At 33.5% G+C, this 60,948-nt stretch overlaps 1 protein-coding gene and 1 long non-coding RNA gene across 2 annotated transcripts in view; both read right to left on the bottom strand.

The window, feature by feature from the left end:
* Positions 1 to 1,819: 1,819 nt before the first annotated feature.
* LOC140440322 (uncharacterized) lies at positions 1,820 to 10,378 on the bottom strand. Its single transcript, XR_011950813.1, has 2 exons — positions 9,931 to 10,378; positions 1,820 to 2,200 (listed from the first exon to the last, which is right to left on the bottom strand). It is a non-coding gene; the product is annotated as an uncharacterized lncRNA (long non-coding RNA).
* A 26,287-nt stretch (positions 10,379 to 36,665) lies between these two features.
* The window catches only part of LOC140440314 (uncharacterized), a 75,272-nt gene continuing 50,989 nt past the window's right edge, over positions 36,666 to 60,948 (bottom strand). Inside the window, exon 3 of the mRNA XM_072530747.1 lies at positions 36,666 to 36,986. Within this exon, the coding sequence (XP_072386848.1) occupies positions 36,760 to 36,986 (227 nt within the window). The 3' untranslated portion in view covers positions 36,666 to 36,759. The remainder of the gene's footprint in view (positions 36,987 to 60,948) is intronic.

Genomic DNA, 60,948 nt, shown 5'->3' with positions numbered 1-60,948 from the left:
AGACAGTTTTTTAAGTCCTCTGTAAAATTTGACATTTCAAGATAGGAGGTATTGTCAGGACATGGACGATATACAAAAGGAACATTTTTATTCTCGAGAGATGAAGAGAGAGAAAATATATCTTCTGTCTCTCTCTTACTCATTATCTTACATATGTATACTCGGTTCGCTTTTCCCAGTCCGAACCGTCTAGTGAATTTAGTAATTATTTTTTTGCGAAGTTAGTTACTTTTTGACAGACTAAAAGTAGCTGGAAATTACTATACAACCAAGCACACGTACTCATAGCCAATATTAATAGTAAACAAACTAAATAGTAAATAAAATAGAACTTTGCGAATTACCGACAATCAATATTTATTTACCTGCACCATATAATAAATAGTTATGTTAAATTATAACAACTAAAATATATTTTTTAAATATATTATACTACCCAAAATTTGATGGGTTTAGTATACACTTCCACTATTTAGAATAATTCTTTTTTTTAAGAAAGAAGTCAGCAATAATAGGATACTTGAGCTATTAATACTGAGAAGTAGGAATTGTTGTGTTGTAGGTTTCCAACAATGAATCTGTCAAAATATGCCCGAGCTAAGCGAATGGAGTATAATGATTTCGCCGATTCACTCCCGTACAAATTTCCAACGTGGAGCGCGCGTATAGAAGTATGTATAACTTCAAAAAAAAAAAACAATTAGTATTTATGTATTCAGATCATAGAAGTTAAAATATACATTTAAAAAAATTTCAAGTTTAAGCATTACAGTGAATACTCATTATTAGTAAAATAAAGTACAAGTTAAAATACAGTATTAAATAAAAGTTATGGCAAAAAAGTAAAAATACTGACTTTCAATGAATAATTTGTTAGCCTTGGATTTAAATATCTATACTTCCATTGTTCAGGTTAGTTTTCAGTTCAGTTTTCCGCAGCTACAGCCTTCATCACTCCAACATATCTCAATTCCTGATCACCAACACAGATAACGCAAACTTCACCAATACTGTCTCACCGGGTTTCCAAGAAAACAGCGTCTTTAAAATAATATCAAACATCTGAGAAATGAGAACTACCGCTTAAAGCTTCAAGTTTGTGAACTAGAAGATCAACTGGTAACAATCAAATATTTCACTTAAAGAATATAAGAAAACTACTTTCTGATTTTGGGTTGGGGAAGGGTTGGAGAATAACAATTCATGGCATGATGAAATTGTGGGATGTACTAAAAGCTTCTGGATTTCATTATCTTCTGTCTAGAAGATCGAATCAACATGCTTTGGAAAAATGAGACAACAGCACGGTAATTGTATCAACCCAGCTATCATTCAATTTCAAAGGGGCTTTAAGAAATTGTTATGTTTAAATTTGTTAAATTCTGGTACTGAAAACTGTGAAGGTGTTGCAGACGCCATATTATTAAATATTTCAGATTTTTATAAACGAAGTGAAGTATTTCTGGTAACACCAGCACATACTTGAAGAGCATCGAATGAACTTACTGTAATAGATACAGATTATAGATGATGAATCTCTCTATTGTTTTTTTAAAGCCTACTGGCTCCTTGAATATATATGGCAACTGCCAAACAATAATTTTTCATATCTTCTTTAGAAGTTAGTTTTCAAGCAAATTTTGAATAAATTATATTGCAAAATAATGTCGCTGACAATTTTGTACAGATGTTTAAAAAAATTTTGTATATATAAAAAATCAATTCGATATTAAGCAGATAGATTAGGTAAAGAAGAAAATATAAATATAACATACAAATATAACATTAATTAAAATTGGAAAGGACAAGAAAACGTTCATTAAATATTGAAAATATTTATTTTACATAATACATAAAATAAATAATTACATATAAAAATATTGTATACAAAATATTTTTATATATAATAACAAAAAAATTTTACATACACTTAAAAAATTTGGGGAAACATTAAAAAAGTATATTTTTGAAAAATGATAACTTTAGGTAGGTAGGTAGGTAGGTTTTTCTTACATGAACATGTATAATTTTATTCCATTAATTTTTAATACATTTATCTACAATTACAATCTACAATTTACAGTCTACAATCTACAATTATAACCTACAATTTATAAGCAATTTATCTCCATCCCTTGGTTCTTTATAGATCTGTGTAGCCTTATTCTGTACGTACCTATTGATCAGTTAATGTGGGACGCTAAAACAAAAAGAAATGTAAGTTGTGAATTTATAAAACAATACTTATTTTATGGTCAAAAATGATATTGTAAATATTGTATAAAAATAAAATTAACAAAACCATATCTAGTACATAAATAGTCATAATATTATCACTGCGTCTGCTATAATCTTAAAATGTTATGTATATAGTGTGTACAAATTTAACGAATATTTTTACAATTCTATACTTAATCAAAGTTTTCGGTAACATCACTTTAAAAATAAGTTTTTGACAGAGCTCTAAAAATTCTTCAAATACATAAGGTGTGGTAATTTATCATCTGTGGTAAGTTGTAAATGTTTAAAAATACATTTATAACTCACGACATTTTTTAGGTTTGTAAACAAGTCGATCAAGAGATCATATTGGAATCGAAAAAAATAAAATAACTCACAGACAGCCTAGGTTGCGATGTTTCGCATGCAATAAACAATTTAATCTCTGACAATTACACATAAACGGATATGAAAATAACATTAAACGTGAAATTACTATTGCAAGACGTGAATCACTTAATCCTCCACCATTAAAGCTGAATGAAACATCAAAGTCATGCATTATCTGTAATAACTCCATTAGAAATAAAATACTGTTACTGGAAGTGGATCCGACTTGCGTTAGTCTGAATGTGTTAACACAAACAGTTAATGCTAAATGTTTATTTTGTAATGCTACTAATAATGTTAAGCAAACTTCAAAGTATTGTAAGGTGAACACTTTTCTGAAAAGAAATATTTTCATACCTAACGACGTTAGAGTCTGTGTAGGACATTTAAATGAAAAGAGCCTAGCTTCCGATATTTTGTTACCTGGTCTACGTTTCATTAATCGAACTTATAAAATCAAATGTCCAGAATTAGTATCGTTTTTAGGCGAGCTTAGAATCTGCGATACTAGAGAAATAAAAGGTCTTAATATTGATAATTTAGGTAATGGAAATTTTCTATGTTTGGCTCCAGTAACAAAAGAACAATTCAAGGAACTATTTACTTATTGTGATCCTATTTTCGAAAACGGTGAACATAGATACATTAATGAAATATTTAAGTTGAGACAAGGTTTGAGTGACAGTTTTCTCATGTTTTTGTTTGGTTATAATAGCAGACAATATGTTTGTATAATAGTAGATCACGTTCGAAGATTACTTATTCAAAGGTTTGTTGTGCAAAAAATTGGGCCCCAAGCAATACCAAGGAAATCAGTTCATTCAGCAACATGTAACGGCTTACTTTAATATTTTATACATTCCGAATCCGAATGAACCAAAAAAATTGTATTGGTGTAACGAAAATCGGTTCAGGTGGTAAAAAAAAAGAAGACAAAGTGGTAAAAAGCTGATCGTTCACAAAAGCTTTACAAAGTCCTCATTGCTAAATTGGGAAGCTTCATTGGGGGGTGAGTAAGGATATAGATGATAGAAAAGTGGCAGATAATTCTTATTAGATAGATAATATGTAGATAAGCAAATGTAACAGTTTGACACAAAAAACAAACAGGTTACCAAAAGTTAGTACGTTAATTCTCCCAGCTGGAAATTCCTGTTGTATATAATAGTTTTACAGACCAGACAGACAGTGTTACCTTGGATTTAATATTAAACTGGAACGAGCATATTAATAATTGCATTACCAAATGTGAAAAAAGCCTTAATATCTTTAAGGCCGTTAATCGATACGATTGGGGAGCAGACACGAAAATAAACTTATTATTTTACAGAGCATATACCAGATCAATTTTGGACTATGGAAGCTTTTTCTATGGATCAGCGACAAAATCTCGTTTGATAAAATTGGATCGAATACAATACAAAGCTTTAAGGTTAGTCTTAGGAGCTCTCAAATCTACTCCCACACCAGCCCTTTTGGCAGAATGTAACGAGCCACCTTTACATTTAAGACGTCTATTTTTGGCAGAAAAATTTATTCTTAAAAACTCTCCAACTCTAGCTGTCGCTTTTCCCAATTTATTACAATATTCATTCAATGGAGAAGGGATTCCATTCTTTGATTCCAATTATGACATACTATATGAATATAAACCTGCTGTAGTAATTCCTTCATCCATTTCAATTGTTCACGAATATTTAGTAGTACAGAACAAGCTGGAAGACTGTAAGCATTCTTGTAAAATTTATACCGATGGCTCTAAATTCCCTGCTGTTGTTGGCTGTGCCATTTACATAGACAATATTTAAGATTATTTTCAGTACAAATTAAAATCATATTGCTCAATATTCACAGCTAAATTGGTAGCCATTGTCAAGGCGTTGGATTGGATAATTAATAGCACATTATATTTCGAACGATATATAATTTTTCTGACTCACAGTCCATCCTCCTCGCATTAAGACACTTCTCTAAACACATATATACCAACAGACTAATTGTAGATGCGCTTGAAAAGCTAAGGATCCTAACTTCTCTAAAAAGAATTGTTAACTATGTGTGGGCTAAAGGCCACTATAATATTCCAAGCAATGAAAAAGTAGACCATTTGGCTCAAGATGCTACTTTAGTGGGTATAGAATACAACGAGTTGCCTAAATGGGATTTAGTTTTAGCTAGGAAGAAACATGTTAGACTTAATTGGGAAATTGAGTGGCAATCCTTTACTAACAGTAGTAAAAATACATACTGCAGTGTATATCCAACTCTTCCATCTACTCCCACAAATGACAGAAACTCCATCTCTCGGAAAATTTATACTATTAATATAAGTACGTTATATGCCTTTTTGGACATGCTACAGTAAACGCCTACCTATATAAAATAAAACTTTCCGAAACTGATATATGTGAATGGATGGCAGTTATGACGACCTTAACCACTGGATGTTTCAATGTCGGTATAATGAAGAAGCCATAAAATTTTTATTTCAAGCCATCTCCCCAACCTAGACGACTTCTATTTGTAAAAACAGATAAAGCCAAAGAGATCATCAAAGATACGAACAAACAAGGGGTAATTGAACCATCAAACAGTCCATGGACATTACCAATAGTTTTAGTGAAGAAAAAAGATGGTTTAACATGTTTGTATATTGACTACCGCCAACTTAATACTGTAAGAAAAAAGATAGTTATCCTTTGCCAAGAATAGACGACACATTTTATACTCCCTTCGATTCTCGTTGGTTCTCCAGACTTGATCTAAAAAATGGATATTGGCAAGGAGACATTTGGAAAATTAATGAAGGTAGTTTTAAGAAGTCTAACATAAAAACATGTCTGGTTTATTTGGATAATGTAAATGTATTTGGAAGATCTTTCGATGAACAAGTAAAGAATCTGACAGAAATCTGACAGAAGTTAAAATAACAGCTGATCGTAAAAAAATTGCAGCAATTAAGGATTGGTCAGTACCAAAAGACAAAAACAAAATTAGAAGTTTCCTTGGTTTATGTACACATTACCGACGATTTGTCAAAGGATTTACCAATATCTCCAAGCCCTTAATAAAGTTGACACAAGAAGGCAAAGAATAAACATGGAGACATGGAATAGTCAAAAAGCTTTCGAACAACTACAAATGACTCTCATCAGTGCACCAATTTTAAGCTACCCGAGACAGTGAAAATTTGTTTAGATACCGATGCTAGCAACAGTTTAATAGGAGCTGTTCTTCCCCAAATCCAGGATGTCATCGCTTATTTTAGCAAAGTACCTATTGTCGAAACCCGAAAATCGTTAATGTGAGTAAAAATATAACATCAGCTATTTCGCCACAACAATATCCTATTTCCTATCTCCCCAATTCAAAAAAGTCTCGAATTCATTTTTTATAAGACCAGTTGATAAATCTGAACTGATTCAAACAATCAGTAGTATCAGACTATCCATAAAAAATTTATTAAATCTCCCAAATAATATGTTGGAAGTCCTGGTCTCACTAATTAACGATTCCTTTGAAAAAGGTATATTTCCAGAGTGCCTAAAGACAGCCATTATTATACCTCTTCATAAGGGTGGTGAAAAATCTAATGTCTGCAACTATAGACCTATTGCCTTACTATCGCTCCTATCCAAAATTATTGAAAGACTTACAAAAGTCCGACTATGTCCTTTCTAGTTGAACACAACATTTTATCACAAAGTCAGTTCGGCTTATTATCTAATAAATGTACCAGCGATGCTATGTTTTTTGTACTATATGAGGTCTATCAAGCACTAAACAATAATCTTTATACTGCCACTGTTTTTTGTGAATATGCCTAAGCTTTTGATTGTGTAAATCACGACATTTTGATAAAAAAACTAAATTTCTACGGAATTCGAGGTATTTCTTTGAATTAGTTCCAATCTTACTTGAGGAATAGGAAACAACTAGTTAGAATAAATGATACTGACTCTAGTCACAAAAGCATTGTATGTGGAGTACCAAAAGTTTCAGTACTGGGTCCTCTACTTCTCCTTATCTTTATCAATGACATCACTAACTTAAAAATCGATAGAAACATTTTTCTTTTTGCTGATGATACTAGTATTACCTGGAGAAACTCTAATATTGCAACTATTCATGCAATTATAACTTCTGATCTACTTAAAATAAAAACCTGGTCCGATGCTCTGCTTCTTAATAACAGCCAAATCAGTATCGTTCATTCTGTAAAATTTCTTGGTATTTTTATAGACAGCAACCTTAAATTGTCCCTTCATATCGATCTGTTAAAGTAAGAAACTAGCCTCAGCCTGCTATGCAATAAGATCTGTTTCGAAGGAAATCAATTTAGCATCTTCCAAAATAACATACTTTTCTTTGTTTGAATCTCATCTTCGATATGGCCTTCCTTTTTGGAGTTCTAGTACAGCTGCCCAATCTAATATTATTTTCAAGTTACAAAAAAAGAGCAGTACGGTATCTTTTTGGCCTCAGTAGAATAACACATTGCAGAAGCTACTTAAAAAATCACGGGATTTTAACTCTTCCCTCTCTATATATTCTAGAATCTGTTTGCTTAATTCGTAAACACCTACATGTTTTTCCAGCAAGACCTAATCATGACTACTCCACCAGAAATTCAAGCTTTGATGTGTATTTACCGATCCCCTCCACTGAGTTAGTAAAGAAATCTATATTATATTCGGCAAAAAAATTATACAACCATCTCCCTTTGCAACTTAAATCCAGAACTTCTTTCCTTATGGGTTGTATATTTTATTATGTTTTATTTTGTGATATTAACGATTTATGTAATTTTAGTAACTTTTAATTGTTATTATTATTTTTTTGACTTTTTGTCAGCTTTTTCCATAAAATTGTTCAATTTTCAGTGACAATAAAGCATATTTTTATTTTCCATTCTATAAAGAAACTATTGCTTCACCAGAAGAGAATTGCTAAGCGTAGTAAAGACATTAGTGCATGTAGTCCAAAAGGCAAGTCCTACTGTAGTCAATGGAATTGCTTGGTACTAAAAGATGATTTCCTGTACAGAACATTTGGGAACGATGATGGTACAGAATCTAAACCTCGGTTGATTGTACTTAAAAGTAAAATGTAAGAAGTACATATTTCGTCAATTGCATGACGGTGCATCAGGTGGAAACTTTGGTATTACGAAGACTGCAAAAGGTTCGAGAACGGCTATATTAAGTGAAGTATAAAGATTATGTAAGAAGTTGGTGCCGGAAATCTGAACTGTGCATAACCAGTAATAGTTACGTAACACACCGGTTAGCCCACTTGTTCCTGTCTCCCCTAAAGCTGACCAGACTTACCCAGGAATATCATCTGGTTAAACTGCTTCAACTTTATTTATTTTTAACAGTGATTGAACCACTTCTACGTTTGCTTTTTGATAAACATTGCTGTAACTATTTCCGTTAGCTTAACTGGTTTTCTGTCAAATTATTTATTTAATAAACTTTAAAAGTTCTTTTCCATCGCTTTTTAACAAATAATGGATCAAATGATCTCCACCAACAAAAAACAAAAGGAGAAAATTACTGTGTTTTATTATTCTCATTAAATAAGGTTTACCAACTACTTAGAAATGCCTTTTATCAGGACTTAGAAAAAGTCTTACGGAAAGCTAGTTTTTAAAATAGCTGACAAAAATAACCTTAAACATAATTTCAATGCTGAAAATAAAATCGGTGGAAAAAATGAGTCAAAGGATTTTTGTCAAGAAATCCTATAATTTCTCTATGAATTCCAGAAAATACGACAGATGCTCGTGCTCAGGTATTTAATAAGGAGACCATCAGAGCATATTTTACTGCCTCAGATGCAATTATGCAAAAACATAATTTTCAACCAGAAAATGTGTTTAACGTTAACGAATCAGGGTTAAATACTGTACAAAAGAGACCACAGAAAATTTTTGCCAAAAAAGCAAGTTGGTACTCTTAGCAGTGCTGAGCATGGTAGACATCGCACTGTAGTATGTGGCATCAATGCAATAGGAACTATTATACCACAAGTTTTTATTTTCTCAAGAAAGAGACACGAGTTATTTTTAAAATGGCTTGAGCACTTCGCACATTATACCAGACCGTAACTTGATAATCTAGTTCTGTTGCTGTTAGATGGCCATGGAAGTCATAAAAGTTTAAAGGTTTTGGAATTTATCAAAATGGTCGGGATTGTGTTATTTTGCTTTTCGGCTTATTGTACACATCATATACAACCATTAGATGTAAGGTTCTTTGGACCCTACAAACAAACATATTATGACCAAGAAATCCAGTTATGTCTTAAGCAAAATCCAGGCAGAATCGTGACCAATTTTCAAATGGCTGCTCTTTTTAAGAATGAGTTTTTAAGAGTGTTACACTGTCCAGTACTATAAACTCGTTTGCCAAAACTTGAGGCCTTCGAGGTCTGGATGTTTGCTCCATCATTAACCACAGAGAGAATTTTGGCTCAACAGGGACCTGCTAAGGTAAAGAAAAGTACAGAAGAAGAGCGCTTAGAAGCATCCATTATTCACTCCGAAAATACTAATGATGAAATCTCTTTAAAATCTGAAATTAAAATCCCAGAAGCTAATGTACCTGGACCTTTATTTGTACAAAAAATAAGGACCAGTATTCCGCTTCCAGTAGGCTCCTCTAAAACAGAAAGTAAACAAAAAAGCGAAAACGTGGGAAGACCGGTGTGCTCAATTCTACTCTAGACCTGATTGAGCTCAGACAGAAGGAAAAAAAACCAATTAAGGAAAGAAAAAAAATTACCCAGAGAAAAGTATTAGTGGAAAAAATAGCAGTGACGAAGAAGAAGAAGCGGAATTCTGGAATGATCTTAAAGATGACAATGACATGCTCTCAAAAAAAGTAAAACAGTTTATATGCGAACTGTGTTTATAAATAATATTATTTGCTTAATAACCTTTTAGTTAAGTTAGTAGAATATTACGCATTCAGTTTTTAATTTTTGTTGTTATTGTTCTAAATAAAACAAAAAATTAAATTCTTTTATTTTAAAATAAATGGTGTGCCATCATAGGAAACGTGTGTCACATAAATATGATGGCACACTTGCTAATTAAAAAAAAATTAAAAACGTGCAAAAAACGTTTAAAATCAGTATTATATTGTACAAATCTTATAATATGGCTGAAGTTGGAATCACTTGGCACTCCTAAAAGCGTCTAGAATTTTAAATAAACATATAAAATTAAGTTAAAATTAGGTATTATAGGCTATATTCCGCTATATTATTTGCTTACTAATGAATATTTTTATTAAAACGATTTAAAAAACTTACAGGACAGTCTGGGCTGTAGATCTTTTTGCACAGGCCATACACCAATTTTTCGCATGGTCCACAAGAAGTCCTACTGATAGGATGAGGAATGCTACCCCAAGTACCAGTTAAGATAACAATAATTAATGTTATAGCTAAAAACACCTTCGCGAACATGGTAGATGAGTAAGTTAGTTAGCAAGTAAAAACCTAAGAATATTGTGAATCTGTTATACGTTATTAAATATATATGTATTGTGATATTTTGTTTACATGGAACTATGTAGATAACCGAATAAGAGTTTATCAAATTTAATAATTTTTTCTATGGAAAGCTGATCATTATTCTGACACGTTTTTGCGAAGAAATGGTTTAATGTAGAAATAATTTGAAAACGGGTATAAATCTCGTTTTCGACTAGAAAAGAAATTAATTGTATGTAAAAAACTTGTTTGTTTTTTTTTATTATTTTTGGTGTTCCATTTCTCTCATGACTATATATATATATATATATATATATATATATATATATATATATATATATATATACTGACTTGATATATATATACTTGACATGTATATATGATATATATATACTTGATATATACTTGACTATATATATATATATATATATATATATATATATATATATATATATATATATATGTATATATATATATATATATATATATATATGTATATATATATATATATATATATATATATATATATATATATATATGTACAGTAAAACCTCGATATAACGGACTACTTTGGGGTGTCCGTTAAAGCCGAAAGTCCGTTATATAAAAATATGGTTAAAATAAATCAAAATACTTTTTTTTGAAAATATATATGTACACTGTAATTAGATATATATAAAAAATACAACGTACAAACAAAATTCTATTTAAGTAATTGTCTTCGGACATTCGTCGTGAGTGACGTTGCTGTGGATATCGACGCGCTTGCTGTTGGTAATCCCGTTTTGAACAAGTTTCGTTTGCACTTTCCATGTTTGCTGCTTTTCTATGATCAACTCCCTAAAAACAGTTTAACTATTGGATGCATAATCAATAAATGTTGTTAGATCATCGAGATGCGATCTTACCTCTGATAACTTCATTTTTAATAGTCTTGTTTTGTCGTCTTGTTTGCTACCTTTACTTCCGTCCTCATTTTTAAGGTTCATAACTTCATCTGCTATTTCACTTTCAGTCATGATGTTATACCCAGGGTCACCTTCATCTACTTCTAGCGATTGTAAAACATCTTCCTCAGCTACATGTTCTCCGGCATTATTATGTATTGTCCTACAGAAATTAGTAACTTTCAACCCTTCTAAATCTATGTCTGCATCTTGGCCATCAAACAAATTCTTCCAACCATTTGTTAATGTTTGCTCTTTCACCTCCTTCCATGCTGCAGCAAAATTAAAAATTGTTGATTTTAAATTGTAAGACCTTAAGTTTTGCAAGGTACGTTGCGCTCTTGTATCTTCTGCATTATCTCCATCGTGCAATACAACCGTTACTTCGTCTAAAAACTTTCTGCGATATATTCGTTTGGCTGCCAAAATTATTCCATGGGTTAAATAAGCGATGTTGCTCTGAATAGTATGTCCATATGATTTGCTAATTTAATTGCAGCAAATTTCAATTCGACTGCTCGGACCGGGATCCCACTAGAACGTTGTTACCCATACCATTTTAAGATTGCTTCTTCCAGTGAAGTTTCACGAGCCAATTTCATTCGTTTTCCAAGATTGCTATGCTCTCCTACATCACACAGGAATGCAAATTTATTTATTTTGTATTTTTTTTTTTTATGTCCGAAAGTTTGCTTTTTTATGCCATATTGATTACATATATGAGACGCATGTGTAATATTAACAGTATGTTTTTATTTTTTTACATTTGACCGGATTTTTTGTCTGTTATATCCGAAGTCCGTTAAATAGAGGTCCGTTATATCGAGGTTTTACTGTATATATATATATATATATATATATATATATATATATATATATATATATATATATATATATATATATATATATATATATATATATATATATATATATATATATATATATAGATCTAGCGGTTAATGTGAGCCCCGTACTAAAACGGTATTATACTAACTCCAGGAGAATATACACCGTGTATATTATTATCTGGGTAGCGCTTTATGTAGACTCCGACCAACACGTAGGATTAAATGGATTCCGTAATAGGTTAAAACACTTTTGGGATCCGTATATATTTTTTCGCGTACACAACTAAATTCCTCCGATGTTGCCAATAATTTGATTAGTCGTAGATTTTTAAATTTTATAGCAGGTACGTTTTGGAACTTAAAATTTATTTAAATATCAATCAATTTAGTCATCCCGAAATTTCACAAATACTTGGTTAATGTAGTTAAATATTTTATGGTGGTAATTTTTATTACTTGGTTTAATTATTTTTAAACTTAAGTTAGTGTCTGTTATAAGCTTGGAAAAGGCAAGTGTCCATTTTTATTTATTAGTATTTTTTTAATGCATTGGCACTGAAAAATTTATTATATAAATGTACGTTCCGATGTTTCGATTGCTACGTTTTATGATGTACAATATATGTTTCATAAAGTAGTAAAATTTAAATCATAATAATTTATAAATCAATCTTAAAATTATAATTTTTTACTGTCTAATTTCAATATTTCGATTTTTAAATGTAGGGAATTCAATATCTTACTATAATACCTTAGATACACAAATAATATACATGGATACACTTGTAACAGATACTAAAATAATAAGGAGGCATAACACCTAATTTCGCTTTTAACTATAAATGTATCTTATAACGTAACGTAGCAATCAGTAGTGAGTCATTACTCAGATAAAATATTTCGGTGACTTTATGGTAATTTGATTCTAGCCAACATATCTATTACAATTATTACATATATGTTCGGTCTTATTGTTTTAAATAATTTGTCGCTTTGTCGTTTTAATTTTTAACAATATAGTTATAGGAGCTTTCTTTATTTAGTGTGTGTTCTTATTCTATACGGATTTGTAGCGATATGATAATGAGGTTAAAAAAGTTTTCTTATTATTTTTTTTTTCAAATATTCGGAGTTCTTCCATATTTGTTTTAGTCATTGTCCATGATTCGCATCCATGTATTAAAATAGGTCTGAAGTGAATTATGCTCTGTATTTCTTTAGTGACATTATTATTAACCGTGATTATTGATCTAAGATATTTAAAGTGTTCCATACTTTCGAAATTATAGTTGTTGACTTTAATATTTTATCTAGATGTATTAAATTGTTTCTTCTGTTGATTCGCTTGTATTTGGTTTTTATTTTGTTGATTTTAAGTGAAACATTTTTCGTGCTCTCTTCACTTTGTTGAAGATGTCGTTTGCGGACGGGAGAGAGTTTCTTATAAGATCAATATCATTAGCAGATGCTAGGACTGCTTTGTACCTTGAGCCATTAATGGATTGCATTTTAAATAGACGTTATTTCTATTTTAGTAAGCTGTTCATTAATTTTTTGAATATTTGAATCGAGAATCTGTATTTTATTCAACTGTTTTATAACACAGAGTTTCTTGGCGCCTATCTTCATCTCCGTTTTTTTTTGTTTAGCGTATCATTCTTCTTCTTCCTATGCCGTCCCCATTAACGGAGGTTGGCGACCACATTTCTAAAAGTATCTCTGTCTTTTGAAACGTGGAATAATTCGTCTACAGTCATGTTTGTCCAGTCACGAATATTTCACAGCCATGACTTCCTCTTTCTACCTATTCCCTTTTTGCCATCGACTCTACCCTGCAAATAGTTAAGAAGCTTGAAGCTTCTTAACTATTTGCGCTTTTACCGTCCATATTTCTACTCCGTACAATAGTTGAGACCAGACGTAACATTCAACAAACCTCAGCCCACAGAACAATTATTGTTTGAATTTTAAGAACGCTGCCCTTGCCATTTCTATTCGTACCCTGATTTCTTAGTCTGAATCTAATTCTTTGTTAATGTAAGCTCCCAGATATTTATATTTTTACTCCCGTATCATTATTAAATAGATTTTGCTGAATGTCGATCTAGGGAATCCGCTGGTATGTACAAGATGTTTCCATAACCAACGTACGAAAATTTGTCTAACTGTAAAGTCATGACGATTTTACTAGGAAATATAGTGCTGTTTAATAATAATAAAGTTCAAGCAACAATTCCTATATGCACTAACTTGGTACTGATATCTCTGCTCCCCGATACCAGGTAGCAGTCCCGAAAACATTAAAACTGCTACACTCATGCTTCCAATTATCCAACGATTAGCTAGTCCAGGACTATACGCCTTATTATGGTACTGATATTGCTGACTGAAAATGTGACGAGAACGCTGACAAAACAATGTAAGTAAAACTTAGGTATTAATTAGATCAGGATTACTAGAAAAGCCATCAGAATTATTTTCCAACTTACAAAGGTCCGAATACTAACCAATACCGAACCGGAACTAATGCCAAGGTCTAACAGATATATAAACATAGCAACGTCATACAAGAGACTAAATCTCAACGGGAAAGTTACGCTGGCTATATCCAAAGGCTTTCGAATAACTGCATTGCCAAGGGAAACTGGGAGAATGCCCCAAGAGAAAAAATGCCCTTAGGTCGTCCACGAATCAACAGGTGAGGTAACATATGGTCAGATTTAGGAATAATGGGACTACCTACCGACCCATCATATTTATCAACACATGCCTTTACAACCAACTACTGCTATTCAACCTACAATCAATACTTATCTGTTGGGAACTATCAAATTCATTACATGTAGTCAAACGAACTAGGCTTAAAAAAGTTATCTTAGGAAAGGCACTTCAGAAATATTGACATCTATTTTTAAAACGTTATTTACGTGGCTAAGTTTTCAATAGGAATGAAGAGATAAAAAGCAGAAAAGCCAATAGAACCTTGTTGCGTTCTGACTATACTATGACGATGACCTTTACAATATAAACAATACTTGAGACAGTTCAGAATTATGTCTGTATTTTTTAATTTGCTAATTTCCGTAGATTCTAATTTCCATAGAATCTAAAGATATCTTAAGGCCTTTCTTTTAAATATACTTTTTTAGTAATGAAAATACGTAAATAGAACCTGGAATATACATGTAACCTTTAATATCTCTGATAAATCCATCTCCTGAACAATGGCGCCGATATATTTAGTTAAAATTCTGTGCACTTATTTTAACCGTTTATGTCTTTATCATTCATATATGAGTTGTGACCGATATTACAAACTCATTTACTTTTCACAAAGAGACTCCATATTAACTATAGTTATTACTATACAAATCTGATTAGAAATATCGTCGAAAAGTAACACTATGTAAAATTATTTTTAATGACAAGTTAATTAGCCATTTCTTATGGGGTTCAAAAGAGAAGCCTTTACGAAAATTTGAGTACAAACAAGACCACCGTAATCAGTTGTACCCTGGATAATGAATAATTAATTAATCGGCTAATCAGAATCACCCGTTCAATATGATTTTTGTCAAATCGGTCCTTTTTAGGATCAATTATTCTAATTATGTCTATAAATATTAAGGGCATATCTAGAGATAACGACACTTTACTTTACTTAACCTTATCAGACATATGCGCTTAGCACAAATGTGACGTATTTCTAGTGCAGAAAATACATAGAGGGCAAAAAATAGTGTATTTGGTATTAAGCTGATCGCTGAAAATCGATTTGCTCTACCGGCAAAGAAAAACTTAAAATGAGAGAGGACAAAACCAGTCAGCTGAAGGAACCTTTTAACGATGTTGAGCTTGGATCCACTATCTACGTATATAATAAAGAATAGTACGGCACTGACTGAAGATCTGAGCACAAAGCTTATTATAAAATTTGCACCAAAAATACAACAGTTACTGATATCCAAGGTCTGCAGACAAACAAAGCAAAGACAAAGTTGTTGCCTTGCTTAAACCTGGCAAAAACTCCAACGACCACAAAAGCTATCGGTCAATATATTTATTTTGTCAGCTTTACAAAATACTTCTTAAGAGGTAAAACAGAAGAAAAACTCAAATTAAAAGACAAAAGTTGCTATAGACAGGGAAGATCATGTACGTCATAAATACTAAATCTTGCCCAACACAGCAAAGATGGGTACAAAAGATCAGGTATGAGGAGTGGTATTTGTCAATCTAAGCAGCAGTTTGCAGCTTACGACACCTATAATAAGAGGGCATTTTTTCAAAATCTATATGATATCTCCTTAGGTAATAAACTTACTTGTTTTACTAGCGTATCCCTACACAACAGAAGATTTTTGGTATTTCTCAATGGTAAGAATAGCAGATGGAGAACGCAGAAGAACGGTCTTCTTTGGGGTAGCGTAATGGCACCTACACTGTATAACATGTACACAAACCATCAACCCATACCAGTAAATACTAGGACTTTTATTATGTATACGACACATCTATTATTGCACAACCAAAAACTTTTGTTGCTGAAGTGGAGAAAAATCTAAATCATGCCTTAAACACAATAAAAATAGACATTAAATCATTTTTAAGCCAAACCCCGGAATAACTCAGGTGTGCTACTTTAATGTCCACAACACAGACGTTTTCACAAATCTGAACATCCAATAGTGTCATGAAATCCTTATACTCTGGACTTGCTATAAATACCTTGAAGATAGCTTGTATTACACTTAGTCATTCACAGAACTTTGTTTAAAACTAAAAGGCACACTGAGAACCAGAAGTAATATTCTCCGCAAACTTGTCAGCTAAAAATGAGAATCACATCCTTCCACCCTTAAAACGTAAACGCTTGCATTCTATGCTTCTGCTGCCGAATATACCTTGCCAGTATGAATGACACCAACACATACTTAACACGTAGATTTAGCTATAAATTAGTCATCCAAATTCAGCGGATATTAAGACTCACATCCATACATAAGCTCTACAATATCGTAGCTACCAAGACACCTAATATCCGAAGATAAGTAGCTAAAGAACGAAAGAAACAAAATCTAGACTCGCAACATGTACTCCACGAATACAAGCCCATTTTATGACTAAAATCGAGAAAAAACTGGCCAGATCAACACATGTGCAAGATATACCAAAAAAAATAAGCTAATCCTCGCCATCTGAACCCTCGGGACGACTCTTGCCTGCAAACACTGGTTAACTTGTGTGAATGTGGGGTGGTAAAAGATTCTTCACACCTTCTTAGTTGACTTTGCCATTTAAATTGCTCTTTTCTGAAGGGACAATGTTTAATTATTTAAACTGAACATGTAAAGTACAGTCAGTAAGCTATTGCTTATAAAGATCATTGCAAATTTGACACTAACTCCACTTATATTGATTACCTATTACCCCTAAATTACCTTACCATTCAGAAGTATGTAATATTGGTAAAGTGATATTCTGGCTAGATAAATTAAGCATTCTTTCATTTTTTGCGGACTACTATCCATTTTTACACAAAAATATCTATTTTAGCACTTAAATATTTATTTTAAGATAACCTATCCAAAATTATATGTAGTATACAAACAAAACCAGAAATAAAATAATAAAGAAGCTACAAGATATCGTAAAACAATAGATGGATGAAATAAAACAAGTTCATATTAATCGGATTCTTAAATAAAACGTATAAAGACATACTAACGTTAACAAAATGCATTAGGAAATTTCCGCATATGAAAAAAACATCCAACTTGGTAACGAAATCCTTTTGTATCTATAAAGCTATTTTTAGAAAAGCACGTACCTACCAAAAACAGGTATTTGGTAGTATACATATCTATTACATACTGTAATGCGTATGAATGATAACAAAAATAAGGACTAAGGAGTCCGTATGAACCGTTTAGAATATACGCTGAAAATACTTATGGTTCCAATATACAGTGAAAAAGATCTGAACGACCCCTATAATATATACACGTGAACTAAGCGATATACATTTATGATACAGGGGTACTTATGGACTCTACAAAATTTTTAAAAATTATGAAACTATACATGTTAACGAATCGACACAGCCAATATTATGGAATGGTCAAGTGAGCTCCGTATATGGTGACCTCCATGTGTATAATCTACGTTTAGGGAGTTTGAACAAGGTATTGGCAATTATGAGTTTTTTATTGATACAGAAATATAGGCGAGTCCATATCGCCCCACAAAATTCTCCACTTCTTGGCCCAATTTAGCGTTTAATGGCTCCCATTATATTTATATAATGCCTTTTATTTAGCTTTAAGACATTGCCAATTTGTTCATAGAAGTTTTCTAGGTGCCTTCATCCTGGTTTGTACTGGGTGCATATACTTGGATTACATTTATTTTACGTTTTAAATTAGAGTTGAGACACAGCCTTAATACTCGATCAGAATAGGGAATAAAGTTACAAACAGCATTTTGAGAATTCTTATCAAATATAATGCCAACTTCCTGCCTGTAATTGGAGTTTTGCATTAAGTACATTTTTCTGATTCAGACCATTGTATATCACTTAGCCCCTGTATGTTATTCTTCATTCTGCACATTTCCGACACAATGTTATCTAGTTTGCCAGATTGGTATAAACTTTTTACGTTCCATGCTCCAATTTTCAAGACCATAGAGTTATTCTTATTTGCTTGACAGGGATTAATCTTGATGACGATCTAAATTTTGTCTAAATCTGATTTTCCTCCTCTGCCGGATCTTAAATTCCGAGCTCCATGATCATTAAGTACATTATCGACTAGTGGGTCCATGATGATTTTTACTAAGGATATCCATGCGGATCTTTAATGTAGTAGTCATCCCGTGGCTTTCCACATCTCAATGACGTTGACTAATTTAGCTCTTCCGCCTTCGGCGTTAATTTCTAAGCTCAAGGGCAATTAAGTGACTACCACGTGTCGGTGCTTCCGCACGTATATGTTGACCAACAAGTGGGGGATTACTTATACCAGTAATCGTTCGGTTAATTCTAAACTTGTAGTATCCAATAATAGACCGATCCAGGATCATTTTCTTTACGCCTTTTCTTGGTACTATGCCGCTGTCCGACATCAGAGTAGGATATAAGAAGGGAAACTTTGGTATTTAGATGGGAGAATAGGTCTAGGACATATTAATTTCTCCAAGGAACCAGGAGATTGGGAGACAATTATGGCTCACGTGGGCAGGGTCGCATCCATGAAGTAGTTCTATCTTCTACCGGTAACGTAAAAGAGTATCTACCCGCTACCCACTATAGTTGTTACTTTTTTATTCTATATTTTACGTTATAATATTGTATGTTTAGTAGATCGCCAAAATTTGAAACTTGCTTTTTTCGCGTTCTTAACTGAATGAATACTATTAGGTTTCGTGTAAGCTAACAGAGATTACCTACTGCTGGTACAAATGCTGGTTTATGGCGTTTATTCATCATGATTCAATTAAACATATTTCCTCAAATATTTATTTATTATTATATATATATATATACATATATATATATATATATATATATATATATATATATATATATATATATATATATATATATATATATATATATATATATATATATATATATAATGAACCAGAAGTATTTGCTGACAACGTAAGGAAGTAAACGTTAAATAGTGGGTTTGCAGCAATAAAAAATGAAATGTGTACTCTTCTAAATTTTTATTCCAAGCTTTCGGACATTGGTTATGTCCTTCATCAGGGAGCTACAAATGTGATTAATAAATTGTTGGCGTTGGTATAATTAATTAAAAATTGTTTCTACTTACAAACTTAACGAGGTTATATCAAAGAAGATGTATTATGTTGATAAAATTTATCATAGTCTCTCATCTATTTAATATATAAAAAAAAAACTATTTTTATGTTTAAAAATTTTAAAAAAATTACTGTAAATCCAAAAACACTTAATTATTCTAAATAAATACGTGACATTATTTTGACAAAATTCTTTCAAATGTCAATTGATAAATTATTGTTTGTGTTATTATTGTATTTATCTAGTAGTAACAAATAGGAGAACATTTCATTTAGATGGCCAATATCCGTTCTATGATTCATTGCATTATTATTTTGGCAAATGTAGGCCATTTCAAGAAAAAGTCTTTTGGTGATGTTACTTTCCTGTTCTACTACTTTGATGTTATTATAATCTATCTGATGCCCATTTTTAAATGCATGTTCACCTAATGCAGTTTTTTCAGGATGCAGTCTATTATCTGACTTGTGGGATGTAATGCGATCTTTAAGGCATCTTGATGTTTGACCATAGTATACTTGTTCACATGATCCGCACGGTATACAGTAAACAACATCTGTTAAAGACAAGAGTGCGGATTGGTCTTTAAGTTTAGAAAAAACTTTGTTAACTGTTAGTACCGTTTTATGTGCAATTTTGATATTATTAATTGATGAAAAAATTCTACTTAGTTTCTGTCCAATGTCCTTAATGTATGGAAGAGATACATATCTAATTGTATTTTGTTGTGGTAAAGGATCTACAGGTCCAATTCTATCTTGTGATACAGACAGATTTTCTTCGTTTCTTAAATGACTAGTTAAATTTTGTGGAGTGTTAAACAAAATTTTCTTTAGTAGTATACTTGGGTATGAGTTTTCAATGAATAGGTTATAAAGGATTTTTAGATTTTTTGTATGGAAAGCGGTATCGCTGATTTTAAGGACACGATTTTTCATTTCTTTAACTAAATTAAGTTTCATCGAATATTTATGGTATGACCAATAATTTAGATATCTGCCTGAACTGAGAGGTTTTCTATACCAATCAACCAGTAAATGGGTACCTTTTCGTATTAACTTGGCATCTAAAAAAGGTACTGAACCTGTAGTATCTTCACATTCTAATGTGAATTGAATGTAGGGGTTGTAACTATTGAAATACCAAAGTATATCATTTATCCCTGTGCTTGGTAATGCTAATATTATGTCATCAACATATTTTTTTATAAAATGTAATTTATAAGGTAGGACAAGGATGATGGTGTCTAGTATGTGGTCCATTACATAACAGGAAATTATTGGTGATATAGGGTTCCCCATAGGTGTACCAAAAGTTTGTTTGTAAAATTTGTTGTTAAATGAAAAATAATTGTTTTCGAACAGAAAAGTTAACAGTTTGAAAAATGTGTCCCTATCAATGTTACAATGTTGAGCAATAATCTCCCATTTATTACTAATGGCAAGTGTACATATATCTAGATAAACATTGCTAAATAAGGATACTACATCTAGGCTTGCAATCACGTAGCCTTCTGGCAATTGTATGTTATTAAATAATTGATTAACTTGAAATGAGTCTTTAATATAGTATTCATTATTACAATTTTATGCATTCGTTAAAATATCTGTTAAGTAGTTAGCAATGTTTTCTGTAGGTGTGCCAATAGAGGCTAAAATGGGTCTAACAGATAATGGGGTTTTATGTACCTTTGGTAGACAATAAAACTTTCCAGATATACCTTTATTGTCTACCAAAGGTACATAAAACCCCATTATCTGTTAGACCCATTTTAGCCTCTATTGGCACACCTACAGAAAACATTGCTAACTACTTAACAGATATTTTAACGAATGCATATAATTGTAATAATGAATACTATATTAAAGACTCATTTCAAGTTAATCAATTATTTAATAACATACAATTGCCAGAAGGCTACGTGATTGCAAGCCTAGATAGTATCCTTATTTAGCAATGTTTATCTAGATATATGTACACTTGCCATTAGTAATAAATGGGAGATTATTGCTCAACATTGTAACATTGATAGGGACACATTTTTCAAACTGTTAACTTTTCTGTTCGAAAACAATTATTTTTCATTTAACAACAAATTTTACAAACAAACTTTTGGTACACCTATGGGGAACCCTATATCACCAATAATTTCCTGTTATGTAATGGACCACATACTAGACACCATCATCCTTGTCCTACCTTATAAATTACATTTTATAAAAAAATATGTTGATGACATAATATTAGCATTACCAAGCACAGGGATAAATGATATACTTTGGTATTTCAATAGTTACAACCCCTACATTCAATTCACATTAGAATGTGAAGATACTACAGGTTCAGTACCTTTTTTAGATGCCAAGTTAATACGAAAAGGTACCCATTTACTGGTTGATTGGTATAGAAAACCTCTCAGTTCAGGCAGATATCTAAATTATTGGTCATACCATAAATATTCGATGAAACTTAATTTAGTTAAAGAAATGAAAAATCGTGTCCTTAAAATCAGCGATACCGCTTTCCATACAAAAAATCTAAAAATCCTTTATAACCTATTCATTGAAAACTCATACCCAAGTATACTACTAAAGAAAATTTTGTTTAACACTCCACAAAATTTAACTAGTCATTTAAGAAACGAAGAAAATCTGTCTGTATCACAAGATAGAATTGGACCTGTAGATCCTTTACCACAACAAAATACAATTAGATATGTATCTCTTCCATACATTAAGGACATTGGACAGAAACTAAGTAGAATTTTTTCATCAATTAATAATATCAAAATTGCACATAAAACGGTACTAACAGTTAACAAAGTTTTTTCTAAACTTAAAGACCAATCCGCACTCTTGTCTTTAACAGATGTTGTTTACTGTATACCGTGCGGATCATGTGAACAAGTATACTATGGTCAAACATCAAGATGCCTTAAAGATCGCATTACATCCCACAAGTCAGATAATAGACTGCATCCTGAAAAAACTGCATTAGGTGAACATGCATTTAAAAATGGGCATCAGATAGATTATAATAACATCAAAGTAGTAGAACAGGAAAGTAACATCACCAAAAGACTTTTTCTTGAAATGGCCTACATTTGCCAAAATAATAATGCAATGAATCATAGAACGGATATTGGCCATCTAAATGAAATGTTCTCCTATTTGTTACTACTAGATAAATACAATAATAACACAAACAATAATTTATCAATTGACATTTGAAAGAATTTTGTCAAAATAATGTCACGTATTTATTTAGAATAATTAAGTGTTTTTGGATTTACAGTAATTTTTTTAAAATTTTTAAACATAAAAATAGTTTTTTTTTTATATATTAAATAGATGAGAGACTATGATAAATTTTATCAACATAATACATCTTCTTTGATATAACCTCGTTAAGTTTGTAAGTAGAAACAATTTTTAATTAATTATACCAACGCCAACAATTTATTAATCACATTTGTAGCTCCCTGATGAAGGACATAACCAATGTCCGAAAGCTTGGAATAAAAATTTAGAAGAGTACACATTTCATTTTTTATTGCTGCAAACCCACTATTTAACGTTTACTTCCTTACGTTGTCAGCAAATACTTCTGGTTCATTATATATATATATATATATATATATATATATATATATATATATATATATATATATATATGTATATATATATATATAATAATAAATAAATATTTGAGGAAATATGTTTAATTGAATCATGATGAATAAACGCCATAAACCAGCATTTGTACCAGCAGTAGGTAATCTCTGTTAGCTTACACGAAACCTAATAGTATTCATTCAGTTAAGAACGCGAAAAAAGCAAGTTTCAAATTTTGGCGATCTACTAAACATACAATATTATAACGTAAAATATAGAATAAAAAAGTAACAACTATAGTGGGTAGCGGGTAGATACTCTTTTACGTTACCGGTAGAAGATAGAACTACTTCATGGATGCGACCCTGCCCACGTGAGCCATAATTGTCTCCCAATCTCCTGGTTCCTTGGAGAAATTAATATGTCCTAGACCTATTCTCCCATCTAAATACCAAAGTTTCCCTTCTTATATCCTACTCTGATGTCGGACAGCGGCATAGTACCAAGAAAAGGCGTAAAGAAAATGATCCTGGATCGGTCTATTATTGGATACTACAAGTTTAGAATTAACCGAACGATTACTGGTATAAGTAATCCCCCACTTGTTGGTCAACATATACGTGCGGAAGCACCGACACGTGGTAGTCACTTAATTGCCCTTGAGCTTAGAAATTAACGCCGAAGGCGGAAGAGCTAAATTAGTCAACGTCATTGAGATGTGGAAAGCCACGGGATGACTACTACATTAAAGATCCGCATGGATATCCTTAGTAAAAATCATCATGGACCCACTAGTCGATAATGTACTTAATGATCATGGAGCTCGGAATTTAAGATCCGGCAGAGGAGGAAAATCAGATTTAGACAAAATTTAGATCGTCATCAAGATTAATCCCTGTCAAGCAAATAAGAATAACTCTATGGTCTTGAAAATTGGAGCATGGAACGTAAAAAGTTTATACCAATCTGGCAAACTAGATAACATTGTGTCGGAAATGTGCAGAATGAAGAATAACATACAGGGGCTAAGTGATATACAATGGTCTGAATCAGAAAAATGTACTTAATGCAAAACTCCAATTACAGGCAGGAAGTTGGCATTATATTTGATAAGAATTCTCAAAATGCTGTTTGTAACTTTATTCCCTATTCTGATCGAGTATTAAGGCTGTGTCTCAACTCTAATTTAAAACGTAAAATAAATGTAATCCAAGTATATGCACCCAGTACAAACCAGGATGAAGGCACCTAGAAAACTTCTATGAACAAATTGGCAATGTCTTAAAGCTAAATAAAAGGCATTATATAAATATAATGGGAGCCATTAAACGCTAAATTGGGCCAAGAAGTGGAGAATTTTGTGGGGCGATATGGACTCGCCTATATTTCTGTATCAATAAAAAACTCATAATTGCCAATACCTTGTTCAAACTCCCTAAACGTAGATTATACACATGGAGGTCACCAGCTGACAATAACAACAAAATAGTCAGAAATTAAATAAATTATATTAACGTCAACAGAACATATATAAATTCCATAATATCATCCAAAACTTATTCAGGAGCGAACATATCCTCTGATCACAATCCAGTAGTTTTGTCGATGAGAGTGAAACTAAAGAATGTAAAGCATCCTAGCTTCAAGAAAATCATGGATACAAGGGGGCTCAAACAAGACAACACATATGTGGAAATGAAATTTAAAATAAACGAAGACTTAAGGAAAGTCAAAGAAGATAATGCAGAAACTCTAACTAGTGACCAAAAATGGAGAAAATTCAACATGCGCTTGTGTCAGTTGGAAAAGAAACCCTCAAACCACTTGGGGAAAAAACAAAACCTTGGATAACAGTAGAAATTCTTGAACTTATGGAAGAACGAAGAAAACATAAAGCAAAAGACCTGAATAAACACAAAGAAATTCAGAAAAACATCAGAAAAAAATTCGAAAAGCAAAATAGAGGTCGCTCTCCGAGATATTCAAGGAAATAGAAGATCTGGATAAAAAGTACGATAGCTTTAATTTGGAGAAAAAATCAAAGGAATGATAGGTTCTAAAAAAAGAATACGAACGAATATCCTTAAAAATGATATTATGAAGGAGATTATTATTACTTATGTGAAGAAAAGATTGTGCCACTGAACCAATTACATCCAAAAGCTACTTAATGATGAAAGAAAAGAACTGTCATAGGAAACCGCAGAGGACACCGGATCACCAAGATTATGGGAAGAAGTCATCTATGCTATCAAAGCACAAAAATGGATAAAGCTACTGGACCAAATGATGTGCCCATCGAAATATTAAAACTCATTGATAAAGATGGTATTGATGTTATGGTTGAATTTTTTAATCTAATATATCAGACTGCCACAATCTCCAGTCAATAGTTGAAATCGACATTCGTGGCAATACTCAAAAAGTCAAGAACAACATCCTGCTCAGATCACAGAACAATAGCTTTAATCAGTCAAACACTTAAAACATTTTTAAAAGTAATACACAGCAGAATTGTTAAAACTCTTAAATATGAAATTAGTGACACACAATTTGGCTTAAGAAAAGGTATAACACAAGAGATGCTTTGTTCGGCTTGAATGTGTTGGCCCAGAGATTCATGGATATGAATCAGGACATGTATTTATGTTTAGCAGATTTTGAAAGGGCATTTAATAAGGTTCAACATAAAAAGCTTGTAGATATATTAAAAAGCAAAAATATTGACAGTCGTGATATGAAAATTATTTCTAATCTATATTGGAATCAAACTGCCAAGGTAAGAGTTAACAATCACAACACCCGAGATATCAAAATTGGGGTCCGACAGGGTTGCGAGCTGTCACCACTAATCTTTATGGTCTACAGTAAAGCGGTATTTAAAGAGGCGCTCTCAGATTCAATAAAAGGTATATATATCAAGGGCGAAGTTTTGAATAACTTGGGTTTTGCAGACGATACAGTAATAATTAATGCTGTCATGAATACGGACCAAGGATGAATTTGAAAAAAACTAAATTCATGATCATGTTTAAATCAGCAGATGCAAACATCCAATTGATTGTAGAAGATATTGTAATTGAGAGTGTGGATACCTACAAATACTTAGGAACATGGATAACATCAAATGAAGACCAAACTAAAGAAATTAAGACATGTATTGAAATAGCACATGCATCATTCATTAAACTTAAAAAGTTTCTTTGTTGTTGGGATATAAGGTTAGGACTACGCCTAAGGATGCTCCGGTGTTACATATTCACTACACTTATTTATGGCTTGAAAACATTAACATTGAAACAAGTTCATCTAAATAAGTTACCCGCTTTTTGATTTTGGTGTTACATAAGAATCCTACGAATACCATGGACTTAAAGAATGACAAACGCAGAAGTTACTAGAAGAATAGGAAATGCAGTTGAAATATTGTTGACTATCAAAATAAGAAAACTTGAGTACTTAGGATATATGATAAAAGCGCCAAAATACTCATTATTGCAATTTATTATGCAAGGCAAAATTCGAGAAAGTGAAATGTGGAAAGACGAAGAATATCGTGGCTTAAGAACAGCTGATCTGTTCTGATCTGATAAGTGTACTATGTTCAACAGTTCATTATATTTCTCCAATTTTTATTGGCATCATCAGATCTTCAGAGAGCTAAAGTCATTTAAAACATGGTATAATTTGATAATTATTTGTCATTTTATGTCTTAGTTGATTAAGGCTAACGACAGTGTGATTTTTAATAACATCAAGTACAATTCTTTAAGGATGCAATGCGGATTGCAGCTAGATTCGATATTATGTAACATGTAGTTTAAAAAGGTTGTAATTTACTTTCACCTTTAAAATATAAAGACAAGCATAATACAATTTAAAAACAAAACACAAAAAAAAACATTTTGTTGAACGACGGTCATTAAGTTTAAGTACCAGAAATATCAAATATCGAATGTTTCTGATTGATGTATTCCAGAAGATAATTAGTTCCATGTCGTTGATGTCATAGCGGTTTATTTGATTGAGATTTACTGTACAAGTTGTGTTTTAGTTGTAAAATTTAAAATTACATTTTGTGTTATGGTAATTATTTATTAAATATGTGTGTTTATTTATAATATTTGTTTTTCAATGTATAGTAAATAAGCATGAATCTCACTCATATACTCAACATCTGATTTCTTATTTATAAATTATCCATTTGAGTGGTAAATGCCATCTCGAGGAAGAGTCTTTTATTGAGATTATTTTCCATTGCAAGGATCTTTGTTTCGCTGTAATTCGTTATATGGTGTTCATCATATACGTGTTTTACAAGGGAACATTTATCAGGATATAATTTGCTGTCACTTTTGTGGGAAGTGATACGACTTTTTAGGTGTCTATTAGTTTGGCCAATATATTATCTGTTGCAACTTCCACAAGGAATACGATAGACTATGTTGGATAATTGGTCCGTAGGTGTTTTATCTTTTACTTAAGTGAACATGGAATTGATTTTTAACACTGTCTAATTAGGGATTTTTATGTTCTCATCAACTGATTTAAAAATTCTTGTAAGTTTCGGTGTTAAGTCTTGTATGAACGGTAATTTATGATATGGTAAATGATACATTATCCGTAAGGCAAATCAAACCTAATCACACACGACAAAAAACTACCCCCACAATCACTGACAACATATTAACTCCATTTAAATACTTTTGATTTTAAAATTTAATATCTTTTAAAAGGTTCAACTTAGTAAATGCTTCATGTTGGTAATCAGGTTGTTTTTTCTTCTTTCGTTGATGTATGTTTGAATTCTAACAGGATTTTTTTAGCAGTGAAGTTATGGAAGAAAGGTATGGTTCTTAATTTATTAAGTGAATATGGGTTGGCATAGTATGTCTCAATGACAATCCAGGTATTCTTATTAACTCACTATGCGTGGGTTGGAGTGATAAATTGGTGTCAACAGTTTTTAGAACATTTTAAATTTGTTGGATGTGGATTTCTAATTATTTTGTCATAAACTGTTAATATGTATTTTAATGGAGGGTTTATGGTAATTTCTAATTAGCATGTTTAACTCAGGGATGTTTTCATCCAGTATAGCTTTGTTCGCAAGTTGGTCCACTGCTTCGTTTTCTTTGATTCCCAAATGTGATGACGCCTATAAAAAAAGTTGTTTTCATATTTTTTGTTGATGGTAGTTGAGTTCATTTTTTATTAGCATTATAATTTTTTTTGATGGATATAGTTGCTGTAAAGCTGTTAGTGTACTTAAGCATTCACTGCATCATGTTGTTTAAAAACAACATCCTAAAAATAAACATTTATTTTGATAGCAGATAAGGATGAATCCGTTTGTGACTAACGTTGTTCACTAACAATGCAGTATTAATCAGCGTAAGTAGATTAAACAATCATAAACGGCATTGGTTATCAGTATTGTGTCTTCTTCGTTAGGTAGTGTACACGATTAGATAATGGCACGTGTTCTAGATTTTTTTTGTTAGTTTTAACAAAGTATTTTAAGTGAATATATTTTACGTGATTTTAATGAGGTAAGTAAAATGCATGATTTCTTGCGGTATACAGTACTAAGCATATTTTTCTCATGAGGATGCTTTTTGATATTGTTGTTTACAAACAACATCATGCATATCTAGTAAATTTTATCTTTTAGATAAAAGATAATAATTTGGAAAGATAAAAGGTTTCTGACTGACAAAGAACTTGTCGATATAGTAAATAGATTCTGGCATATCGAAGATGGGTTTGATAATGATGATGATGATGATAATATTGTCGACTCAGATTTCTTACCTGACGAACAAATTGGTACATTTGATGAGTTTAATAATAAAGATGGATTTATAGTTTGACGGACTGTAGACGTAGATGCACTGCAGACGTAACAAACGGACTGTAAATATTATTTCAATTTATAAATCGACGGAGTGGAATTTTTTCGCATGAGTAGAAACAGTGGCTAGAGTTGGTGATCATGATACTATAATATCCTTTTATTATTTATTATTATTATTATTTTATAAATTCTTAACGTTCATTGTAACAAATAATCAACAAAATCAAAATTCGATTATGTTGATAAACAACTTTACAAAATGGTGAGCGGGCCAGACAGTTCACTTTGGTTGACAGCACACAATTCTTCCTTTTGATTGGCAGACGCAAGTAACGCACTGTAAAAGATGAAAGTTGGCCAACTCTTCCAGAAAGTTTGGTTTACTTTAAGGGCAAAGGTATATTTAACAATCAATTTGTGATCAAAAATACTAGATGTTTTTCTATTTTTAGACATTATTTGGGGAAAAAAAGATTTAAACTTATCCGAACAGCAAAATTTAGAGGAAATCACAGTCTTCCAAATCATATCCTACGACTAGAAAGTTACTATGACTATTTTAAATTATTCTTCACAGATAGCCTTTTACACAAAATTATGGAGGAGTCAAATTTATATGCCATGCAGCAGAATCCTAAAAAACCACTACATATTACACGAAGTGATATAAAGCAGGTTATTGGAATTACAATATATAAGTCCCTTGTTCATTTGCCCAATACAAGGGTATATTGGTCAGAAGAAATTGACTTTAAGAAAATAAAAAAAAGCTTTATCAGTCAACAGGTACGAAAAAATCCGACAATTTTTACATTTCAATAATAACGAGGATGCCTTATCCCGTGACAATCCAAACTACGAGAGTTTATAAAATTAGACCAATAATTGACCACCTCAATGAAGCATTTTAGGACGGAATTCTTTTGGAACAATATCTGTCGGTCGATCAGCAAATTTATTCTACTAAAGCTAGGCACTACATGAAGCAGTTCACTGGCAAAGTTCCTAAAACTTCTGCTAAGAGATATAACAAGAAGGAAAAGACAATAAAATAAGTAAGTTGTCCATATCCTATAAAAGAATACAACCGTCATATGGGCGGTGTCAATTTGTTGGACATGGGACGGAATAAAATTATTCTCAGGAGTAAAAAATTTTACCATTTACTAGATCTAACCGTTGCTAATAGTTGGATTCTTTACAAGAATTCAGCTGAACATAGAACTGGTGCGAAGCCTAAAGTCACGAAGTTTCAGTTTAGAGCATAACTGGCAGAAGCATTATGCAGGACATTGCAAAGAGTGAAAGACCTTCAGCAAGTGAAACTTAGGAGGCGTTACAACTAAAGAAGAGAAAGGTCCCAGCAGAGGTCATGCCAGTAAAGGATGTTTGAATGGATGGAATTCACCATTGTTCTATATGGTCCGAAAAACAATTAAGGTACAAAGTATCAAAGTGCAATGGCTATACACATGTGTTCTGCAAAAGTGTGTTCTTCGCAAAAACGAAGAACTGTTTCAAAAATTTTCATTGTTCATAAATATTGTTTTGACTATATCATTATTTGCATAATATGATTCATGAACAACACTTATGTTTTTCCAAAATAACAAAAAACAGTTGCTCAGATTTTTTTTATTATTTTTCCCATTAAAATAATGAAAATCCAGTCTGTAAACTATTTGTAATGAAAAATAAAAACTCATGCCGTAAAGGGTTAAAGCGTCCTTTATTATAATGTAATGAGGTACAAATCTTTTACACTTTTAATTTTTGTTTTTCATAATACATCGTATTCTATAAGTAGAGCAAGGCTGGCGCAATAAGATCATTGTGGTCCCCACGGGATTCATTCCACAAATTCACTAGACTAAACCGAATAGTGAATTACACCTAACATACAAATAAATGGTATACCTTTCAGAGTTCCCAAAGCTTCATATACCTGGGCAGAGAAGTAAATAGTCAACTAGACCACTCAAAAGAAATTAGAAGACGCATTGAAATAGCAAGATCTGGTTTCATGAATATGCGTAAAATGCTCTGTAACCCCAAGCTATCAGTCTCAATAAGATTGAGAACACTAAAGTGTTATGTGTGGTCTCTATTACTATATGGCTGTGAGACCTGGACATTAAAACAGTATGACGTCAACCAATTAAATTCATTTGAAATGTGGATGTACCGCCGAATGCTAAGAATAAGCTGGACTAGCAGAACTACGAATGAAGAAGTACTGAGAGCAATGAACACACGCCCTCATCTGGTCAATACTATCAAAATTAGAAAGACGTCATATCTAGGACACATAATGCGCCATAGGGAATTTGAGCAGCTCCAAGTAATATTAGAAGGCAAGATTGAAGGTAAAAGGGGCATAGGACGAAAGAAAAATCTTGGCTACGAAACATCAGAGATTGGACCCACACAAAAGGAAATGAATTAATTCATCAAGCCCAGAATAGAGAGAAATTTGCCATATTGATCGCCAACCTCAACAGAGAAGGCACTTAGGAGGAGGAGACCGAATAGTATTAATATTTTAATATCAAAATAAAATTTATTAAGAACACGTCTGTTTTTAAACGTCTGTCATTTTTGTATCCAAAACTGTTCTTATTACTTCAGCGCAGGCCGGTCCTGGTTGAAAGTTGTATGTTTGTGTCGGTTAGAGGTCAAATTATTTTTTTGGAAATACGATAGGAACGGGAAAATTTAAAATGGTAAAACCCAAGTTATTCAAAATTATGTGAATGATGATAAGTGAACTGTAAACAAGGATACAGAATGATACATGAAATATGTCGATAGATTTGATTATCATTCTTCTTCTTTTTGTCTCTTATCGGAACAATGTTACGATGGAGACCACGATGGTAAAAGCTTTACGGTCTTCTGCCATATAAAAAAACTTTCGTATTTCGATCTTTGACCAATCTAAAATGTTTCTAATCCAAGAAGCTTGCTTTCTGGATGTATCTCTTCCCGACCTATTTTTCCCTTGATAATCGGCAATAGTATTTCATATCTATCTCTTCTCAATATAATGCCACAATTAAGATATTTTCTTACATTTGAAAGTTGTTATTAACACACTATTCTTGTTGACTCTTCAATACTCTTGTTAGAGTTAGTTACATATCCTGTACAAGGAATTTTTAACATTCGCCTCTTTATCAACATTTATAATGCTTTTATGATGCTAATTACGTTCATAGCCGCTACTTTTAGCGTGCCTGCATTTAACAGTAGATGAGTTGATTATTAATAATTAAGGTTATTATTACAAAGATGTGTAGGGGAAAGTGGTCTACATTCGGCCATAGGGAACATTCGGCTACTCCCAATATATCTGATTTACCTTTGAATTAGGCGCCAATATCAACCCAAGCTACCCACTGCTTGGCAGTGGGTTATCACAGCTGAGTTTTAATAAGTGGTAGTTATTTTTTCGTCGTAATTTTTTATGTATGTTAAGGGTAAGTTTTATGTGTTTAATTTTTTGCTTGATTTATAAGTTACTTTTGTTATTATATGTACCAATTGCCGTGCATATGAGAGAACATTTATTACTTTTGTAATGTTAGTAAACATAACCTTCAAAATATTGCCTAGTTTTTCAATTTTATTTAATATTATTTTTAGAGCACGCGGGAAAGTTTCGGCTAACTGTTATGGGGAAGATTCAGCTAGTAGCCGAATGTTCCCCACGTACCTTATTTATATATTGATCTTTTTTACATCTAAGTGAGTAATAATTTCTGTTTACTAATTTGTTCTAGATGCCTAGGAATTACACAAAAAAAAACCAATCGCTGTGACAATAATGAAAATACCATGAAATTGGCCACTAAGGCCGTATTGACAGGGCGTTTGAATCAATACAAGGCCGCCCAAGAGTATCAAGTTAAAAGACAAACCATACAGTCAAGAATTAAGGTCCTTTTAAAGAAAAAAAAGAAACAAAAGAAGAGCTTTTGGCTGGATGGGCTGATTCAGGCAATGAAAGTGAAGGGGAAGCTTAGTACACTTCGTACCGAATACTACAGCACCAAACAGTTGGGAGTTTAATAAAATGGCAGGTTAGTTTATTTCTTTTGTACATGTGTAAATTCAAGCAGCTAAAGAAATATTTGTTAGGTCTGGAGTGGCTACGTTGCTTTATGAAAAGATATCACAACGATATCTCGCTTCGCAAACCCGAAAATACAAGTATAAGTAGGTTGATGGCTTTTAATAAACCACTTATAGAAAAATTTTTTACCAAGTATGCCAGTGTCCTGGAAAGATACAAGTTTAAGCCGGAACAGATCTGGAATCTGGACGAGACTCGCATAATGACAGTTATGCCACCTGCTAAAGTTTTTACCCCAAAAGGCAAAAAAAACAAGTGGCTCTCATCTCTTCATACCAGAGAGGTGAACTTGTAACATTCGTAGGATATAGAAAGCCTACGTCAATATAAAAACAGCGTACGCCTAAAGAGAGAGTCGGGTTCCGCTAGAGTACTAATCTAGTGGAAACCCCACCGGGCATCTGGGGGCTAACCGTCCGGAGTTCCGTCAAGGTATTAATCTGATAACAACTCCACTGGCTCTAGGGTATAGACTGAAGGCCAACCGCTTCTGCTAGAGTATTGATCTAGTGACAGTTCTGTACCTGGTCTTGGAATATTGATCTGAGACAGACCTATTCTTTCCTGTGACTATGTGCTAATTGGTCACTGTCCGCTCCTCGCCGGACCGAGTGTTAATTGGCTCGTTCCATCTCTATTCCGTTGACCGGTTCCTTTCCGTCTTCACCTAGTGTGTATTAATACACCGTTATTGCAGTTTAGAATTTATGACGGAGGTTGGCAATCATCATGGCTATTCTGATCTTAGATGCTGCTGCTCTGAATAGTTCAATTGATGTGCATCCGTACCATTCCCTCAAGTTACGCAACCATGAGATTCTTCTTCTTCCTACACTTCTCTTTCCCTGGATTTTCCCTTGTATAATCAATTGAAGTAGGTTGTATCTCTCATTACGCATAACATGCCCCAGGTATTGCAGCTTTCGTGTCTTGATGGTTTCCAATACTTCCATTCTTTTGTTGATTCTTCTCATGACTTCGTTGTTTGTTACATGCTCGGTCCATGATATCTTCAGGATTCTTCTGTACACCCACATTTCAAATGAACTTTTTAGCAGTCGACGCGTTAAGTGTCCATGCTTCTATCCCATAACGCATAGTCGAGAAAATATAGCACCTTGCCAGCCTAACTCTCAAGTCCAATTTTAGTTCTCTTGCACAGAGTACCTTTCTCATTTTATTGAAGTTTGTACGTGCTTTCTCTATTCGAACTTTGATTTCTTTGGAGTAATCGTTTGTGTGATTAATTATTGTACCAAGATAGTGGTAGTTTTCAACTTGTTCTAAAGCACTACCGTTAATTGTCAGGCTTTCACCATTATTTTGGGTTTTTGATATCCTCATAAATTTGGTTTTCTTGGTGTTTATTGATAATCCATATTCCTCTCCATACTCAACTATCTTGTTCATTAGCTTTTGGAGGTCTCGGAGGTTGTCTGTTATTATGATACATTATATTGTACATATTACTTACGATCTAATTTTATTTTGTTATTTATTTATTTCGAGTCTGTTGTGTGAATGAGCTACCCGTCACAAATTGGCGCTCGAGCAGAAGTAACGGCGTCACAACTTGGCGCCCGATCAGAAGTAAAACGTCACAGAAAAATAAATATGCCGCTCCGTCCAACAACAACAGACTCAGACTCAGTAGCAGGTGCCACGACAGGTACGTCGCACCTGTCCAAAGAGCAATTATAGCATGAGCCCGAAAAAGTAGGCTTAGATTACAAAGGAACCGTCAAAGATTTGAAATTAAGACTAAGCGATTTTTTTAAAAGATCACGGAAGCCTAGCAACATCCGAATAGAAACTGAATCCGATTCCGAAAAAAAACCGAAAAGAAACTAATCCGGATAAGAACAGAATAGGAACCAAATGCGAAGAAGAACCGAACCCAAATAAGACCTGAATAGGAATCGACTCCGAAGAAGAACCGAAAATGAACCTTATCCGAATATAAACCAAATGGGACCCGAATAGTAAACCAAATGAGACCCGAATAGAAACCAAACCAAATAGGAACGGCATAACACCAGACCAGTTAAGAATTGCAACAACCGTTTGCCGAATAGCGCAGAATTGTTAGATCGTAGAAGTATATGCCTTCAGTGTAAATCGTCGCAGGTGCAGCCAGCAGGAAGATGTGACTATCCACTATAGAAACGCCTTGGCATAATGTCCCAATTGATTTGGTGGGACCACGCCCAAGATCTACAGAGGGGAGCATCTTTTTGACAGTCATCCAAGACCAGCTTACGAAGTAGGCTATCACCTAACCGACAAAGACCATACCGTTGATAAGATTATGTCGTTGTAGGCCAAAAGCTACAAAAAAATGTATGCTACATTTTTTTTTCTAAAGAGAAGTGGTGTAACGAATTTGCATCGCCTTCGTCCCGTCAGCGCTTCGTACACATGTACTCCCACCAAATGTTCCTCCTCCATCGACGCGTTTTAGACGCCGGTGGGAACTCCACCGGGCCTCTGGGTATTCACTTTAGGCCAACCGTCCGGAATTCCGTCAAAGTGTTGATCTGATAGCAACTCCACTGGCCCTAGGTTATTGACTGAAAGCCAACCGCTTCTGCTAGTGTATTGATCCAGTGAAAATTCCGTACCCGGTCTTGGATTATTGATCTGAGACAGACTTGTTCTTTCCTGCGAATAAGTACTGATTAGTCGCTGTCCGCTGCTCGCCGGACCGAGTGTTGATTGGCATGTTCTATCTCTATTCCTTTGACCCGTCCTTTTTTTATGACATTAATTGTATGACATTTTATGACATTAATTGTATTTTATTAAACAGTGGATCATAGCGCCATCGATAATGTCGACGCCAGATTGAAGTTTTAGTTTTTAATTGTACATATTACTTAGGATCTAATTTTATTTTGATATTAATTTATTTCTAATATATTTCTCTTCTGCAACAGATAGTACAAATTTTTAACGACTTTAATTGTGTGGAGAAGCTAGTGGCTTCATCTTATGACAATGCGGGTGTACTGGTAGGATAAAATATGGATCTACAGGCTAAAGTTGTTTTTTAACCAACTAGTTTGGCTAATTTTGACCTCCAAGTGTTTCCTTTCCTGTATTAACGCAGGCATAACATCCGAAAATGATAAATTTTTATTTCTGGTTGGTGTAAAGTTTGATGAGCAAACGAGATCCTAAATTGGCACAAAACACAAATTAAAAAACAAATTTTTATATATTTCTTCGATTTTCTTGACATTTTATAAACAAATTCATAAACAACTGTAATGATAAGAAATCGAAAAAAGAAATTATTAAATATTTTTCTGTTTTTAATTTTATTAAATTTTTTTCATTACACACATAGCACAAATTTTTGTATAATTGTTTAATACTGTTCGAAAAAAAGCGTCTTCAATCTAATATAAATTCATTTTATTTATATGAATTACGTTGAAATGGATTTCCCGGTCGAAGTGATCCAAGAGAATTGGGTGGTAAATGATTCCTCTGTCTCAATTTTTGATTTTCAAGAAGCAGCTTAGTGTGTGGTATTTCTTCAAAAAACAATTGTTTGCTGTAGAGATGATGTGTGTTATCAATACTAGAGGGGATGTGATGATTGAATGGTGTGGTAAATTGATTGTGGTATTGAACAAAATCTAAAAAAAAAAGATTCATTAGCAATGCTAAGTATTAAGCATCATCATAATTGAAGACATATTGGATAAAGGTCATATGTCACTTTCTTGAGAAAATTATTTTATTGGTTTTTTGTTCTTCTAATGTGCTTTCTAACTTTTAAAATTTTAAAATTACCTATTTTTAGCTAAGAAATAAAAAATAGGAAGGTACTAAAGCAATATGTCATACCAGATTTTTAAATTCTAGTGGATAAAGGTATTATGTCCAAAATTGCGAACATATTACCTTTATCCACTCAAATGTTTAGTAGCTCAGCAGTTGGTTTTCTGACATTTAACTTAGTATGTTATGTTATGGAAATCAGTGTAACTGTGTAATTTACCTTAGGCAAACATTTTTACAGTTTTCAAGTCAAAAAGCCACGAAAAAATTATGGAGAATAGAGAAAGAATAATTTACAGACTATATTTTCAACAAAAAGAAGAAAATACTGTTAAAGAAGGTAACATTACATTATTATATAAAGGTTCATATAAGTATTGTTTTATGCAAAGTATTTATCAGTTAATGCTTTTTACTACAGTCTTTATCACATACTTATAATATTGTTGGTTTTAGGTTAATTTCCTCCTAGATGTTCATCTGATTTATATACCCGTAAAGTTGACGAGCTATTCAGTAAACAGTATTGTACCGACATTCAGATACCATCGACTTCCTGAAATTTTGTCGGTAAGGGACTATTTATTTGACCTTTCCAGCCTCTTTGACTTGGTAATATAATAATAATTTTCTTCTTAAGATAATATCAAAGTTATTTAGATATTTTCTAATCTGTATTAACTATTTTGTTGCAATATCAGTTATTTGGGTTGTTTCAAGATCTCATAAACACTGTGCATTATAAAAACTTGAATAAAATTATTCTCCAAGAGCTTTTAATAAGCAAAAATTTGGTTTTGTACTTTTGGGTATTTGGTATAAATTAAAAAACCCATGGATATCATACGTAAGCCTGGCTGGAAAGGTTTATAATTCCTTACTATGTAGTAAATTTATTTTAATTTTACTAACATAGTTTTATATTTTTAGAAAACACTGAGTCAGGATGCGAACCAGACGGATATGTTTCGTCCAGTGACGAATTCGTTCCTTCAGGAACGGGCTATTCGGATGAATCAGACTACTATCAAGAAACTATGATGCTAAACGAAAAGTCTTTTCTGAATAACTTTCTAACAAAAATATGTTAAATGAAGAGAAGAAACACAATATGCAGAATATAAACAACCAAGCAAAGTGAATGCCGAAAATGAGGCAGAAGAATTTCAACTTCTAAACAGGAAAAATTGGAGAAAACGGTTGAGTGAAGGAATACAGTGAAAACTGTTAAAATCCTTGTATATATATAAGAATTTCAAATAAAAACCAAAATTGAAGACAGTCAAAGCTCGGTACATGTTACCGCAGAAGAACAAGGAGCTGCTGTTTGTAAACCTCACAGGACAGCGAAAAAAAAATTTTGAGCTAAAAGAGAAGAAAGCTCGTAAAAGATAACGCAACCCTGTTGAATGGAAGAAAAAAGGCGGAAATTCAAAAAGAAAAATGGCTGGAATATGTTTCTTAAAATGGAAAAATTTTACCAGCAAAAAACATTGAGGAAGATCTAGTATTTTGTAAAGCAACGTGCAGATTAAAATGTGGAACCAAATTCAGCCTAGAAGCTAGAGAATCTATATTGAAAATGTTTTATAAATTAAAAAATAACTTTTTTATTTAAAAGGATTAACATAAATCAAGTTTCAAGAAACCGAATTCTTACTGAAGGTAAAAAGCAGAAGTTAAGAGAATGTTCTTTTAAATACCCAGTCACTTACGAAAGAGAAAAAATATCGGTCTGTAAGGATGCAATTTGTTCGCTGTACCAAGTTGGCTCAAAGAAAATATTAAATCTTCAAAAACAACTTAAACAAGGTCAATCAGCTCCAAGTCCAAGTAAACACAAGGGCAAAGATACAAATAGGCCTCACAAGATCTGTAAGGAGGTGGTAGATTACATTACTTAACATGTTCAAATGTTTCCAGCTGAGAGCTCTCACTCTTCTCGAAACAAAAAAAAAGAATAGAAAGTATTTGTCACCATTATTAAATGTAACAAAAATGTATGACCTATATCTAAAAAGATGTAATGAACAACAAATTGGTGAAAAATATTTAGTTAGAATTTCCATGTATCGCCATGTTTTCGATACTAAATTCAATATGTCATTTGGATATCCAAAAAGTGACACATGTAGAGGTAATGGATTTTAACAAGAGCTATGAGTCATGCCGATGCAGTACATAAGTTTACCTGTTAGTTACAAGGTCATAGCTCTTGTCAAAATCCATTAAGTATAGCACATGTGATTCTGGAGAAAATTCTATTGACCATAAAGAAAACTGTAGCATTGCAATTGCATTTCGAAAAGTAGATAGGCAAAAGCCAATAACTGACAACAATATGTGCTACAATGGATTTACCACAATGGATCTAAAACAAACGATGTTGTTACCTAAGCTTTCAACATTAAGAGCATTCTATTTACGTCAAATGTGGCTGTATAATTTTGGTATACATTGCATAACTTGATCAGGATCAAAATCTTACTTTTTTACGTGGACTGAAGATGTAGCTAACTCAGGTAGTACTGAAATAGCGAGTTGTCTATTCCGATATTGTAAGCTTTTAAAAGAAGAACATCCCCAAATTAATCATTTGATCATATGGTCAGATTCATGTTCTGGTCAGAACAAAAACTTTATAATTGTAGGTCTATATCAATATCTCATTTTAGATGGATATTTTAAAATAATAGAGCATAAATTTCCTGGAGTAGGCCACAGTTATTTAGATTCTGACAGGGACTTTGGAAGGATAGAAAAAGTTCTAAGGAAACATTAGTCAATTTTTATTCCAAATCAATATCGTAACATGATCACGTCGGCAAGCATAAAGGATAGCATTTGTGTAAATATGTAGAATTTTTCTAGGTTTTTGAAGATCTGCTGATGAAACTCTATTTATGTAAAAAGCAAACAAATAGTTTAAATGAAAAGGTTAATTTTCGTGATAATGTAAAATGGATAAGAGTGGACGAATTTGGCTTCTATCTCTATAAGACATGCCTAAATGACTACATGCTATTTCAGCAAGTAGATTTAAAAAAAAAGGACAGCACATCTGACCAGAACTGAAAATAGACCAAGAAGACTAAAAAATAAAACTGGTTGTTTAAGGTTGAAAAAACTAGAAAATTTAAGAGACCAAATTAATAAAATTTGTTCCTGAAGACTTCAGATAGTTTTATGAAAACGCGATAGAGGAAAATAAAGAAAATCTCAAAAAGAAAAGGAAAACCTACTAAAAAATTTGTTTTTATTAATTTTACATCCTGTATTGTAATTTTTTTTTTTGAAAATAAATGTCTATTTTTGATACTTAACTGTTTTATCCACTTAAAAAAATTTGAAATATTTGGCTTAAGGTAACTTTTTTTAAATTCAATTTAAAGTGTAAAAAATAACTTGCTTAAAAAAGTGTAGCGACGCAAATTTATAAAATAAATAATTATATATATTTATATAATATATATAATTTTTAAATTAAATAATATAATAATTAAATATTTATATCTTAAAGTATATCAATATTAATTCAATTCCTACTGTTACGATAAATATACTGGCCTAACTTTTATGACTAATTATTCTGTTTTATTGTAGAAATTTCGGTGGAAGTCTAGAACCAAAATTATGGTGAATGAGCCGGCTAAGCTTCTCGATCTTTCGATGCTGTTCTAGTATATCAGGATTTCGTATATAAATACAACATTTTTATATGGAGGGCAGTTAATACTCAAGACCCGCGCTCGCGAATTTGTACGTACGGATATAATAAATTATTGTCAGATAAGTTAATATAAATAAAGAAATAAATTAAATCCGTAAGTGTTATAAATATTGAACCTTTTAATAAATTCACAACAAATGGTGCCAGAAGTGAGATCGAACATAAATTAGACTTATAATAATAATACAAGTGAATACGTAAAATAAATTGTGAAAATGGCTACGATTTATGAGCTCACAGTGACGAATTTAAGAAGACATCTCGAAGACAGAGAATTAGCTTCTACCGGAAAAAAGGCTGAGTTAGTCCAACGACTAAAGAACGCTTTGCTAGAAGAAGGTCTAGATCCAGAGACTTATATATTTGAAGATGCTGTCATCTCGTCGATTTCGAAATTGGAGAACAAAGTTTCTGACGATATTTCGAAAGTTTCTTCTGATGTAGCCAAAGTTTCCGGTGATATCGCATCATTAGAGAACAAAGTTTCTGGCGATATTTCGAAAGTTTCCGGCGACATCGCTTCTTTAGAAAGCAAAGTTTCTAACGAGATTTCTTCCCTGGAAAGCAAAGTTTCTGCTAACATCTCTTCAGAAATCTCTAAAGTCACTTCTGAGATGTCTGCCTTGGACGATAGAATATCTTCGTTAAAAAACCAAGTTGCTGCCGATAAGTTGGCCTTCGAAGAAAAGATTAAAGAGATGGAAAGGAAGATGGAAGAAACAGGGACAGCAGAGAGAGGTAACAATCCGATTACAGTGGAGATAAAAGAAGACGAGACGAAATTTAAGTTGGAGACACGGCCGAAATTTGAAGGAAGTGGAGGTTCTATTCATGTTAAAGTCCCAACTTTCGACGGAAAATCATCATGGAACAACTACATGAAACAGTTCGAATCAGCCGCAAGAGCAAATGGATGGTCTGAAAAAGAAAAGGCTGTAAACCTGACTATCGCTCTTCGAGGAGATGCCTTAGATGTGCTTCAGACCATAGCCGTAGAGGAGACCGATGATTTCGAACAACTGAAGAAGAGGTTAAATATGCGATATGGCCACGAACATTTGGAGCATGTATATCAGTCGCAGCTTAAAAATCGTAGACAGAAGAAAGATGAGGCTCTTCAAGAATATGAGGTAGATATTGCCAGATTAGTACGATATGCTTATCCAACAGCTCCCGAAGACATGATGGAAAAGTTGGCCGTTCAAACGTTTATTGATGGTCTTCGTGATCATGAAATGCAGAGAACACTACGATTAGCTCGTCACAAGACGCTGGTTGATGTCTTATCCGCCGCCCTCGAATACGAGTCAGCTACGCAGGCCTCTGGAGGGTACAGTAAAGTTAGGACTGTAAAAGAGGAAGAAGATGAAGATAAACTTGACCAGCTCGTTAATATGATTAAGAGTATGACATACAAGAAAACGAAGACCATCAGATGCTGGAATTGTGGCGAAATAGGACACGTGCGAAGCTCCTGTAAGCACCCTAGGTACGACGCAAATCAAGAAACTCACCATCAGGAAAACTAGAACGGGTCAGCCTTAGGGGGGCAGCTTCGACCCAAAACTTTTCCAAAGACCCTCTCATACTAATAGCTTCTTTGAAATGTCGTGAAGATAGTGTATATGTAGATGGAGACATAAATGGTAAAAGACATACGTTGTTGGTGGATACCGGAGCGACCAGAACCATTATACGCCCGACAGTTATAAACAGCCGAAAGAAACTGTTACCAACGAGGTTGCGACTTCGGACCGCTACAGGTGAAAATGCTAACATTCATGGAGAAATCCAGGTACAATTGGGAATTGGAGCAGAAAAGTTCGTCCATACTGTTATAGTTGCTGACATCGAAGAGGATGTTATATTAGGAATGGACGTAATGAATATGCATGGATTCCAATTGGATTTTAAGAATAAGGTAATCAAAGTTGGCAACGAGGAGGTATTTCTCCATCCACATAATGACAACACTGTGCAAGCAGCCATTACAGAAGATACAGTCGTGCCTGCGAGAAGCGAAACGATCATAGTAGCGCGGCTACAGGGATTTGTGGACGAAGGGAGACCTGTTATGATGGAGCCTTGGAACCACGACGATGAGGTTGGCCGTGGAATCATAATTGGAAAGGAATTGGTGACTTCGGCTAAGGAAATTCCTGTGAGACTTATCAATGTCAACGACTACCCAGTGACCATAAAGAAAGAGACAAAAGTAGGAACTTGTGTACCTGTGACATCCATAATCCGTCAGGCGACAACATCTGATAATTCCAACGACAAATTCGACCAAATGGTTGCAGTTGCAGGACAGTCTCTAAATCAGATGGAAAAAAGGAAATTAAGGGAATTTCTTCGGCAGTATCGTGATATTTTCGTACCGAAAGGAGGAAAGACGGGAAGAACTACCGTTGTTAAGCATAAAATTGATACTGGTAATGCTAAGCCAATTCGTCAAACAGCTCGACGATTACCACAGGCGAAAAGAGAGGAAGCTGAAACGATTGTTCAGGAAATGAAGAAAGACGGGGTGATAGAACCTTCTACGAGCCCATGGGTCTCTCCGGTGGTCCTGGTTAAGAAGAAAGACGGAACGACGAGGTTCTGTGTGGATTACCGTTTGCTGAACAACGTTACCAAGAAAGATAGTTATCCTCTGCCTCGGATCGATGACACATTGGACACATTGGCTGGAAGTAAATTGTTTTCCACTTTGGATTTGAAGTCTGGATACTGGCAGGTAGAAATGGACCCAGTAGATAAAGAAAAGACAGCCTTCACCACAGGATCTGGATTGTGGCAATTCAACGTTATGCCATTTGGACTTTGTAATGCTCCTGCGACATTTGAGAGGCTTATGGAAAATGTGTTGAGAGGGTTATCTTGGAAAACATGCCTGGTTTATTTAGATGACATAATCGTCTTGGGGGAGACATTCGAAGATCATTTGAGGAATTTAGAAAACGTTTTTAATCGACTTAAAGCTGCCCAATTGATGCTAAACCCCAAGAAGTGCCAGCTATTTCAAGGTAAAGTCAATTATCTGGGTCATATAGTCAGTAAAGAAGGAGTGGCCGTGGATAAGGGAAAAATCGATTCCATTAAGGAATGGCCAAAACCAACTGACAAACATCAAGTGAGAAGTTTTCTTGGACTATGTACTTACTACCGGAGGTTTATTAAGAAGTTTGCAGATATCGCTAAGCCATTAACGCGACTTACGGAGGAAGCAAGAGATTACCGCTGGGATACAGACTGCCAAAATGCCTTTGAGACCATGAAAAAGCATTTAATAACAGCACCAATTTTAGGGTATCCACTGCCAGAAGGAGAGTTCATCTTAGATACAGATGCAAGTAATGTGGGAATTGGAGGAGTGCTGTCTCAGATTCAAGGAGGACAGGAACGAGTCCTCGGATATTTTAGTAAAGTTCTTTCAAAACCTGAGCGGAATTATTGCGTCACGAGAAGAGAACTTCTGGCAGTAGTGAAATCAGTAGAGCACTTCTATCAATACCTCTATGGAAGGAAGTTTTTAATCCGAACCGACCATGCCGCCCTTAAGTGGTTGATGCAGTTTAAGAATCCAGAGGGTCAGATAGCCAGGTGGATCGAACGACTCCAAGAATACGATTTTAAGATTGAGCACCGAGCCGGAGTTAGCCACAGAAACGCTGATTCTCTTTCCAGACGGCCATGCCCAGCAGAGTGTCCCCACTGCAACAAAACGGAATCCAAGGAAGCAGCAGTGCTAAGAACGACGATTGTCAACGACGACTGGACGCCCACTAAGATAAGGGAAGAACAAGAGAGAGATCCAGTTATACAGAAAATCCGAAAATGGAAAGAGGAAAACCGTCGACCACCTTGGCAGGAAATATCAAACCTATGCTCAGTAGTTAAGACGTATTGGGCCCAGTGGGACTCATTTATCATCGAAGATGGCTTGCTCAAACGAGTCCTGGAAAATGATGACGGTTCAGAGAAAAGAAGACAGTTGGTGATTCCAAAGAGCAGAATAGCCGAAGTACTTCGTCAGTTACACGACAGTCCATCGGGAGGGCATTTTGGTGTAAGGAAAACCCTTCAGCGAATTCGGGAACGGTTTTATTGGATGAACAGTTCCGACGACGTAAAAGACTGGTGTAAGAAATGTACTATTTGTGCTACGAGTAACGGGCCTCACCGGAAAAGGAGAGCTCCTATGAGACAATATAATGTTGGAAGCCCGTTTGAAAGAATAGCTTTGGACATTGCAGGGCCATTTCCAGAAAGTGAAAATGGGGGCAAGTACATGTTGGTAGTAATGGATTACTTCACTAAGTGGGTCGAGATTTACGCACTTCCAGACCAGAAGGCCGCCACCGTTGCAGATAAGTTGATCCAAGAATATATCAGCCGATTTGGAGTGCCTTTGGAGATCCATAGTGACCAAGGCAGGAACTTCGAAAGTGATCTATTCCAAGGAATATGTGATAGACTAGGCATGAATAAAACAAGAACTACCGCGTATCATCCGCAATCGGATGGTATGGTAGAACGAATGAATAGGACAGTTGGCAAGTATTTGACAAAGATGGTGTCCGATCATCAGCGAGACTGGGACCAATACCTTCCGTTCTTCACAATGGCCTACAGATCTGCTGTTAACGAATCAACGGGCCAGACACCAGCCAGAGTCCTATTCGGACGCGAAATGCGACTACCTTGTGATCTAGAATTTGGGTGTCGACCTGGAGAAGATGTAGCAGGTGAAGATTATGCGATCGAATTACGAAGAAGAATGGACGATGTACATGAGTTGGTCCGTTCCCACCTTCAGATTGCTAGCGACCGAATGAAGAAACGGTACGATACACAAGCCGAAAAGGGTTGCTTTAAGAAGAACGACAAAGTATGGCTGTATAATCCCAAGAAGCGAAAAGGTTGTTCTCCCAAATTGCAGCAGTTTTGGGAAGGTCCATACCTCATCATGGAGAAGATCAACGATGTCATCTACCGAATAAGCAAGATTCCGAGGGGAAAGCCGATGATAGTACACCATAACCGGTTGGCATCTTTCGAAGGTGACCACGACGTAGATGAAGAAGTGGAAGTAAACCAAGTCCAAGATGTGTCTGACCTCACGTTTGAGGAATTCATGGGTGCCTATGGAGGTACCGGTAAAGCGAGACATGGTGTTACCACTGAAGAAAAGCAAGATCTACTCGCGCTCCCCGATGACTACTCGCTGGCCCTTACCATCCCGGCCAGTATCAAAGACGCACCAGGGTTGGCATCCGTCTTTCGAAGGAAGTTTGGTCGAGTTGCAGAACTTCAATGCCAAGTGCCAGCTCCCGGTAAAACCTTGAAACTCCAAGATGCATCACGTTACCTTTTCTACCTGGTAACAAAAGACACTGCCCGTGACCAACCTACCTACCGAGATGTATGGGAAGCCTTACTTCAATTGAGAGGGCACGTACTAGAGTCCGACGTGCAAAAGTTAGCCATGCCAAAGTTGGAGTGCCGCCAATTAGATTGGAGGGTTATCCGAAATATGGTGGAGGAGATCTTTAAAGACACCGAAGTCCAGGTGTTAGTCTGTTGCAATCCGCATAGTTACTGGTGCGGAGAGAAAACCGTCCCTTGTCATTTTTATACAACTGGAAGTTGTAAAAGAGGGTCCAGTTGCCGATACCAGCATACAGTTCCGGTTCCAGTCCCGACAAGGTTCCAGGAGGAACCATCTTTTAAGAGGGGGGCAATGTTACGATAAATATACTGGCCTAACTTTTATGACTAATTATTCTGTTTTATTGTAGAAATTTCGGTGGAAGTCTAGAACCAAAATTATGGTGAATGAGCCGGCTAAGCTTCTCGATCTTTCGATGCTGTTCTAGTATATCAGGATTTCGTATATAAATACAACATTTTTATATGGAGGGCAGTTAATACTCAAGACCCGCGCTCGCGAATTTGTACGTACGGATATAATAAATTATTGTCAGATAAGTTAATATAAATAAAGAAATAAATTAAATCCGTAAGTGTTATAAATATTGAACCTTTTAATAAATTCACAACACTACACATTTGTCAAATTAAAATTGTCCTAATGAACATTACATCTTTTGATCATCTGTTTGTATTTTGTTCTTCTAATGTGCTGTTTAACCTTGTAAAATTTTAAAATTACTTATTTTTAGCTAAGAAAAAAATAGGAAGGTACTAAAGCAATATGTCATATTAAATTTTCGAATTCTAGTGGATAAAGGTATTGTATCCAAAATCGCGGGCATGTTACCTTTATCCACTCAAATGTTTAGTAGCTCAGCAGTTGGTAACTTATTTTGAGCAAAAAATACATGATGCTAAATGAAACATCTTTTCTGAAAAACTTTCTAACCAAAATTTGTTAAATGAAGAAAAGAAACAAAATATGCAGAATATAGACAACCAAGCAGAGGTGAATGCCGAAAATAAGACAGAATAATTTCAAATAAAAACCAACATTGAAGACAGTCACAGCACGGTACATGTTATCGTAGAAGGACAAGGCCCTGGTGTTTCCAAACCTCAAAGGACGGCGAAAAAAATTTTTGAGCTGAAAGAGAAGAAAGTTCGTAAAAGAGAACGCAACCCTGTTGAATGGAATAAAAAAAGGCGGCAATTCAAAAAAAAGGGCTGAAATTTTTCTTAAAATGGAGTGTAGCAAAACATTACATCTTTTGATGATCTGTTTGCAAAAATCTAAACTGATTTTTTATGTTTCTCTTCTTTATCGTATCTATATTATGTGTTCCATCTCTCTATCATCTTTTCTCCCATCTTTTTATTTATTTATTTATTTATCTACGGACTTGTCATTACAATAAAAACACATGGAACAATTACGCAAGGTGAGGACGTAAAGGTTTGCACAAATTCAATATTTTTGTAACTAAAAATTTTTGACAAAATCCTCGGACATATCGATTTATATTTTGGATTGCGCATCGGCTTGTGTAATTCGAAATACTTCTGACGTCACCATTTTCAGGTAATTGGTAATTGACATCATCGATGTTTTTTCAAATGAAACAATAATATTCTTTTTTCGTTTTTAAATTTTGCTTTAAAAAAATATTTTAAAAATATAATACACTTGTAGTCTAAAATCACCAGTTCGTGAATTAGAGAGAAATGTTTCACTTTTTTTTAGAGGCAGAGAGACAATTTTTTATTTTAAGGAACACAATATATCTTAAAATTAAATTAAATTTAAAACTGCATGCCGTTTACTTCCTGACAATAAACCAGGCGATATTGAAATTCTTCTAAAACTCTGTTTAATATTTCTGGGAGAATGAGTCTTACCTCATTGAAATTGCATCTTTTAATTCTTCAATATTCCCTGGTCTATTTATGTATAGATAACTCCAAAAGTAAAAAATCAAGGTGGGCTAAATCAGCTCTCTAAACTTCTTCGCCTATTTATCCATCTGTTGAGAAAACAATATTTAAATAATCACTTACTATCATCGCATAATGGGGTGGTGCGTCATACTGTTGAAACCATATCAAATTACTAGGCATATTTGGAATTTGGTTATATGTATATAGTACGGCGGTTGCAGGAATAATATCCCTTTGAGAAATTTCTAAATATTTTTCCGCAGTCAACGTTCCTTCAAAATAAAAAATGGTCCCAAAATATTGTTGCCAACAATTCCTGCCCAAATATTACCTTTATATTACTACCAACGATCAATATCTACAGTTTTGTACATTAACAGTGCCATTTAAGTAAAATGTTGCTTCGTCTGAAAACACTACATGTTTTACTAATTGTGGGTCATTATTACATCGCCTCATTATCATTTCGCAAAATTCCGTCCTTCGGTCATAATCGTCCTTGTTGAGCTCCTAAACTAAATTGACTTTGAAAAGGGTGCCTTTTCTTATTTTTTTTTTTCAAATATTTCAAAACCCTATATTTGCTTGGTAACTTTTCGGCTGCAATTTTTTTACTGGACTGGTATAGATACTCTTGCACATTTATTAACAAATTCAACTGCTCATCATCACCAATTACAGGACGACACTTATAATTATCTCTTACATGACCGAGACCTATAAATTTCTGTTCTATTCTGTTTACGGTTGATTGATTAATAGAACGATTTGGATACTTAGCATTCCATAATTCACCAACTTGTGTGCGAGAGCAGTGGCGGATCCAAGGGGGGGTCACGGGGGTCTTGACCACCCCCAAAACAAAATTAAATATCAATCAAATAATCCTAAAAAAAATAATTTAAAACCCATCAACCCTATAAGCAGGAAGTTAAGAGTTGAAATGATTCAAACTCATTTATTCTAGGGGTAAGTGTAGAATTATACGGAAGCCTTTTTAAATTGCTCTTTAAAAAAATCAACAATTCTAAATACAGTAATACCTCGACTAAGACGTCCACGAATTCAGAGTTACGCGATTTTCAAATTTTGTCAATAATTCGTCATTTGAGTGCCAGAGAATCGTTCGATTATCGATATGATAGAATTACCGCCCCCACATTATTGCTCATTCAATGTACATGACATGACTTTTCGCACGAAAACAGCACATTTTTATTTTGTATTAGTTATTTCTTATCTTCAGTTTTTCTACGAATTGGTTGTTTGTAATTTGAATATGTATTATAATTGTTTAGACTGTGTGCTACATTTTATAATTTGTCGATAATAAATATCAAAGTGAATTTTGTTGTTGCATTAGCTCTGTCTGATACGTTAGTGAATACAAATAAAGGAACTGGGGGCTGCTGTCCAAGGTATTTGTGAAAATATGAAACAGTAGTTTGTCTTAGTGATGTTTTAGGTACAGCTGTATCACTTAGTCGTCTTCTTCAGTCACCAAAATTAGATTTTAAGAAGGCTATTGAGGCCATAGAGGACACTAAATGATTTCTTCAAAATAAAAGATCAAATGCTGAATCTGTTTTTAGCAAACTTTACTATGAAGTAAACAAATAGCTGAACAATTAGACATTGAATTGAAGATACCTTGTATAGTTTCTCGTCAAAACCAATCTGCTAACTCTTGCGAAGAATATTTCTGAAGATCTATTTATTTGCCCCTTTTAGACAATATCTTAACTGATTTAGAAGAACGACTTTCACCGAAAGTTATGAATCTATTTAATCTTCGAGTTGTTTTACCTAAAACTTATAATACACCAGAAGATAAAGTTGCATTAAAAAAATTGTTGACACCTTCCAGGATATTATTGGACCAACTACTTACTGCATATTCCACAGTAGAACAAGAGTTTTCACTGTGGATTCAAAAGTGGAAAAGAGTCGTACAAAATAATGGAAAACTTTCTGATTATATTTTAGAAGTATTAGAAAACTGCGATATTCACATTTATCCAAATATTAGAATATTTCTGCAAATATTAATTACACTGCCAGTCAGTGCAGCAACAGCAGAGCGTTCTACGCTTAAGCGTCAAGAGACTTGGCTTAGAAATAGAACTTCTGCGAAAAGGTTAACTGGTTTAGCACTCATCAATTTGCATCCTGAAATTTCTCTAGATGTTGATGCAATCATAGAGCGATCTGCTAAATCGGATAGGCGAAAAGAATGCATTTTTATAAAATTATATAATATTTACTTATCTTATTCTTATAGTATTTTTAATCACTGAACTTTTATTTACCACTCGTTGCCGGCTGTTGCTGACAATTCGTGAGAAAAATTTCAATACCGAGTAAAAAATATTTCATTCACTTATAGCCTAATATGCCTAATTATAGAAATAACTATTCCCTAATTATATTATGTTTTTTGTCCAATAAATTAATTTAAATAAAATGGTGTTTACACTTATTCTTAAGGTTTCTTCTTCATTACGGAAGGATGGCTATAACTACAGCAAATTGCTCTCTATCTTGAGCTGTTCTTAGTATTGAATGTGTATCCATGCCTGTCCAGTCTCTAGCATTCTTCAGCCAGGAGCATTTTTTCCTTCCTGGACCTCTTTTTCCTTCTACTTTCCCGTCCATTACGAGTCGTAGAAAATTATATTTTTCTTCTCTGTAAACATGTCCTAGATAACTCGTTTTTCTGTTGTTTACAATATTTAGGAGTTCCCTCTCAGTCCTCATTCTTCTCACTTACTCTGTCCACGAAATCTTCAGCATTCGTCGAAAAACACACATTTCAAAGGCTTCTATGCGCCTCATACTTGTAATTCCGAGAGTTCATGTTTCCACATCGTACATCAATAAGGAATAAATGAATGTTTTTACAAATTGATATCGGATATCCAACGATAAGATAGAGTTTATTAGGAATGTTAAATATATTCATTATTGTTTACACATACATTGAGTTATTGCATTTAAATTACTTAACTTCGGTTTATACTTATTTATCCTAGGTTTGTTCTTGATTTTGTAGTTATAGGATACGTGTGTTTAAATTAGTTGCCTTTAAAATACTTTATTCTACTCTCTATAATACTCTATAAAATACTTTAAATACTTTAGTTTAAATTGACAGTCCTTGATTCTTCAGTATTTATATTTTAATAACTTTCCTTTGGTTTAATAGTCTTGTACACTTGATTTTACTATCATAGAGTATGTGGGTTTAAATTATTTTTTTTTGTTTAAGTTTAAGACTTAATTGTACCCCTTCTTTGCACCCGTCGGGTATTTGGGTTTTAATAACTTCTCATTGGTTTAATATATAGCTTAAAATAATTATTGAGAAAATGGTTCCCTTACATGAGGCACAAATCATATCAACCGTAAAGGTGCAAAAATCTAAATCCTATATCAAAATCACCCTCAAGACCCATGACCACCCCCCCCCCCCCCCCGACAATAAATTTCTAGGGATCAGCCACTGAAAGGTGCAACAATCTAAATCTCGTATCAAAATCACCCTCACGACCCATGACCCTCCCTGACAAAATGACAAAAATTTCTGGATCCGCCACTGTCCGAGAGTTGTCACCACATTAACACATGATTAAAATTTTAATTCGTTTATTCTCTCTTAAACGTAGGTACCATTATTTGTAAAGTTCACGCACAGATACCAAAAAATAACAAAAAAATTACATCCACAAACACTTACTGTTTAACATTTTAGTTTAAAAATTTGCGATATAATTTGTTTATAATTAACAGAATAACAATTTTAGACTGTAAATGTCTTATATTTTTTAAATTGTTTTTAAAGCAGAATTCAAAAACAAAAAAAGAATACTATGGTTATTTGAAAAAACATCGATGACGTCATGTACATAAAAATGGTGATGTCATCAGTATTTCGAATTATACAAGCCGATGCGCAATCCAAAATGTAAATCAACTTTTCCGAAGATTTCGTTAAAATATTTTTAGTGACAAAAATATTGAATTTATGCAAACCTTTACGTCCTCACTGTATAAAAAGTCACAAAATGTTTATAGGCGTAGGTTGCATTATAAATAGTGACTATGGATGCAGTTTCGATTTCAATTGATTAAGTGTACAGCCAAATAAATCTATATTAGGTATACTATTAAATTTATTACAAATTCTAGTTATAACTGACTGTTGGACATGGAGTGTACGATGAAATTTAATCTGAAAAGTATCTGAACTACGGATAGCTCTTCTAGGTACCAGAAAATTCACTTAGCTAAGAGTTTCTGGGCATTCTAATAAATTGCTATATAATTTATATAAAAAACATATATCCAAATAAGTTTTCCTATCCTTAAAGAGTGGGATATTCAAAAGATATTGTGTCTTATAAAGTGTCAACACAATTGATACATATTCCAAAATAGAAGGTACTAAAGAACAATAAAGAATTTTGAAGCAGCACATGTAAAAAAATCTTTTAAAGATCTGTTAATAAAACCCAGGAGTTTAAGGGCTCTATTATAAATATCATTTATATGAGTATCAAACCTTAAAGATCCATCAAAAGTAATCCACAAGTCTTTTATGGATGTCACATGAGTAAGCACATTATTATTTAATGTGTAATCATAGAGAAAGTTTGTTTTGCTGAAGCCAATGCAAAAACCTATTTAAACCCTGTTGACGTATTTAGCAGTCTTGACATTTTAAATTTTTCTAAAAAGCTTAAAGTCATCAGCATTTAATAAAAAATTGCTATTCAACACACAGTTGCCAATAAAGCAGTTAAAAAGATGTTGAAATGTTGAGAGGTGACTCCCCCGAGGAACGCCTGAGGTGACATCCAATGGTTTTGAGAGAAAACCATTTATGTTAACCATTTGTTGACGATTTATTGATGTACCTGAACCATTCTCTAGTCCTATAAATTTATAACGTTACATTTTCTTTGTTACTGAACAAACAAAGTAATCTGCTGTTTTTCTATTTAGCTGTTATTAGTTCTACTTCCATAATTCTAACAATCATGTTAACAAACCTGCTCCTGTTACATGATATTATCTAATACAGACGTTTTAATTTTCTTGTGTGCTTGAGAAACTTTCTTAAATAATTAATAAAATTTAATTTTCGATACCAATACTCACTACTCTTTTTATTTTGTATCTTCTTTAGCTAATTTCGTTTGGTTTTATTTTAAAAGTTCTATGACTTACACGTTTTTGTTCGATTTTCTTGTTGTTCTTTAACTTGCGATTGATATATTATAGCCAAACATAAAGCAAAGAAAGCAAAAGATTTTAATCAGATTAGACGTATCCGACATGAACATAATAAATTACTAATTCGAAAAGGATGTCAAAAAGAAATGGAAATAATAATTTGATAGTTTATTAAATAAATAATTTGACAGACAATCCGTTGAGTTAACGGGGACAGTAATAGCAATGGTGACCAAAATAACAAACGAAGTGGTTCAAGCACTTCAAAAGTCAGTTGGATCAGATAATATTCCTGGGGAAGTGTGAAGAGCATTGGGAGAGACAAAGAGAGTGGGACAAAAACAGATTATTTTTAAAATGGGTGGTGAAGTGATTGTAAAAAGTAATAGTTTTAAGAACCTAGGATTGTTATTACAGGTAATGGGGAAATAGATGGAGATGTATGCAGTAGAAGTAGGGTTATATGGACGAAAAGGAAGAAAGTGAGTAGGTGTGTTGTGTGACAGAAAAATTCCAATAAAGCTGAAGGAAGAATTCTATAAAACAGCCATAAGACCAGCTATAAAATACGGGACTGAATGCTGGGCAGTTAAAAAAAAATAGGAACAACGAATGCATATGGCGGAAATGAGAATGCTTTGATGGATGAGTGGAGTGACAAAATAAGGATAAAATTAAGAATGAGGATATTAGGGGAAGTCTGGGAGTAGCACGAATTGTTGCCAAAATGAGAAAGCATAGGTTAAGATGGTTTGGTCATATTCAACGTCGAGATTTTAAACATCCAATATAAATAATTGTTGATCTACAGGCTCCTTGAAGGAGTAGGACAGGACGACCAAAGAAGACCTGGGGAGACGCTTAGGCAGGATATGTCGGTAAGGAGGATTGATATTGATATGACCCAAGATAGAAACTTATGGAGAACTGTGATTAGGGGAGCCGATCCCGCCTGGGGATAAAGGCAAAAGGAATGAATTTCTTGCCATTCTTTATATTCTTTTCCTTCTCTTTAAAAATCCATTAAAAATGAGCGAGATTGCTTTTACTAGTATCATATAAATTTTTCTGAACATAAACTTTAATATATTTTTGTATTTACGTTATAGTTTTTATTTCTTGGTGCACTTAAGTTCATTCTAGGACACAAGACATATTTTATAAGTGGAGCTATTTGAGATAATGATTATCACTTATTAAAAACCAATATTACATTTTGAGTAGGCAAACTACGAGAAGCAAGAGAATAATATATTATGAAATGGACAAATTAGTACCGAAGAGAAATAATCTAAACATAGAACAAGAAATTGTGAAATAATTATACGGGATGTGTGAAAAGAAGCGGGACGGTCGACTATTTCGCAAACTTTACATCGGATAAAAAAACTGAAAAACATGTCTTCAATATTTTTCAAAAATCTATCAAATCTATCTAACATTAAACATCCCCTAGGGTGGGGTTGGAGACAACTTCGAAATCTTAAATAGGAACCCCCATTTTTTATTGCAGATTCGGATTCTGCAAAAGTTCGTAAAAAACTTTATTCATTATCATAAAAATTAGTTTGCAGACGTCTGACATGTACTTGGTTTTCTGCAACTACAGCGTCATTTATCGCAAATCGAAAAAAAATCAGATAACACTTGTTTATTTTTCAAGGAAAATCCGAATCTGCAATAAAAATGGGATTTTTCATTTAAGAGGTCATGTTTGGTGTTATTCGATAGATTTTTGAAAAACAATAAACACGTTTTGTTAGTTTTTTATCCGATGTAAATTTCGCGAAATATTCAACAGTCCCGCTTCTTTCGGCACATCCTATATAAAACATTGGAAAGAAAACAATTTAATAATAATAAAGAACAATATTATCATATAAAAATGTGTCTGCAGGACTTAACTGCAGTAGTCCTCGGATAGCAAATCAAGAATCAGAGAAGAATTCCATAGTGGACACTTATGATACTTATACAAGGACGGGATTAAAAAAGATATATACAGTACGGTCGCGTTAATCCGAACGGAGTTGGGGAAACGGATTGTTCGGATAATCGCATCGTTCGGATTAGCTTGGACTTTTTTATTGGGAGAAGAAAAACTGCAAAAACACAATGAAAATGACTGAAAATGCTTTATGTGTATTAATAAAATATTATATTATACGAATATATGTATATATATACAATATATTTAATAAATACATATTATCTATATAAATTTCAATAAGGAGCAGTAAAAAATCTGTAATTTCTTTATGGACGCGAGTCTCGGCATGCTGATCAAACGCTCTGTCTCTTATACGTCTCAGTATCATGATCTCCACGCTGCTATTGCGCTTGTCTTCTGCCCAAATATTGACCGTGTTCAGAGCTTTGACAGCTTCAGCAGCAGAAGTTTTTGAAGTAGATGGTTCGACATCGGCGCATCGACATCCTCCTCTTTCGTTTCTTGATTTTGAATGGGCCTTTCAATTTCTTCATCCGTGACCATTTTTTGGTTGTCAATTTCTTTGTCACAGCCACCTGATGCCCATTCTTAAACTTTAGATTCAGTAATTATTCAGTCATATCGAGTTATCTTGAACCAGCTTAGCGACAAGGGGGCTTAAAATGATGTCTTTTTCGTTGGATGAAAAGTCGTCATCAGCCACAAAGTTTGAGCTCAAGTTTTTCCCAGAAAGTTAAATCAAACGTTGTGAAATGGATGACCAACAATTTGCCAAATTGAAATCGATTTTTCTTTAAAGCTACTACCAGATCCGTTCCACTTTGTTTGTCAGCAAGAATGTTGGAGAGTAAAGGTTTTCGGTAGCGCAGTTTTGTGTTCTGGATGACATTTTGGTCCATTAGTTAAATAATAGCTGTCGTGTTGGGTGGTAAGAACACGGCAAAAATTTTACCATCTTCACTACGAAGTTCATCAGCGGATGGATGACCAGGACAGTTGTCCAGCAGCAACACTGCCTCTTAAGGGAGGTTCATACGAGCCAATCCAAGAACAAGGAAGGAAAACAATCTGCCTTCTCAATAGTGTCCTTTGGATTGAGACCATAATATATTATATTAATGTAACCATAATACCACGATAAAATATAAACGCGACTAGACTTCCGCTAAGACCACTCAGACGGAAGACAATGACACCATTAGAAATAAGTTATTACTTAAAACAATATAAATACTCTCCCTATGAGAAAACATAATCATTCTTTCTTTAGTAGTTCAACATGCAACTTGTTTGTTAACATTATTTAGAATAGAATCACTCCACAAATTTTGTAGTTTCATAAATAAAGTTTTTTTTATCAAGTGTTCAAAGTGTCAAATAATAATTGGCGCTGCAAACAGGATCCACTACACAGAATTTGCAGATATTCCTGACCAACTTCAGTTGCTTAGTAGAGGATCCACGGATGAAGGCGGTGCACAATAAACCAGCTCCACGGCTAGCATTCCTGTAGATTTTTCCTTTTCTATATTTTTTTACATATGAGCATATTTTTATTTGTACTGAAATGGAAATTAATAAAATTCTCTCTAAACACATGCGTTTATTTTAAATGCAAATATTATTTTTCGTATTAAAGGTGAGCCAAGAGATTATTTAAACTTTTTAAATAAAACAATTTGGACGAAAGTTCGTCATGAATTATTAGCTACATATGACAACAGGAGATCTGAAGAAATCCTAGTCACGCCACTAACCATTACCAAAGGTACAAAAACCATCTGAAAGCTATGACCAATACTTCCAACGTATTACTGATACTCTAAATGATTTACTACAACATATTTCTTTACACAATAATATAGAAACTTTGAATTTGAAATCACCGTATTTTAGAAATTTGGCACTTAAAACATTCTGTACTGGTATAAATAACCCATATTGCGAATATCTTTTACATTTAAATTAGATTCTTTAGATGCTGCATTGAAAAAATGCATTATATACGACAATCACAGGAGCCAAGTTTCCTATATGATCTACCTAAAATCTCAGAAGGCCAAGCCGAAACCAACATTCAATCAATATATTTTTACATCTAATAACAATTACATTAACAAATTTAATACGAACTCCATACCTTTCCAAAATACAAACTTTAACAAAAAACACTACTGAAAAACATGAAAATCCACACAGAACGCAGCAAAACTCTACGAGCTTTGCTAAAATTCAGAACTACATTTCTAAATCAATGAATGGCGTATATACAATAAAATCACAAGCACAACCTAGGACAGCGGTGCTCAAAAGGTCGATCGCGATCGACCGGTCGATCGCCAAAGTTTTTGAAGTCGATCGCGATTCACGGAGAAAATACGGGGACTGTCCTGACTCACCACACGTGCATGATCGAAATAATTATGATGCTATGTACTTTTCTTTGCAATTTGACGAGTCAAACGATATGACTGATACCGCCCAGTTGTATATTTTCATTCGGATGGTATTTTCTGACATGTTGGCTAAAGAAGAATTGTTAACAATGCTGCCTCTGAAAGAAAAAACTCGCGGAGAAGATATATAAAACGTTTTTATAAATTTTGTGAAACAATACGAGCTACCGATTTACAAACTCGTGTGTATTACAACAGATGGTGCACCATCCATGACTGGCGTTAACAATGGATTTGTTGCATTATGTCGAGCTAACGATGAATTTCCATCGTTTTTTTCATTTCATTGCATCATTTTCCAGCAAGTTTTGTGTTCAAAAATTTTAAGTATGGACGACATCATGAAGATGACAACAAAAATTGTGAATTCAATCTGGAATGGAAGCTACCAAGTCTGCGGAACAAACTGATTTACTTCTGCATATAGATGTGAGGTGGTTGAGCCGTGGAAAATTTTTAGATAGGTTTCAGAAGCTACTTTCCGAAATAATTTCTTTTTTAGAAGAACGAAGGGACGACACTCATCTACTTCAAAACAAAAAATGGCATAGTGATCTGGCTTTCCTAACAGATTTAACAAATCATTTGAAGCTCCTTAATTTTGAACTACAAGGTAAAAATAAAACAATTATCGATATGATAAGCGCAGTACATTCTTTTGTCAACAAATTGAAATTATTAATTAAGCAAATTAGCAGAAAGGATTTAAACAACTTTCCATTGTTGAAAAAAAGGGTAGCCGTTCATTTGAATTATGTTTATTACGAGACGGAGCTGCAAGCATTTCATAGCGAGTTTGAAAGACGCTTCGCTGATTTTAAAAAACTGACAGCTATTGTAACATTCATATCTAATCCATTTTCTTGTCAAGGCGGGTAAAAAATAGCCACTGAAATATCCGTTACGTTCAATATGGAGATTATTTCCGTCCAAAATGAAAATAATTTCGGATATACACCTTAAATCCAGAGCGACCGATACGAAATTTTGGTCTTTCATATCGTCTGAGAAATATCCGTCTTTGAGACAAGTAGCTTTGCAGCTCACAGCATTATTTGGATCAACATACTTGTGTGAGTCTGCATTTTCCCAAATGAAGATAGTGAAATCAAAATATCGTAATCGGCTAACTGACGAACATCTCTCTTCATGCTTGCGTTTGGCCCTCGGTAATTACGTACCATCATATGAAATACTTGTGGATGATAATATGCAGTGCCATGCATCAACATCCAAATAAAATTAATATGAAAAACATGACTTTAATTACAACTCTCTGTAGTTACAACTTTTTATCAACTAGAAATATGCAATAAAGTTTTTTATTTTCAAAATTGTTTTTTTTACTATGCTTTGTTTTTAAACCAGGAGGAGCAAAGTAAAGAGACAAATTCACACCCAAGAAAGTCACTAGAAAAGTTACCAGATACATCTTCTCTTTTGGTTGATCATATCGGCCTTCGACGATAATCCAAAAATATTATATTATACTAATACGTCGCTAAAGAGTTCTAAGAACAACTGTTTTTATATAAAAGCAGAATAAAAATCTAAAAATTAAAAGAATAACGCAGAAAACACAAAAAATCGCCGATATAACTTAATTAATCTATGAAATGCCAATAGTGTCAAAATTTCATAACAGTGGAGTAAACTTGTCTGAGGTTGGACCAATTACAAACAAACATTGCGGCGCGGTAAATTTGAATTGCTCCTCCTATTTTAAAAACAGGGTATAGGAGTCGATCTCCGGACGCTTGCAGTTTATGTGGTAGATACCATGCAGTATAAGTCTGAGCACAACTGACCTAGGACAACAACAACTCGATGGACTCGAAGAATTTTAATGAAAAACCTGAAAACTTTCCTACATTTAATGAAGAGCAAGAAACATACGAATACTGCAACCCTCAAGAAGTAGAATATTACTAAAATCTTGACACTATTCAAGAATGTTCTCAAGAAGACAATCTTCAAGACCCCTCGTTAGAAGTAAGTGCTTTGGCTGTAGTTTTATTTGTACGATGCTGAAAATCTGCAGTTCTTGAAGAGTTTTCGGATTAATCTTCTGTCTGGTGTCTAAAGTCTGGTCAGTGGAGATGACACTAGAATGGTTGTCTAAGCAAATTAAAAATACTTATCGACACAGGCTGATCTGACACAATTATTACAATCCCAAGCATCAAAGTTATTTAATCCTTAACATACACACAAAAAAGGCTTCACACTTAAGTCTATGAAAAAAAACGACTAAATATTCTGATAATATCAGAACCACTTAAGGGGGAAGGGGACTTTTTGGCCAAACATATGTGTACGGCACATGTAATTTAGGTAGATAATACCAAAAAAAATGACCTGCGACCTAATGCCGTACAAAAATATTGGTACCACGAGCAGGGAAAATTTTTTATTTTCGGAAAACTTTTTCCCCATTTTAGACAATTTGACGCAGTACGGCATTCATACACAAAGCTTCAGATCGGTATATAGTTTAACTTTTTTGCAACTCGTACATTTCAGCTAAAATGGGGGTGAGAAATCTGAGGTGCAATCCTTAATTGGAACCCCCATGCTTTAAGTACCGTTAAGAATTGGCGGGATAGTTTCTTAAGTTGTTATTACATACTGTATTATTGATTTATACTATCCAATTCCCCAGATTAAGAGACTGGGCAGATATCAAGCACAAAATGACTGTACTCCCTTAATGCTGTAACTATAGTTTATTTTTATGAACGAGAGAGTAATTAGCATAATTTTAACTGGTACCTCCGACCACTCCATGGGCGTGCTCAAGATTAATTGAAAAATTACTTTGAATAATTGTAAAAAAGAAATGAATTATTTCAGTGTTATATGTATGTAAACAAAAGTGACCTCTTTTATCACACACTATATTAGAACTGACTGGCCTACATTAAAAAGTGTTTTAAAAAATTCACATTTTTTTTAATTTTTAAAAATTACAAAAGAGAAAAAGAGTTTTTAAAACCGTCTAAGGTATGTTAAATAGATGAATAAAAATATTAATATAAAACTTACAGCTACTTGTTACAAATCCAAAT

This window comes from Diabrotica undecimpunctata, chromosome 1 (assembly GCF_040954645.1).
Source record: "Diabrotica undecimpunctata isolate CICGRU chromosome 1, icDiaUnde3, whole genome shotgun sequence".
In the NCBI taxonomy this organism is placed as follows: domain Eukaryota; kingdom Metazoa; phylum Arthropoda; class Insecta; order Coleoptera; family Chrysomelidae; genus Diabrotica; species Diabrotica undecimpunctata.
Note: the sequence above shows the minus strand (reverse complement) of the source record. Positions and strands in the feature narration are given on the sequence as shown.